At 38.3% G+C, this 72,089-nt stretch overlaps 1 protein-coding gene and 1 long non-coding RNA gene across 3 annotated transcripts; both read left to right on the top strand.

Annotated features, from left to right (window-relative positions):
• The first annotated feature begins 4,287 nt into the window (after window positions 1–4,287).
• Window positions 4,288–7,509, top strand: LOC145992308 (uncharacterized). Its single transcript, XM_083128691.1, has 2 exons — window positions 4,288–4,434; window positions 5,710–7,509. The coding sequence occupies exons 1-2, from the start codon at window positions 4,288–4,290 to the stop codon at window positions 7,507–7,509; spliced, it is 1,947 nt and encodes a 648-aa protein (XP_082984817.1).
• A 17,334-nt stretch (window positions 7,510–24,843) lies between these two features.
• LOC145991978 (uncharacterized) lies at window positions 24,844–52,735 on the top strand. Of its 2 annotated transcripts, none has more exons than XR_014442107.1 (4): window positions 24,844–24,974; window positions 34,463–34,650; window positions 37,960–38,136; window positions 52,054–52,735. It is a non-coding gene; the product is annotated as an uncharacterized LOC145991978 (long non-coding RNA). The 2 variants fall into 2 exon arrangements; XR_014442108.1 differs by lacking the exon at window positions 24,844–24,974 and adding an exon at window positions 33,850–33,984.
• Window positions 52,736–72,089: the final 19,354 nt, after the last annotated feature.

The raw sequence follows: 72,089 nt of genomic DNA, 5'->3' as shown, positions 1-72,089 counted from the left end.
ATTACATTAGAGATGTACAGGTTAGGAAAGGGGAGGGAGAATTCCGTCTTCTTCCTCTTCAGCGCGAACCCTGCCTCCTACATTCTACATGTCCATTCAAAATGTCTTCTTAGTTTCAGATATTTTTGCCTCCCCTATAGCGTAATGGTAAAGATGACCCTCGTAATGTCAAAAGGTCCCGAGTTTGGTACCTGGTGGACGCCCAATAGTTCAATCCCACTATAAATGTAGGTCCAGTCCCGATTAGCCTATCTATACATAAAGAAGACTTACAGAAACTCAAACTCAAGATACTCAAACGACCGGCATAGGGTTGACGGCGCTTGGTACAGTGAGAGAGCTCCCCTTTGCCAAATTAAAATTAGGAAACAAAAACTCATCTTCAGAGGTTCCCTCACTTTTTCGCCCTTAGATGGCAGCTGCTGATAAGGGATGAGCATCCCCCCCCAAAAAAATAAAATTCTGCCTACGGGCCTGCTGTCCTGCATCGTGACCGTCCGGTCCAAGGCGTCATGCTTTGGGCTCTCCAGCTACGGGACGCGCGCAGGTTCGAGTCTCCTGGAAGAAGCGTAACAACTTTTCTCCTGATATTTCGGCCAGTCAAACTCGCGGCCCGCGAGCCGCATGTAGGCCCCAGCATCTGTTAATGCGGCCCGCCTTGGCCCCACTTAACACTTCATGCTTGAAATTATCTATATATTTGTAGTTATCGCGTTTTCTCTTTTCTCGTGATACAAGACCAGACTCATCCAAACTTGAACACATTGACCAATTTTCCCTACACAGGTATACACTCCATTATAGAGTAGGTGTTGTGTCAACTAAGCAAGCTGATGGACATGTTACTTCTGAAGTACGAAAATATCTTGCCAGCTGGGGGAGGGCAGCGTGCATACTTTCTGTCGCCTATGAGTCTGTTTCTTGATTTTCAAGGATTTACCTGGAAGAAAAGTCAGTTTCTGTAAAAGTTTCAGGGAACCATATGGCTGCCCAAACTTCGTGGGAGTAAGAAAAGGACTATAGACGAGGAATGTAGATTTTTCAAGTGAAATGCTTACTTTTGTTGTGAAGTGAATAGTGAAAAGCGTAGAAAATTTGTACCCTGATAAAGTTTATTCATTCAGAAGTATTTCTATATCACGAAATAAATTTGCCAACCTCTGTGGAGGAATGGTTAGCACAGCCCGTTGCGACACCAGAGGTTGCGGGTTCGAATCCTGGCCTGAGCATGGGTGTTCTTTGTATGTGTCTCTTCATCAATTTCATCATACAATTACTCATCCTCATCGTCGCCATTAGCCAAACGTGGCAGAAAAGCAACGCTAATAAAAAAAATATTAAAAAATCAGAAATACAGTTGAGGAGAGGATTGATAACTTAGTCAACGAACAATTGAAAGCAGAAATTGTTCGTGTTGTTGCCTTTTCGCTCACAATATGTGAAATTACAAACGTCTGCGAGCTAGCTGGGTTAGCTCCCTTCATTCGTGGATGCGATTCTCATCTCGATATGACAGTAAAACTACTTGAATGATTCCTCCCCGTGACACAAGGGCTGATATTTTGAAGGAAGTGGAGGTCATTTTGCAAAGTTACAGTCTTCCGTTATATTAAAACTTTTTTAATAAAGTTATAATTTGTCCTTCTCAACTTCTCAGGAATACCATGAATGGCAGGAATATTTGTCCACAGTAAAAATACTACGTGATGAATTTGGAAACAGGTTTCAAGACTTCAGAGGGTGCGAAGGGCAATATTCTTGTTCTGCTCTGCTCCCTTTTCTTTTGATGATGCGTGTGGAAGTCCTGCCTTCGAATGGAACTTATTGAATTGCAGTGCAACTCGTATTGAAAAATAAATGTCGCGAGGTGGGCTATCCTTGATTTTTCTCATATCTCCCATAGGAGTATCCTCGAATAAGCTATTTTGCTGAAGAAATTTTATTAATTTTGGTTTTACTTGCCTTGGTGAAAAGTTGTTTTCCATAATGGAAGATTAATGAAACAGCCGAGCCGAATGATCAAGAATGACTGACAAAATATTTGTTGTTTGCATTAAGAGTTTCATGCTCACAAAAAACTTATTGCAGACTTTTGAGAAGCTTGTTAAAAAAAACTGTCAAATCTGTGCGAAACGAAACTATAATTGCACACAAACAGTTTCTTGCAAAAAGTTTTTCACAATTGTAACCAATTTATACTCGAAAGTAACATGTAAAATACTATAACCATGAAAAAATATGGGGGGAGGTCTATATATAATTTACATATCGATGCTGCAATAACAATCACTGGAATCTGGCACCGTTGGGTCGAACCACTTAGTTCTGGACTTCAAGGTGTTGGGGTTCTAGATGTGTGACCCGGATAGTTTTGACATTATCGTTATGCGGCCCTACTCACGAATTGAGTTTGACATGGCTGGTCTTTAGGACCTGTTGAGGAGATTGGGGTAACCTTCAACAACGGCTGGGGGGTTCGTCGTGCTGACCACACTTCACCCTGTAACTTGTTGGTGTATTAGTGAGGCCGGCCCTTGTGAGTGAGTGAGTGAGTAGGCCCTTGCCTTCACGGGCTGTTGCGCCACGGGTTTACTTACATATATTGGCGTAAGGTGTGGGCTCACAGCGGCTCGACCTCTCCTCAAAATTCTGTCAATTTATTTTGACCAATTCACTGGGGATTTTTTAAGAGTGCTTTGTAACACGTATAGTGCTCATCTCGAAGATCATACTATTGTTAGTTGGACTGAAATTTCAGTTTGAAACCAATCAATCGAATCCAGGCCTGGGCATGGGGGGGGGGGTGTTCTTTCATCAATTTCATATCATCACTCATTCCCTCCCATCTTCGCGAATAGTAAGAAGTGGCAGAAAGGCGAAGTAAAATAGACCAAACAGATCAACCTTGGCCCAGTATATCTGCTGTGAACTCAACGATGAGAACTGCACGAAGGGACTTGGAAGATTATAAGAAAGGAAACTGTGGCCGAGCGCGCTCAGCAGTTGCCCGATGGTCTGACCATGGAAGGTGCCACGTTCCAGCCGTGGCATCAGCCTGGACATGAGTGTTAGAGTGTAAGAGAGAGAGAGAGAGAGAGAGAGAGAGTGAGTGAGTGAGTGAGTGAGTGAGTGCGTGCGTGCGTGCGTGCGTGCGTGTCTTCATTCATCTTCCTCGTCGCTAATTGTCAAATGTGACAGAAGCAGAAAATAAAATACAAATACAGACGTGTCAAACGTGTAATTTTCAACTACGAAAATGTATAATTAGAAACATATGCAGAGGATAAACACTGTATGAAATTAACAATATATTATTCACGCAACATGGTATATTTCCTCTGCTTTACATACATATAAAATTTAATACACTAAAGCATGCACGAAATATCCATTTCTCATTGAAGCACAGGAACTTAGTGCTAGCTGTCAACGACAGAGCTATTGCTTGTTATTTATTCAGTTTATTTTCTCTTTAGGAAAAAAGTTCCCATACCTTCATAAGCATGGGAGTCCGGAAGGGAGGGCAAGAGGGGCCATGTCCCCCCTACGGGAGAATGAATGTCCACATAATAATTATATATATATATTTCACAGATAATTTAATTTCCATCACAGTAATTTATGTTACTCATTATAATTGTGTTTAAGGAGCGTGATAATTTCAGACTGAAATAATGTTTTTTGAGCGGGCATCATTATCATTGGGAAAATCTGCCTTCTTTGCCCCACCCCCGCCCTGGAAAAGATCCTGCGGACGTCCATGTTCATAAGATAGTTTACTGTGGTGTAAAAAGGATTTTAAAATCGTCGCTATTAGCCAAAAGTGACGGGAAAGCGACGCTAAATAACAAAAATCAACTCAAATCAGTAAAGAAGATTTATGTCGAGTTAACAGCTATTGAAATATACTGTAAAATATATTCACTCATGATAGTTCATTTGTAAATATGTATCTACATTTCTTTCCTTAGCACGAACTATTATAAGTGTTATTCTCACTACGAAAACAGTGTTAGTGATGCCTCTGCAATGATTGCTCCATCTACACTGCAGAATATGCCTAGAGCATTGCAGCATTCAAAACAGAATGGTAAAGTTTTGTTCTACTGTTTCACAAAAATGGATCGGAAATTTATAATCATATAGCCTATCATATATATAATGAGCTGCCGCAGGCTGAACTTTGCCAGTTAATAAAGAATTTATAATAATAATATATCGAGGTCCAATCTGGCCTCAGTTCCTCGAATGTAACATATCTTGTCTGGTTCATTAGCTTCAGACGAAATGAAATTTGCTGCTGAGGAAGAAGCTCGGCTCGCTGTAGAACGTGGCGATGTCGATGAGAACGGGACACCGCTAATAACTGTGATTGCAGATGGAAGCTGGGGGAAGCGGTCTTACAGAAGCAACTACAGCTCTTTGTCAGGAGTGGTAAGTAATTATCTGAGTAAATGTTCCTAGTGTGCATGTCTTGATTTACTCACGTTCTGAAACTCATTGGCTCATTGTTGCTACAGCACAAAGCCTCTCTCTGATCGGTAGCCGAGCGCACCGATTGATTGATTGATTTGCTTTACTTTACTTCGCTTTTGTGTCACTTTTGGCTAATTTGCGAAGATGGAGGTGAGTGATGACATAATAAAATTGATGAATGGACATTCACAAACATCCATGGCCAAGTCTATAAATCCCGGGACCCTTGCCGTCGTAGCGCGATGTGCTAACCACTCCGCCACAGGGGCCGGCCTGAGCGCTCCGAGCAGCACACTCACGATCACGCCACATAAGGGTCTGGATTAGATTCCTAGCAATTAACATATTTAATCTAATCACCATTTCTTCTCATCGCCGCGAATAACACAATGAAGTACCAACGTCAGCTTTAAATAACCAACGTAGAAGTTCTAATACAACGTTATCTTCCTGGAAGGGAATTCGATTTTTGTTGTTTAGCGTCAATTTTCTTCTACGGTATCTGTGGAAAAATTTTTGAACCTACTTCTGCAAGACGTGTGTCTGTCACGCTGGCTATCTGGCCTTGATTCCCTGGGTGACTGATTTCACAGAGAAATGATACCTCATTTGTGTTTGTATTTTTATGTCCGTTATCTTACGTCGCTTTTCCATCTTTTGGATAATCGCGACAACGTACAAACCGCTTGGTTTACAAAAGGTAACATGCATTGCTGGAATTCTTTTTTATTATTATTATAATTTACTACGGAATGTTACATTACATCTTGAAGTTAATTTTATGTTTTCGTACAACCAATTGTAAAATAACTGAGAATAAATTTCCTTCAGTTTACAACTAGATTTTAATCTTTATTACAAGAACTCTCCTCAGATTTTTTCTTTGCATGAGTTTCGAAAGAAATGTGCTGTCAAACAGAATTCTGGAATAGTATAATTATGTAGAACATACATTTTCCAATCCAAATTCGTATTCCAATAGCCACTTTTTATTAAAAATGGATACTGAGCAAATCAATATCAAGACAGATTTTCCAATTTCAGATTGATACTTTAATTCAGCTAAAGTGTTTCCGAATGCAAACCACACAGTGAAGACACAAAATGTTCAAAATATAAACGTAACTTCAAGTGCACCTGCCTGCCAAGGCTGGTAACTAATTTTATAGTCATGTTAATATTTCTTGCCAAATAGGTTTTCTTACGACTGTGATTTTTTCTTGTTTATTTCAGGGCGCTATCGTATGGTACCAAACAGGAAAGGTTCTCTACATTGGAGTGAAGAATAAATATTGTTATACTTGTAGTAGAGCGTACTCCAAAGGAGACCAACCGGAAGACCACCTGTGCTTCAAAAACTGGAGCGAGAGCAGCAGCTCAAGTGCCATGGAAGCGGCTATAATTGTCGAAGGCTTCTGCAAAAGTGAAGCTAATTATGGTTTGATATATAACAAACTTATAGCAGACGGTGACAGCAGCGTCTATAAAAAGATTCTTGAGGCACGACCGTACAAAAATGTGACAGTGGAGAAAGTGGAGTGCAGGAATCACCTATTACGAAACTTCTGCAATAAACTCCGTGATATCACTATCAAAAGTGACAAACAGAGAAACACGACAGTGATGAGGAAGAAGTTGGGCGAGAACATACTGCGATTTAGAACAGCAGTTGTCAAGGCTGTTCAGTATCGAAGAAGTGAAAATGTATCAACAGCTAACAAAACAGAAAATGTTAGAAAAGACATTTTGAACATAACCAATCATGTATTTGGAAATCACAACAGCTGCGCAGAATATTTCTGCAAGAGAAAAGATTTGCATGAAAAGTGCTTTATCAAGGAACTGGAAGAATGTGGTTTGCTCGAGAAAATAAACAGTGTAGTGAGGCAACTTAGTTTGCACAGTAGAAGTCTCATGCAAGACGTGGACAGTAATCGTGTGGAACATTATAATTCTGCTGTGGCAAAGTTCGTTGGAGGAAAGAGGATTAATTATTCTGCTGGTCGTTCATATGGAGGAAGATGTGCGGGTGCAGTTGTTCGTCATAACACTGGTTTGGCATTTTACAAACTGCACAAGAAGATGTACAATTGCAGTCCTAGTGAAATAGCCAAGAAAACTGAATGGAGCAGAAAAAGGAAGGCAGAACAAAAGTCGCATTCAACGAGCAAGAAATGTCGCAGATCAATTTTCCCGCGACCGAATGGCAAACAGGACGAGAATTACGGACCTCATGCACAGAGACCCGACATGCCAGAAGTAGATTTTGAGAGAGAGAGCAAGGAATTTCTCGCCAGCATCCGGAAGTCGGAATCAGAACGTGCCAAAATAGAGCGAATGACTGTAGCTCAATCCAGGAGTGGTCAATGGATGGAGCAACGCCGGAAACTTCTGACTGCCTCGTATTTTGGACGAGTCTGCAAGATGTTGCCCACCACTAGCTGCCAGTCAATTGTCAGAGAAATTCTGTATTCAATATTTGATTGTGTTTCAATGGCATATGGACGTGAAAACGAAGAAAGAGCGAAAAGAGACGTGGAGAAAGAACTCAAAGAAGCAGTGGTGGATTGTGGACTCTTCATTGATGCCGAAATACCATTCCTTGGAGCATCCCCTGATGGCCTAATTGGAGACAAGGGTATAGTGGAAGTGAAGTGTCCTTCGTCTGCATCTACGCTAACACCTGATGAAGCAATCCGCTCCAAGAAATCTACTGCGTGGAATTTGTCAAAACAAGGCACAATTGAAGGAATAAAGACAACTCATAACCACTATTACCAGGTCCAGGGACAATTGCACGTAACAAAGAGAGAATATTGCATATATACAATGTGGACTCCGCTCGGCGTAAAAGTAGCAAGAATTGACCGAGACGATAAGTTCTGGGAAGAGAAAATGCTTCCAAAACTCGAGCAATTCTACACGAATTGCCTTTTACCAGAGCTGGTGGATCCACGCCAGAGTAGATCAATGTCAATCCGAGATCCCTCTTATATACTGGAAGCAAGGATGAAAAAAGGCTTAGCCTCATAAAATGTTAAATTTGAGAAGGGGTTTGTTTACAAGTATTTGTGATGCATTTTATTTAACTATTTTCTTTTTATATTATTGCATAAAATATAGTGTTTATTTGGTTTAACTATCTACAGTTTCAATTATTGTACGAAATATAGTGCTAGAAAATGTGATTTTTAATAACATTAATATGTGAATCTTTTTTTAATAATGTATATGTTCTATTGACTGTGGATTTGTACTCTTTGATCTGTTGCAATGTTTTGAAAGTTCATGTAATTTTCCCATATATACGTCGTACTATTTAACCATTTTCCACAATAACTACAATCAGACATTTGTTAACAAGTTGTCAACTAGAATATCGTTGTTTCATCATACCTGTAATATATAGAATTTTAATTAATTTATTTATTGTAATAATGATGTAAACGTTGTAGGACAAGCCATATGTTTAGGTTTAATTGTAATAATTCATTCTCTCTTTCTAGTTACCTTTCTTTGTATTTTGCACAATTCTTGTTAATTGATGAATTTTGTTAATTATGAATGTGTACATATTAATCTTCGTCATACGTTTGCTGCATTTTGCACAACCACCACAAATGCTTTGTTTCATTATTTAAATTTTTAATATTTTAAGAGCTCTATACATAAAATTTTACCGAATTCCATTTGAATTTAGTAAATCCAAATAATAAATAATAGGGCGTTAAAGTTGAAAATAATGAGACACGAAATTTAGTAAGTTCAAATAATGGGGATGTGAGCAATTGGAATTACATATAACGTGGGGGGTAGGGATTAGTTATTTAAAGTAATAGTGAGGTAAGGGGATTACCAATTGAAAGTAATAGGTGGGATAAACAATTGAAAGTAATGGAGATGTGCGTATTATCAATTGAAAGTAATGGAGACGTGCGTATTATCAATTGAAAGTATTGGTAGGGTGGGGATTATCAATTGAAAGTAATGGGGAGGTGGGTATTAACAATTGAAATTAATGGGGAGGTGGGTATTATCAATTTAAATAATGGGGAGGTGGGTATTATCAATTGAAATAATGGGGAGGTGGGTATTATCAATTGAAAGTAATGGGGAGGTGGGTATTATAAATTGAAATAATGGGGAGGTGGGTATTATCAATTGAAATAATGGGGAGGTGGGTATTATCAATTGAAAGTAATGGGGAGGTGGGTATTATCAATTTAAATAATGGGGAGGTGGGTATTATCAATTGAAATAATGGGGAGGTGGGTATTATCAATTGAAATAATGGGGAGGTGGGTATTATCAATTGAAATAATGGGGAGGTGGGTATTATCAATTGAAATTAATGGGGAGGTGGGTATTATCAATTGAAAGTAATGGGGAGGTGGGTATTATCAATTGAAATAATGGGGAGGTGGGTATTATCAATTGAAATAATGGGGAGGTGGGTATTATCAATTGAAATAATGGGGAGGTGGATATTATCAATTGAAAGTAATGGAGAGGTGCGTATTATCAATTGAAAGTAATGGGGAGGTGGGTATTATCAATTGAAAGTAATGGTAGGGTGGGGAATATCAATTGAAAGTAATGGGGAGGTGGGTATTATCAATTGAAAGTAATGGTAGGGTGGGGATATCAATTGAAAGTAATGGGGAGGTGGGCATTATCAATTGAAATTAATGGGGAGGTGGTTTGATTTAGTTTATTTTACTTCGCGTTTTGTGCCTCTTGGCTAATTTGCGAAGATGGGGATGAGTGATGAAATGATGAAATTGATGAATGGACATTCACAAACAACCAAGCCCGACCGGGATTCGAACCCGGGACCCTTGGCGTCGCAGCGCGATGTGCTAACCGCTCGGCCACAGGGTCGGGCTAATGGGGAGGTGGGTATTATCAATTGAAATAATGGGGAGGTGGGTATTATCAATTGAAATAAAGGGGAGGTGGGTATTATCAATTGAAAGTAATGGAGAGGTGCGTATTATCAATTGAAAGTAATGGGGAGGTGGGTATTATCAATTGAAAGTAATGGTAGGGTGGGGATTATCAATTGAAAGTAATGGGGAGGTGGGTATTATCAATTGAAATAATGGGGAGGTGGGTATTATCAATTGAAAGTAATGGGGAGGTGGGTATTATCAATTGAAAGTAATGGTGAGGTGCGTATTATCAATTGAAATTAATGGTAGGGTGGGGATTATAAGTTGCCAGGGCACGGATGTTCTTTGCGAGTATTCCTTCATCAATTCCATGTAATCACCATTTTATGTCGTGATTAGCCAAAAGTGACAGAAAGCGACGAAAAATAATCAACCAATCAATCAACGTATCTACACTCTCGGTGGTGTTATATTTCAATCGTTCGGTTTCCAGTAAACATTCCATCTTGACGTCATCCGTAAGACTGCCATTGTGACCGTAATACTTGTAGTTATTTCGGAGCAAGATGACCAGATATGATACGTGACTTATCCTGAGGGGTGCGAAAGCCAAAGCTAAAAACTAAACACAGTCCATAATTACCATAGCATCAGGTCTTACAAGATATATACATACAGGTGAGTCACTATTCTGTGACATCATCAGTAATAGGTCTTAATATTAAATAACACAAAAATCACGCAGCAAATTAAAGGTATTACGAATAACATTAAAAATATTTCTAGAATTGGAAAGAGCAATAAACATTTGTGCAACGACAAAGGAAATTAACAACAATAAATATTAGTTCGAGGGGAAGCACGTGTCATAATGATACAAAATGATAACATGTAGAAAGTTTCAAATACGTTTGAGCTGTTTTTAAGATGGGTAATACATAAAGTGTAAGTTCAATGTTTACCTATTCGTTACCTTACATCATTGCTACTACTGTAGTTGTACATTTTGTTCCATTGGTTTGTCTTTCGCCTCTTCTGATTATCCATAGGTCATTCCACATATCCAAGACTTTTTCCTTTAAATTCGAAATAGTTTCGCTCCCGTCCATCTCGAATTATTATCAGCACTGTTCGTAGTAGTTAAAATAATAACTGTTACTATTGTTTGTGCTTATTACTATTAGATACAAATTTTGTATCAACACGAAACCCCCTACAAAAAAAAGAAAGTAAATGGCGACTAGTATGCCTCTGCCTTGTTATCACTGGTATGCTATACATTTACACAGCGTACTTTCAATTAGTTATTCTTACTTGATTCGTCGTTACTTTCAACTGATAATCTCTACCACCTTCTTTACTCTCAATTTATAATCTCAAACGCACAAAGAGAAATTCTACATAATTATAGCAGCCACTGTAATCAACAAAATTTATTCAGTCCAAATCTCATTTGTGAAGGTCCTGACTGTCTGCTGTGGCCAGCCAGCAGTGAATATTTTGCCAGTGGAGAAGAAAGAAGCCGAAACCAGAATGAAATGAAACAGGTGGTGCCCTTTCGCAGCGGTCACGAAGGGGAGGGGGTGGTGAAGGCAGGGGGGAAACATGGTGGCAAGTCTTTCCACCATGGGGGGGAGGTCCTCTGCCCTCCGGCCTGTGCTCTTCCTCTAGTTTAGGACACAACAGAGAAAAATTGCTAGTTCACTGATATGTCGCTAGGTGTCTCTGTATCGCATCGGGCCAGGAAACTACTTTCATGCCAACCTCCAGCCCACTCTTAAGAGTTCAGTATGGGCTGTTATGGGCTTTTACTTTTGAGATACCCATCCCCATTCTGCCAGAAACAAAAGTCGTTAACATGCGAAGAGAAAATAATAAATATGCAAAAAGGAGAGGAAATGTAAGGTTTTGATGGTCTATACCTTCTATTACAATTCAGAACATTCAAAAATGCGCTTTCCTTTCTTATGTTAAGCGCGATTTGGGGAGTCAAAAATAACAGCCGTCCGCCTGTGGCCACTCGCTGCAAACACGTGTTGGGAAGAGGGAAGGGGTGGGGAATGGCCAGGCAAAAGTTCGTGAATAGGCTTCCGTCTTGGGGCCAGGTCAAGAAATTTATTATTTGTGTGTGCGCTTTCTCGTTTTGGGGAATTTTTCTCTGAAAACAGGCATATTGTATGCATTGGCGGATCTAGCGGGAATACCCCCGGTTCACTTGCTCTTCCCAAAGGATGACGAACTATTATAAAAAGTTAGATAGCATTATATTAAAAGAACATAAAATGATCGAGCAGTTCTTTTCCAGATAGTAAAGTTTGACGCAAATGCATAAATAGGGAATAGATTTATGAGATACCTAAGTAAATTTAATCCGGGACTTGTTGCTTGCAAGGCAATAACGATAACTGATGGACACAAAGCGAGAGCATTTTAGATTGAATATTTCCAATGTCTGTCTCTTTCTTTCTGTAATCATTGTTCACACAAATACAACAGAACTTCATCTATTTCACACCTCTAGTAATTGATTAATTGAGATTTAAATTCACTTTTCTGCACAGATATGTTAATTGGGACTGGACGGACTTACGGTTTTATGTGAGATACGAACCTTTAAATGCCTCCACAGGGTATGGAACCCTAATCCCTTAATTAAAATGCGACGACCGGGGTACTTTGGTGTATGCCGGTATTATAATGAACACTGTTCCGTTTCAAATGAGACAGTGCACCGAAAAATGTGAAAGAGGCCTCCCCCATGGCGCAGTGGTAACGTTGTCGCCTCGTAATCAAGGGGTCCCGGGTTTGATACCCGTTGGAGACACATAGTGGTTCGGATCCCACTTTAAACTGTAGGTCCAGTCCCGATTTGCCTTTATGTGCATAAAGGAAAGAAAAACACTGTGATAAAATAGAGAGCAAGACGTATGAAAAGCATATTCGGAAACAGTTATTTTCAAATCTTCTCCACGGACCGTCATTATTGTGGACCAACAGCTGCAAGAATGAACAGCTTCCCACCAAGTCATGCATTCTTGTATGTTCCTGGTCAAAGCAAACTATTGTAGGTGACAGCACCCATGTTGTGACCCCACGCTTTTGATGGGCAATTGTTCTCCCATATTTAAATATAAGGGGAATTTGATGTTGAACGTGCTGCTATTACATTAAATTGCAAGTTTAATTTCATCTTAACATCGGAAATTATGTCAGAACACCAGTGCTGTGAAACTAAGAATTTTAATAAGACGATCGTCAATAACAGAAAAGATATCGGAACTAAAAAAAGCCTTAAAATTTGCACAGCACTTGTTTACGTCACTTTGAATTTTCACAATTTAAGTGCTTTATTCTTGTGAATCTCGTAAAGAATAATACATAATAATTCCACGCGACAGCACTTTTTTATAGCTAGTTGTTATTAATACCCGACTTATTTTTTTTCGTGATATCATACTTTTCCTCATGGCTAGTAAATATGGTTCTCTATTTTATACATACACATTTATCGAAAAGAATAGTTATTACAAAAAATATGTTACATTCTGTTTCATATCTCGCAACCTCTAGGACTTTCTTATTTACAGGAATTATAATCTTAAAAGGACGAAAATACGAGGGGGAAATGTCTGCTTCATACAAAGAAAACATATGTTAATATTAAGTTATCGGATAGGGCATAGTGTATAATAATAAATATTATGCGCTTATCCACTTAATACATTTTCTGTTTGTAATTTGGGTAGTTTCCCCGATTCCTACTCCCGCCGTTGAATTGCACATACTCGCAAGTCACAACAAGAGGAAACATAAAACCGTAGTGCAAAAATCTATTTTTTTTAATTATAGACCCATGGCAGCTAGGGACGACCAACATAACGTCAAGTTTAGTGCTCTTTGTGCATAAATATACTATATTTAACCCGTCTGAGCTACCCTGTCGTTGCGCTTTAATATATTAATTCTTAGGTTCAGGACAACGTAATTTTCAGAAACTTATGACTTGCTACATAATCCTAAAGCTTTGCTAAACAATTTTTGTTATCGATTTACACGAGAAATTCTTACCTTCGTTGAAAATAACGTTTGAATAGCCATCCTATCGGGCTCCAATGTAAAGCTTAGGGCAACCAGATGACGAACGAAATTATTTAGGGACACAACAGGTCTAGCGCCTCTAGTGGAAAAGTTTGACAGTGAACAGCCCCGTTGACAGAACAGCGGCGTGTACTACATCAGACGCTCGATGCGCGCTGGAGCTTTCTTGTACTGCGCACCATGCGGCAACGCTGTTGCCATAAGCCCCATACTGAACTCTTAAGTTGGGCTCACCAGTGGCGTGCTCAGGATTTTCGAAAGGAAGGGGTTACGTACACTATTTTTGGTACTCATCCTTATTTTGCCAGCTTTTCCTACATTTGACGTTCTTTTTTTTTTTTAGGAATACTGGGCCAAATGGGGGATTGGTTATAACCCCCACCAAACCCCCCTCCTTGGGCACGCCACTGGTTAGAAGTCTTTTTACTATTAGGCTACATGCTTAAGTTGTTAGGCTAGCTAGGTTTACTTCTATTAGCATATTTTATAATTTGCTAATAGAACCTAACCTAAACTCGTAGGCAATCCTCGTCTGACGTGGTTTGGTATTGTCTGAAGTCAGAACACAATGTTGCAATAGTGTTGTGAAATAAGGGAAACCCTATGTGAGCTTCCCATGTGGCTTCCGTGCCGGATTGCTTACCAAAGTTCCACTTTCAAACCTGTGTGTTCTATTAATACATACACAAATGTTAACAATTCCATATGTATATCTTATAACTTAGGAGAAACGGCTTTCAAATACAGGAATAGTGCGTACTCTACGTGTGAACATGAGTCGAAAATTATCAGGACTCCCCCCAACAAACTTGGAAAGACTACAATACATTATGTTTGAGAAAGATACCTTTGAAAATTGATATGTATGTAGAAAGAGGATTGCAAAGAAATATTCAAGGGAAAATACTGAACTGTTTATCTCTTATTGTAAGTATAATTTGTATTTATTTTGGCTGTGAGAAAATATGTGGCTATTTTCACCAGCATAATCATAACATAGCATCATATCATTGGTCTATCATAACATTGTCTTTTATTTTATTATATTCATTTCCAGTGTTGCTGAACGTACTGCTAAGGATAAGAGTCTAGTTTACGTCATTTTCATAAGGAATACGTGTCATATATCGTTGGAAAGGTTATTGGGTACTATTATCGTATGAGGGAAACACCTGCGAATCGTATATTTCGGACTTCTTTACATTGCTAACGTGTTATTTTCGAATGTGGAACATTTCCTAAAGTGAAATAATGCATATCAATGTCTATTTCTTAGATTTACGAGTACTTACTGTTACTTGTTGTTTCGAATCTGTAACACATGATGCCCGTGATACCGTACTGGTTTAGGGGGCGTTCTGAGAGTGTTTTGTCGATTTATGCAGTGTTGCAACCTCGTTCACCGGAAAATATCTACTTTCGTGCTCGGATTTGAAATTATGCTAATACGTCGCAAACCATTGACGTTAGCCCCAAAAACCATTTTCCGTAAGGTTAGGTTAAGTTAGGTTAGGCAAGCATAGTTAAAAAAAAATTGGTAACACTTTACTAGGTACGTGTTTACTATCCTTCAGACACATTTATTTATTTTTACAGAAGAAACTATGGTAAATATGCGATAACACCCGGACACCTTTCACTCATTTATTTTCTTAATTTTACCACTGGTACTTACCTATTTTGCCTTGCGGAACATTCTTTAAGGTGAAGTTATGCCTTTTTCCATAAAATACTGTCAAGTTTTCATATTACGATTGATTATTCGTCTTACTTGTTCCGCTTCTGTAATAGACAATATGGCGTGCACTCGTAATGTGTTTTGTCGATTTTCAGTGCGCAAGCAGTGTTTCAAACCTTCGTGACGGAAAATTACGTACTATTTCGATTTTTTTTTCATGTTTACCTCCACAAATAATGCACGTTAGCCCCAAAAACCATCCACGGGTAGCTCCACAAACCATTGACATTATCCCCATAAATCCATCCATTGACGTTAGCTCCAAAAACCATCCACAGCTAGCCCCCACAAACCATTCACACAAGGTTAGTTTAGGCCTGTTAGGTTAGGTTCCATTAGCACTCATTTCACCCCTAAATTCATCGAAAAAAGAAAGTGCCGCGAACATAGTTAAAAATAGAAATTTTCGTAAAAAGAAGGCACGTTTGGAAACACTGCAGAGATCGCGTGACTTTCAACGCTCTCGCCATCTGCACGCACACAATGTAAACAACGGCATAATGTGGCAGGCAATGCCAATTTCTTACGTAAAAAGTGATTAATTCTTGTTCGGCAGCATTAAACTACGAAGTTTTTACTTTCCGTGAAAGAAAATACCTCCAAAAACGTCCAGAATGCTAAAGAAACTCATTTCAGTAAGTACTTTCTCCTGTAAATTTGAATAAATCCGTCCGGGCGATATCGCATATTTACCAAAACTTCTTACCGTAATAAGTTCCTGTAGCATTGTCTAACATCGGGAAGGTGTTTTGTGTGATGTGGGAATGTTTCATAGCTGAAATTCATGTTGTTCGTTGAAAATTAATTCTCCAACGGAGAATAGATAGCCCCACGAACCATTGGCGCGTGGACAGGTTAGTTCTGTTAGGTTAGGAAACAAAGTTAAAATTTAGTGTCGTGTTAGTATCAGGATCTAGAAATTGGAAATAATTGTGAACCATTGGCGCGTGGTTAGGTTAGGAAACATAGATAAAATTTGGTGTCGTGTTAGTATCAGGATCTAGAAATTGGAAATAATTGCAAACCATTGGCGCTAGCCCCACGAACCGTTGGCGCATGGTTAGGTTAGTTAGTCTCAGGCAAGCGAAAAGGCCTATCAGAAAGATGTACTGGTAATGTGAAAAATTGCAATTATTTTCATCAAAACAACGTTGATACACCTTCAGGAATGTTCCGCGAAGCAGATACGTAAGTACGAATGTCAAAAATTGACGAAACGTAAAAGTTAGAGGTGTCCGAAGGATAGTAAATTTTTACCCTTTACTATACCGGAGATGGATTTCTTCAAATTTACAGGAGAAAGTACTTACGCAAATCATTTTCTGTAGCGTTGTTGATGTTCGGGAATGTAGTTTTGTTCCATTTTAATGCGAATGCATGTAGTTTTCTACGAAAATCTATTTCCCGACGCGCTATTACTGCTGCTGCCACTTGCTTTCTGCACGAGAGCACAATACGCTCTCGTATTGTCCGTATATGCTAAATTGAACGAAAGAAGTGCTAATGGAACCTAACCTAACAGGCCTAACCTAACCTAGTAGGCATACCTCGTCCCCATGATGGTTCGTGGGGCTATCCTGAATTTTTGGGATAAAGTCAATGGTTTTTGGGGCTGCCCGTGGATGGTTTGTGGGAAATAAGGAACAACAGTAAGTACTCGTTAATGTAAGAAATAGACATTATTTTCGTTAGAAATTCATTATTTCACCTAAAGAAATGTTCCGCAATGCAGAATAGTACGTGAGCAATGTAAAAAAATTGCGAAATAAATCATTGATAGGTGTCTCCGGTATAGTAAAGTAGTACCAAAAAATTAAAAATACTCGACACGTCATGTTCTAGTGAAAACACGGGGAGGCTGAAACACTGGCTACGGGGTTGCATCATCTTAACACATGTAACATTGCACTCTCGTGCAGAAAGCAAATGGCGGGAGCAGAAACAGCGTGTCGGACAGAGATTTTCGCAGAAAACAACATGCATTCACATTAAAATGTATCAAATCTACATTCAGGAACTTCCACAACGCTAAAGAAAATTATTTCCGTAAGTATTTTCTCCTGTAAATTTGAAGAAATCCGTTTCCCTCATACGATAATGTTACCAGTATAAGGAATTCAAGAAACTAAATCCCAAGGTGAGGAAAAATTTCCTAGAGAAGAAAATCGGATATGTTGTCCGGATATGCGTGATTGAACGTACTGAGGACATATTTCGATGATGAAACACATATTTAGGGGTGAAATGAGTGCTAATGGAACCTAACCTAACAGGCCTAACCTAAAATCGTAGGCATACCTCGTTCCCGTGAATGGTTAGTGACAAAGTGTAAAAAGAAAAACTTACTTACCCTACGGATGCCGGAGCGCCGGATGTCTGCTAGCATGGTTTTGTAAACGGTCAAGAAGGAGTGCACAAGAAGGGCGTAAACGGGCAAGCAGGACGCAAACTAGACTCTAGCCCTGCTAAGAAGTAATTTTAAATTAAAAATGTGTGCAACTACTAGTCACCAGGTAGTGAGAACAGCAGAAACTGCTGAAGAACAGAAATTACATGATCAGGCGATGAGAAGTATTTACAGAACTAACGTTGGTATTTTAATGCTAATAGCCTTAAACCTGACCTGCCTAACGAAACAACAAAAGATTTAGGGGCCCACGTTGCGTTTTCATTATTCTATGAATGCAATTTTTACATGGTTTGATTTCGATGTACGTCTGTTAACACATACGGTAACAGTTTCATACATCGGAGACACATTTCTTCAATTTTACACAAGAAACTACTTACGGAAATAAGTTTCTCCAAGGTTTACAAAGTTCGTCAAGGTATTTTCTTTTATCGTGGAATATATTTGACCGGGAAATCATGTATTTTCCATGAAAAATATCTCACCGACGCCACAATTGCCATTGCTTTCATTTGCTTGCCCTACAACAACCGGATGCTTGCCTAACGTAACCAAACCTGGTAAATATGCGATATCGCCCGGACGGATTTCTTCAAATTTACAGGATAAAGTACTTACTGAAATGAGTTTCTTTATCATTCTGGACGTTCTTGGAGGTATTTTCTTTCACGGTAAACTAAAAACTTCGTATTTGAATGCTGCCGAACAAGAATTAATCACATTTTACGTAAGAAACTTGCATTGCCTGCCATATTATGCCGTTGTTTCCATTGTGTGCATGCAGATGGCGAGAGTGTCGAAAGTCACACGGTCTCGTCAGTGTTTCCAAACGTGCATTTTTTTACGAGAATTTTTTTTTATTTTTTTAACTATGCTTACCTAACCCAACCTAACCTTGCCAGAAATGGTTTTTGGGGCTATCGTGAATGGTTTTTGGAGCTATCCGGCAATGTTTTGTGGGGCTATCGTGAATGGTTTTTGGGGCTATCCGTCAGTGGTTTGTGATGACTAGAGACCGGATGTTAGGCAAAATGCCTATTCTTTCCTGTTAGAGATATGATGAAAACGAATGTTGCGAACGCCAGGGGGAGGGATTAGCTTCATTTAAAGGCATTTTAATTTTGCCTATTTTGCCTATTTCATACGATATTGCCTATATTGTTTCATAAATGCCAGATATTGCCTACTTTAGGCATTTTCTTTAAAATTGGGAGAAAATTGCAGAGGAAATTCGTGTTTCATTTCCCGAAGTTGACACTTTAATTTCCAATGCTAAGAAAATATTCCTCAAAGCACCATCCCGGGTTCTTTTGTTTAAAGAAACAGCCCCTGAACTTGCTTTGCCTCCACAGCCAATACTAACTAGATGTTACCTGGATATCTGCTGCAGTATATTACGCGACCAACTATCAGAAGGTAATTAATTACCTATCTGAAGATGATGCAACATCAATGCGCGTAACACAGCATCTTTTGAACAATTCTGTTGTGCGAAACGACTTAAGATTCATCACCACCCATTATTCAAATTTGCCAGACACAATAACATTACTGGAAAAGAGAAGTTAAACACTGATAAATTCTATGGACCGTTTTCATTCTGCAGTTGACCAAATTTGTGCTGTACCAGGTGCTAAAGGTCAGGCTGTTCGTGAGAAATGTCAGCGAGTTACTGCAGCTAATAAGGACTTGGACAAATGAAGGGCAATTCAACAAGTTATGAAAGGTGAAAATATACAAACTGAGTTAGATCCACATGTTCTCGCGTGCTTTAAGTAGGCTATGCTCCGGTAACATCTGTGGAGGTTGAAAGATCTTTTTTAATTCTAAAAAATGTGTTGTCCGATCGCAGACATAACTTGTCGGTTGATCACCTGAAGAAATACCTTGTTGTGATGTGCAACCACAATTACTGCTTCTTATTCAGAGACTGCCAAACCGTACAGTACAAACTTGAAATGCATTTAAACAGTTTCTTAGTTCGAACTGCTGTGTGGAATATATAGTGTAAATTTTTAATTGAAATAACCCTGTGTGCAGTGATAAAGTGTATATTTAAATAATTTGTGTACTGGTTGGAAGTAGCCAACAATTTCTTTTGTCAGACTATTGTGTGTAGCCATTATACATGGAAAATTTTGGGCTGACATGACTCCTGTTTGCAGTGATTTATTAAGTACAATATTGGACTGCGTTCCTAATCATGAGCTCCTGGTTTATTTTAAGCAACTATAAAGAATGTACAGGTATGTTTCTATATTTTTTAAACACCTATTTCTTTTTGTATGGCTATCTTCATTATTTTGAGTAAAATTTCATTGCCTTTTTTATTGCCTATTTGTATTTTAATGCCTATTTTACTGCCTATCTTGAAAATTATAAGTGCTTATTTGCCTGCATATTTTATATGTTTTTAGTGCCTAAACATCCGGTCTCTAGTGATGACATAAGGAACACGAAAGTAGGTATTTTTCGGTTAAGAAGGTTGAAACACTGCATACCCCACTCCAAAACGACAAAACACAAGTACGGCGCGATGATCCATGACGAGTGCATGTCATATTGTCTGTTACCCAAGCGGAACAAGGAAGACAAATAATCACTCGTAATATGAAAAGTTGACACTATTTTATGGAAAAAGGCATACCTTCACCTTAAAGAATGTTCCGCAATGCAGAAAAGCTAAGTGCCAGTGGTAAAATTAAGGAAATAAATGAGTTAAAGGTGTCCGGGCGTTATCGCATATTTACCCCAAACCTAACCTAACCTTATTGGAAATGATTCGTGAGTGGTCAGTTACCGTGCATAATGGTTCGTGGGGCTATCCGTGAATGGTTCGTGGGGCTATTGGTCAGTTACCGTGCGTAGTGATTTGTGGGGCTATCTGGCAGCTACCCGTGTATAATGTATAATTTCCACCGGTGACGAACACAGTAGTAGGTATTTTTATAGGTGAAGAAGGTTGAAACACTGCATACCCACAACATGAGTCAAGATGTGCCCTCAATATTGTGTGTTCCGGAAGCGAAGAAAGTAATAAAAAAAAGCACTCAGAATGTAAAAAATTGAGTTTGTTTTCATGTAAAAAGCATAATGGCACCTTGAACTATGTTCCGCAATACACAATTGGTAAGTACGAACCATGCGAAACACAAAATATCCGATTTTAATATGTCTCCGATCTGTGAAACTGTTACCGGTTTGGTTCCCTTAGCATTAAAATAAAGTCCCTAAATGCATTCAGCTAACAATCCGATTTACTTCTGCATTCATTCCCACAATTCTACGATATTTACTGTCACTTGTCGACAGAGAATATCTTGTCCATGAAAAGTGCGTAAGGTAATTTTTACGTTTTTTTTTTCAACATAATTAACTTTTTTCGAGCCCAAACTGTGCTCATTATTGTAAGGAAGGTTCAAATTTTGTGTGACAATGATTTCCAAAATTCTACGATAATTAGTCTTTGTGCTAGAAGAAATCATAAAACAATCAGAACTGTTAATATAGCCCAAGTTCCTATTGTTTAATTCCGATTTCATCATGGGGTAAAAATCTAATATTCCCTGAACACCTATTACTTTTTCGTTTTGTCAATTTTTGACATTTGTACCTACCTATCTGCTTTGCGGAACATTCTTTAAGGTGTATTCACGTTTTTCGTCCCGGAATCAGTGGGAAATTTAAACTAAAAAATTATTTTTGTTTGAAATTTTTGAGTCCAAATTTCCGACCGATTTCGGGCTCCGCCCCTGGGGTAATTGACCTACCGCCCGAAACCACGAACGTGGCCCCGCCTTGGCTCTGCTCCGGTTCCCCGGCTTTATCTATAGAGTCCCTGTTAAAGGCATGTTAGAAATGGCCGGAATCACCTGCCCCCAAATGAGCCCCAAACTTTTAAATTTGAAGAAATCTGTTAAATCTGTTACATCACGCAAAACACCTTCCAGATGTTAGACAATGCTACAGGAACTTATTATCGTAAGTAGTTTCTTCTGTAAAAATGAAGAAATCTGTCCGGGGAATATCAGATTAGTACCCATCATGGCACACGGCCATTTTTTTCATTTTTTGATTTCTATTTATGTCTGTTAAAACATATTTTAGAGTTTTAGCGATTACTTACTACGTGTTTGCTTGAGAATGATTTTTCACTTCCGTAAACTGCTATGTGATTCTTCTCTTCTCTTGCAACCAGCCATTTGCTTACTGTTGTCTTGATTACAGACTGCTGCTGCCATCTACATCACATGTGTGTGGTGCAAATGGGTTTTGTAGTTAGGTTAGTCGGGTCAGCTTTAGGACTCTCAGTATCCAAATAACGTCTCTAAATTCTTTCGTGGTTGGGTTAGTGGGCCAGGTTTAGAGATCTAAGTGTTACAGTAATTTCACTAAATCCTTTCAACATCTCATGATGTTGGTGCTGGTCTCAAGCATGGCACTCCTTTGAGCCTTGTGTTGGAAATGGAATGCCTTGTCGATGGAAAGCAGTGATATTTGCATTTAAGGGCATGAGGTTTTTTCTTCGTGGCAGCTCCAAGCACTGTTGCGAACTTAGGTCTTTTGGAGGCAGAAGTTGCACTATCACGCACTCATTTTGTTGTGAACTAGGGTGTCCACCCTATTATGATGCCATCACTGGCTCTGACTCACATAGACCAACAATTTGCAGGTCACATGACACGTGATATTATTATATTGGAGTAAATTCCATGTCAAATCAACAAAGAAAAATTAAATTTTGAAATTTGATGTCATGGATTTGACTAATTTTTGGTATAAACGTTTCTTATCATCAGAAATATAGAAAATATTTTTTTTTTATTTCATGTTGCCAGTTTTTGAGTTATTGAAATGTGAAACTTTTAAATACAATTTGTAAGAGACCTGTTTCAACTACAGGGCTGGGCATGATCTCATTTTAAAGTTTATGAAGATAGCTTTCATTTAATATACAACATGCTTGGTTTTTTGTGAAAAACAAATTTTGAAAGTTTGGCAAGAATTTACAATATCGGACTCTTCTGAAATTTCTATGCTACTGCTTATACTCATGAAATAATAAGTCGCGATGATTTATCTGAGGTCAGCATGTTGGAGTGAGGTGTAGAAATTATTCATTAACATGTAGAAGTTGTGAAATAAGCTTTTCTATTCTCGCAATGATTCTCCATATACAAGTATGGGAACCATATTTGTTGATATGAACGATTGTCATTCGCAATTAGTTTCGCTGTCTACAGCGTTGCCACATGGTTGATTTCATACTTGGAGAGCATGGATCGTGTAAGAATGGCTGAAGAAAACAGTAAAAAAGTTGTTGATTACAGGTAAGTTTGGCAACAATGCTTCGATCATAAAATTTCAGGATATGAAAATGGCATCTTCGATGAAGAACGTTTGCTGTTAAAGTGCTACGAAAATAAGATTTTGTATCGGCTCGTTATCACAATTAGCGCAAAAACCATTCACTTATAGCCCCACTGACCATTCTCGGTAAGGTTAAGTTTGGTTAAGCAAACAGTTAAAATTAGGGGTCGTAAAACCATGCACGGGTAGCTTACAATTTCCAAAAAAAAACGAAATTTTCATATATTTTACACATATTGGTACACATCTACTGAAGGTTCAGTCAAAATTTCAAGGTGGCATGTTTCTGGTATCATATGAAAAGTGAATTCCTTTCAAGACCATGCAATGATTTAAGTTAACATATTTTACATACCTAGCCACATTATAAATACAGAAGCATACATACCAAGAAACTGCTTAGTGATACAGAAAGTCTTTCTTTGATAAAATGTATGATGCTTGTGTCATCTCCTCTTGCTTCAGCCAGTATATACTACCGGTGGCTGTTACAAGATTCACTTTGCAATGGACTGTGTGTCTTGGGATTTTAAGAACATCTGATCGCCTTGGATAGCAAAATGACTGTGCTGGACCACAAGGATGCAAGGAAGACACCTGCACTTCATGTTCTACATTATGTTTCAAAAGTACACATCCCATTCCCCAATTGGCATCATACGCACACATTACAAAACCTGTGATGTGTTCAAAGGGAACATTTTCAACATTTCTTATGTTCTTCATCTTTTCTCTGCAATACCTTTTCAAACTCTTCAGTTTCTTCTTACTCACTGGAGACTCGCCAAGAGAGATCAAAGAGGCATTCAAGTAGCTGAACCCTGTATCAATATCCACATATTCTGAATCTTGGTTTCTGCGCATAGGACCAGCATTATCATCTGGCCCTGAAGGATTTTCTTTTTCTGGAAAGATAGCCTGCTTTTCCTTCCACAACTGCAGTCTACAGGACTGCATGTTTTCTTCAATTCCATAGTATAAAGAAATCAGCAAAGCTGCCTCATTCCTCAGATCTTGACTACACCAGTGTCCCTTTTTCTTCAAAGGATTACAACAGTAAATGGACCACTTCTTGCCATCCATATCAAGATTTGTTTTTAAAAATGAAAACTCTAATAAAGCAAGTTACAAACAATTCACAGCACAGAAGTTAACTGAGATGTACACAATCTGACAGCTACGCCACAACTGATCCAGTTGGACAAAGAAGCGTAGGAGAGCAGGAATAAAGGGATGGCTCACACTTGGGCTTTAACCAAAGAGATACCACCTTGAAATTTTGACTGAACTTTCAGTAGATGTGTGCCAATGTGTGTAAAATTTTTGATAATTTAATTTTTTGGAAATTGTAAAATAAAATTTTGGAAAAACTTTCCAATTTTGTTTTTTTGCAAAAAACCAAGCAAATGAAAGCCATCTTCATATGCTTTAAAATGAGACCATGCCCAGCCCTGTAGTTGAAAAAGGTCTCTTGCAAATTGTATTTAAAATTTCAGCAATGAGCGGTTTATGGGCAATTTTGTCGTTTTTCAATAACTCAAAAACTGGCAACATGAAAAATAAAAAAATAAATATTTTGTATATTTCAGGTAAGAAACATGTATACCAAAAATTTAGCCAAATCCATGACATCAAAGGTTTATGCACTGATTGATTTGACATGGAATTACCCATTGCCTGCATTTCCCCACCCCCTCTTACCTCCCCAGCTACCCTTTTATAGTACCTTGGCTGATGTGATGACAAAATATTATTATCCAGGAACCCTTTCATTTTCGATTTCATACGACCATCAGTAGATTATTGAGGTGGGGAATGTTCATTGTTACTGATTACTTGCATTTTTTTGCAATAGGTTGCGTGTCTGTCGTGCATGGGCAAACTGGAAAGCTTCCATGAGTTCTTCAACATGTGCCGTGAGTCAGAGAATCATCTTAGCAGTCACATCTCGACAGTGTCAGAATGTAATGGGAGGAAGCAATGCTGTAAGGTAAGCGTAATGTGTCTGTGGATTGAGAAATATAAAGTTAAAGTGTAGGAAAAGATAGATTTGTGTACAGGAGAAGCATCATCAACCGTATGAGTGATGCATGTTACAGTGGAAATTAATTTGGAGATGTAAACAAGGTGGCAGCAATCGAGAGCACATTCTCTGTTTGTTTATTTTTTTTACGACTTTGTTTACATGGCGAAGTTAAGGTATTAATGCCTTCTCTTCCACTTAACCATTAATTACAGTGGGCAATTGTTTCTCTTTACAGTTAATTCCATACAATGAAAAATATAACTGAAAAGTAAAAATTAAAGCAATACAGTTTCTACATGGAGATATATATATATATATATATAGATATATAGATATAGACACACACACACACACACTCACACACACACACACACACACACACATATACATACATACATACATACAGTACCACACAGATGTAGGTGTCTTGCATACTTTCCAAACTGTGTGCATCAACATTTTGTATGATGATATAAATCAAGTGGTGTGCTAAAGAATTATATTTGGAGTTCAGGTAATGACAGTAAAGGGGTTATTAATTCTCATGACATTAAATGTAATTTGTATTTTCTAAGGATAAATGTTTGTTCATACAATCACAAAGATATCATGCGAAAAGTCAGATTTCACGTTTTCCCGGAACCCTAACGTTTTTTTTTGCTATCCTGCCAAAAACATTAATTCGGAAATTCACTGCACTTGGAACAATTCAGATCAATCAAGGGATCAAGACTGGATACTGGAGTAGTTGCAGCTTACCACTATTGGTCTCCACTTGCGGGTGTAAGGGTGGAGCACTTGCCCCCCCCCCAAATATTTTAGTTTTGTTAAAATTTACAAGTTAGAGACTTTTGTTAACATCCTAAGACCTGAGGAGCTAAGTAATAAATAGGGCTCGGATAATTATGCATTTTGCATATTGTATATGCAAATGCATATATAAGGATTTTTAACTAAAAATGCATATTTCATTTGCAGGTACATATTTGTATGAAAATAAGTTGATGTTGTGCATATTTTAGTACCCACAACCAACACCGAGCATATGCTGTATTTATTTTTCTTCTCCTTGCTTCTCTTTTCTTTATCTTTTCTCTGTCTTTCTAGTTTCCTGTTTCCTGGATTGTATGAAATGTGGCAAGTAAGTCATTTTCACCTCAACGATCGACTCTCTGTTTCAGGATTTTCCTACGAAGGCACTCATGGTCAAACAACCAATTAGGCCTAATGCTTGGCAAGAAGTGGCAACATTAAAAATTCCACTACCCAAATCAACGAGCAGTGATACAGGATTTTGTCAAAATAACTGTTCTGCATTGTGAGTGGACTACAGCCAGAATATAGGTTCCATGTTGTTTTACATATAAATTGAATGGATTGTGCCTCATTTTACTGTGTTCATTGGATATGTTGGTTATTTTAAAAGCTTGGGTGGGTAGGTCACTTGGTGAATGAAACTGCTGCAAAAGCAAGGAACAGGAGAGAGAAGTTACGTGGCTGACGGAACAACCTTCTGGTAAATATTGTGACATTACAACTTGTGAAAACATATGAGGGGCATTCAAGTCAATCCAGGACTTTTGAGTTTATAAGATAAAATAACAAATTTCAAGGGGTGGAAACTGCTTTTTTTTTTCAACATACTCCCCTGCTACATTTATACACTTATTGCAGCATTTAACTAATGCCTGGAAAGCTTCGGCAAAAGGAAATTTGTCAGTACGTTTGAACCATTCTAGGACAGCCTGCTTCACTTCCTCATCACTGCTGACATGTTGACCCCCGAGGAATTCTTTTAGGGGTCCAAGGAGGTGGAAATCACTTGGACTCTAAGGGGGATGTGGCAATAATTCCCAGCCGATTTCCTGTAATGTTTGCATAGTGCGTTGTGCGATATGAGGTCTTGCATTGTCCTGCAGAAAAAATCACCCTTCGTGATCAAACCAGTCCGTTTGTTCCTCAAATTCTTATGCACAACATGCAAAACACGACAGTAATATTCTCTATGACAGTAGAAAACTTCTTACGTCACGTACCGGCATCGTATTTGTTAAAACACTAAAATAACGCACAAACAGCATGATGAAAAACACTTAGGAGTTCTTCCGAGCTTTCGACTCCTTCACAGAGTCATCTTCAGAGCTGGTCGGAGGAAGACAGAGTGGACTCGGTTGTAGTTCCACTAGCGTTACTTGATGTATCTACTGGCAGATGTCATTTCTTCCTTGCACAGGCGAAAGGAAAAATATAATGGGATGTTAAGGAAGGGGTACACATGATCAAAAACACAAATAACCTCAATGACAATTTATGTGGAAATCTTTATTCATCTTGGTACAACACAGTGAAACTTAAAAATCCATCTCCCCCAGCCAACAATCCAAACATACAAAGACTTACCAACACTGCAAGACCGCACCGACATCTGCCGGCAGACACTTCAAGTAACGCTAGTGGAACTACAACCGCGTCCACTCCGTCTTCTCTTGTCCAGCCCTGAAGATGACTCCGTGAAGGAGTCGAAAGCTCGGAAGAAATCCCTAAGTGTTTTTCATCGTGCTGTTTGTGTGTTATTCCAGTAATATTCACTGTTGATAGTGATACCATGGGGTAAAAAATCCACGTGAATAATCCCATGTTTGTCCCACAAAACACCTGCCATCACTTTACCTACTGAAGAAATTGTTCGAAATTTCTTTGGTGGTGGTGAGACAGCATGCTTCCACTGCTTCAATGCTCTTTTCAATTCCGGAGTGAAATGGGGAACCCATGTTTCATCACATGTGATGATGCGATCCAGGAAATACTGGCCTTCCCTGACATAGCGGTCCTTCAGTTCAGTACAGACTTAAACTCTTCTGTGCCGGTTAAAAGCAGAAAGCTGTTTTGGCACCCAGCATGCACTAACTTTTCAGAATAGCAAATTGTCAATAATTATTGTGTTTACTGTTTCTACCGCAAGATTACACACCTCAGCAATTTCACGACAGGTTATGCAACAATTGAAGCACTTGCACCATTCTAATGTCTTACTGCAGCTGAGTGTTTCATCGCCGTACTGCGCTTGCAGTGTCTGTAAATTTCAGCTGGTTTTATGCCCTCCTTCACTAAAAACTTCATCACCACACACTGTTCCATGTACACTTTCACACTGTTGTCCGCCATCTTGAATACTGGTCTCTGGACTAGCACGTGCAATGAGCACTGCCTACCAGTAACACAACACATTTGCCAGTTCCTACTGCATGCACTACCTCCAACCCGGGATTTGTTTTTAAACCTGAAAAAAAGAGAAGTCACAGATTGACTTGAACGCCCCTCATATAAAACAAAATCAGGAGTTATGGCAAAGATAACATCAAGTAAATGTTCTTTTAAATGTAGGGTTTTGCAAGGTGCATTAAAGAAAAGGAGGGGCAGATATTTCGTATCAAACAAGAAAGTAGGAATGGGACAGATTAATCAGTACTCTATTTGTACCGGCCGACGTAGGCATATTTATTATTACCGATTATTTTACCGATCCGATATATCTATAAATATCTTATGATTTGGTGCAAAACCTGCCATTTCGTTATAATTTTTATGGATAATCTCAATGCCCTACTTTTTAAAAGAGTAAATATTTAAGTATGCAAGGCCGCGGTGGCTCAGTCGGTAACGCATCTGACTACCATGCTCAAGGTCCCGGGTTCGATCCCCGGCCGGTTCAAATCCGGGAACTTTTCTAACGTTGGAAGCGGCCCCGGCGCCCACCCAGCGTCGAATAACATGGGTACCTGGGGGAAACCCTGGGGGGTAAAGGCGGTCAGGGGCGTGATGCTGATCACATCACCCCCACTCACGACCGGATCAAGAAAGTGTGGGGCGTTACCCCCACACCCCCTATACGCCTTCATGGCGTGGTGCTAAGCACAGGGGAACACTTTACCTTTACCTTTACTTCTTTTGCATTGCAATCACTTGGAAACATTGTTTTATGTATGAGATGAAAGAACCATATAGGTTCTTCAAGGATCATTTGTAATTTGTAATTTTGTATTGGATTGCTAGAATATTGGTATTGGTAAATTTTATATCAGTACTTTATCTTCTTTGGCCAAAACGTTATATTGACCCATCCCTACAAGAAACTAGGTGTAGCAACACTGCATTACTAGTTACAAACACATACAGATCTGCTTCATTTTTCAACATAGTTACCATTTCATGATGCATGCGGTAAACGCGGTTTAAAATTACTTAAGTGAAATTTTGTATTTCCGCATTGCACAATTTAATGGTTAAATCCTATTCATTTCAAAGACTTCATTCACTAAGGGCATGGCATCTGGAGCAGAGATGGTACCCCATCACTGCTTTGTTTATTCCCAGGTGGCGGTAGTTGCAATTTCTCCCATTCAGTGGCACGTGTGTCCCGGTTTGCGTCATCACATCCATACTTCACCCAATCGGCTCTGTCATAGAAAACACTATCAAAGAAACCCATGCTATCTTCCAACAGAAACCAGCACGGAACGTGGACAATGGACAGGCACATCCGACGGCACCCTGTCCTCAAATAGATCCCAGACCAGAAAAAGAAAAGATGCGTTGTGCATACTCGACCCTCCTCCAGTCACGTGAGGAACAGGAAATGCACTGCACCAAACAGCACAGCCGAGTCCCCCAACCACCATCTGGCAGAGCCACCTGACAACAGGAAGCAGAAAGCACAGCAGACGACGCAAACCATGATACACCGAATGGGAGAGATTGCAACTACCGCCACCCGGGAATAAACAAAGCAGTGACATGGTACCATCTCCACTCCAGATGCCGTACCCTTAGTGAATGAAGACAGAGTCTTTGAAATTAATAGGATTTAACAATTAAATTGTGCAACGTGGAAATACGAAATTTCACATAAGTAATAGTCACCATTATTTTCCAAGCACTTTCGGTACTGTGGAACAAGCTTTTTATACCCTCTGTATAGAAATTCGTCACCTGGGAGTTCAGTCAATCCAACACTGCTGTTTTCAACTCCTCAATTTATTCAAATCCTTGAAATGCAAGCTACTTTCGAGGTGCAGAAAGAGGTAAATGTCACTTGTCAAGATCCAAACTATGTGGGCGGTGATCAAAAAGTTGCCATCTGAATCTTCTGGATATTCTCCTGAGTGAAGCAGTCCACATCGTCACGTTTGTATTGCACGTCTTAGTTTTGATAGTGGTTCACAGTATGCCTTCAATGTGATTGTTTTCCCCTGCTTCATGAAATCCACCAAATGCACACCCTGTTGGTCCCAGAACACAGTTGCCATAACCTTTCGTGCAGATGGAGTTTGCTTGAACTGTGGTGAATGTGAATGACGTCACTGCATTGATTGTTCTTTGGATTTGACATTGAAGTAAGAAATACACGTTTCGTCACCAGTAACAATGTGGGGGAAAATATTCTTATCACCCTCTCTGTCTTAGTGATCCAAAAATGCACGTGCCGATGTCCGTCAGTTCTTTTTGTGAGTGTCTGTCTGTCAACATTTTGGGGCCTTAAAGTTTCTGATAGCCTAATGTGTCAGTAACAATGTGGAACAATGTTGATGGTGAAACCTTTGCAATTTGATGCTGAGAGTGCTAAGTGATGATTTTCTTGCACTTTTGCATTCACACGCTGCACCAGGTCTTTAGCCTGAATGATCAGTCTCCCACTCCCCTCTTCATCGTGAATATTTGTATGACCTTCTTTGAACGCACGACACCATTGCTGTACCATTCATTCACTCATTACAGTTTGATCATACACTTCACACAATTCTCGGTGAACTTTGGCAGCATTATGACCTTTGGCGTGAAGAAATCGAATCACAGACCGGACTTCACGACTGGCGGGATGTTTTATGCACGTAGCAATTTTAACAAGCTCACACACACAATAACGAACAGCTGACTAAGCTGCTCGTCAAGTCAACCTTGCAGCAGGTTTTCGCATATGTAGTTCCAAACGTGCGCGCAAGAACATAGTTCCACTGAGACGGGTTCTATTCCGACACAACTGCATACTTGCAAGAAAACAGTTATTTAATTTGTAATATACAGACAAAATAGTACATCCATTAGCAGGTATGGACTTAATTGGTTGCAATCACTGTGCAGACGAACTTAGAACCGTAGATTCGCCAACTGCAATGTGTAGTGCGTTGAAGAGACACTGAAACTTTAGAGCGAGTCGTGCGAGACTGAATGCGTTGCAGAACGCGTGCAATCGGCGATACCAGTGTTGCACATCCCACTCTTTTAACCCTATGTTTATTGTAGAGCGGCGAGAATGGCTGAATCTACTGTTCAGCGCGCGGTTTTACCCGAATGTTATTTTGGACTTCGTCCGAAGGGAAATTTTCTTCAAAGACAAGCAAGTTGTTTTGAATGCATAATCCTCCTTGCGGCAACAAGATCAAAGTAAAACAGGGCGTGAGGTGATTTTCCGTCAATGTGCGCACGAATTGTATCACGGGTGTTGAATGATTTGCTGTTTGAGTTTAGCAAGAGGAAACGATTGTTTGTTTTTTGACGACAAAAGAATCTGCGCGGTATTAAAAGATATCGCAGTGAGAAGAAACATGTTTATTATTTGGACGAGACGTCCTTCAACTCGGTGGGTGGGGGAAGGGGGAATAAAACATGGAAGGATACCAGCATGCAAAACCACGCCAGGGCTGAAGAAACCAACGATGAGGGGAAGGGGGAGGCTTATTGTTTCACCCACTGGCGGCAATGAAAGCTTTGTTGAAGGTGCATATTTACTGTTCCGCGCAAAGAAAGGGAAGGGTGATTATCCGCAAGAAATGGACAGACCAAGATTTGAATCCTGGTTTAGTGAAGTGATTCTTAAATTGAAACCAGAATAATAGCGACAGACAATGCACCTGATTGTATATATCACCAATAACAAATCATGCTGTTTTGGTGGTATAACTTGAATTGCGTGTGTCTTACAGGAACGGATGTATTGCGGACGAAGCAACCACGTTTTTCATAAATGTATTTCTTTCTAAACCAAAAAAAAAAAAAAAAATTGTCATTAAATTCAAGAGGGCCTATCGTTGTTTACTTTTATCTTTGTTCATTTTTATTTTTGCGTGCTCGAAATATACACACACGCTCTCATGTTTCGAAGATATTTCGCATTTATATTAAGTAATGACACATTTATTAAATAATCTATGCGCAGAAAGTACTTTTAAAATTTTATGTTTCAGGAGACAAAGAGAAGCAAAAATACATTCCACTTGACATGCATGCGGGTTTTGATGTGTTGTGCGGTTGGCAATACTGTGGATTTTCTCAGTGTCTGCGATGTAAGCAGTTCGGCGGTTGAGGAAAGACTGGCACGGAAGATTCTGAGCTCAGTTCTCGCGCGGATTGATACATAAAACCTGCTGCAAGGTTGACTTGACGAGCAGCTTAGTGAAAATATGGTTGCTGGATCGCCAATGGACCAGGTGTTGTTACTACTCACTGTTGCCAGTATCTTTTTACAAATATTGGCCCTTTTTCTTAATGTCCCTCGTATTAAGGCAGTACTAAAGTTGATAGTAAAAATCTTCCTTACGAGTCATAAAAGAGAAAATGCACCGGTATTAACAAAACTACCACTTCAGCGTCAACTGTATGCAGCAGTTTGAACATGACGGACACCTTATATTCTCCGTTATTTACTTAAATACCTTGAATCGTGACAAAATTATAAGTACATATTCCAGAATGTAGTGAATGAAACAATTTTTTACATCTGAAAATTTCTTCCTTATAGAATCCATATTAGTGATACGGTTGTGCCTGGAAATTTGGGCCTATTTGTTAACATGACTTTAGAAGCCTCTTAAGCAGGAAAATGTAACATCTGGAATCTGGAATGTACAATCAGGGTTTCACTGCATATAATACACACTCACTCACTTCCCCCCTCTCTCTCAATCTTACTCTCTCACTCAGTCACTCTCTATTTTCTCTCTCTCTCTCTTATAATTATAAGAAGCATAGAAAATCCAAGGTTGAACTGGATGTTCCTCATCATATCAAGTATGATATATGAAATGTGGTTAAAATTTTGAAGTTTAGGATCCTTGTATACATATCAGCTTTGATATGTGTGCAAATGCTGTAAGGGTCGTTTCTATTGACGATGTTTATATTCACGATTGTCACGACATATCCATTCATACGAGTGTAGAAATTACTAGTATGGTTAGTTGTAAGTTTACATCATGCTTTATAGGGTGCGTCTGATGGTGTGGTGATAGTGTCCTTGCCTTGTAATCAAGGAGTCCCAGGTTCGATACCTAGTGGAGGCACGCAGTTGTTTAGATCCCACTTTTAACTGCAGGTTGTCCCAATTAGCCTTTCTGTGCATAAAGTGAACATAAAACACCGTGCTAAATAGTTAGATTGATGAGTGGAAATGGAAAATTGCTAATGCCATATTTGTACGGTCAACGAAGTTAGTAATAAGTTGTGTTTTATACAGCATATATTGATACACTTGTATGCTAAATTGTATCTTCTGCAAATATGCTGTATAAAGAAACAAACTGCTGGAGTACTAAGTGAGGTGAGTGTACGGAATTATTTAGTGTCTTTCAGTTTTACTGTCGTGTATATTATTTTACGTGTGTTATTGATGTTTTTTTTTAAATCACACAAGGTGGCTACTCACCGTGAATTATTGACTCCCGGAAGTATGCATGCATTCTGCGTGAATTTACTCCATAGACATGACAAATTGCAACTTTTATTAATCCAAATCCCATTGAATTTATACATATTTATAAATACCTTGCAGGCAAGTTTTTCAGAGTTAAGCTTTTGCTTGTATCGAGGAAGGAAAAGAAAGCCGAATGGGAAACAAAACAGAATTCAATCAGATTACTGTCCTTTGCAGAACAGACAGACAGAAAATTATTGCAAGATAGGATATCTTGAAGTTGATTAGGTAAATTTGAGTTTTAAATTGTTAGAGTATTAACATTTTTTCGTATCCCAAAACATTTGTGACTTGTGTTTGAAGATGTATTTTGAGGCTGAATAAATGAAATGGCAAATGTAAACTCCACACCATAAATTAAATATTGTAAATATATACTGTTTGATTGAATTGAATTAAATTTTTTTTGGATAGGATTGGAAATCCTTTATATTGTTAATATATTTTTTGAGCGGGGGGATAATACGTAAGGTTGAAATAAATAAAACATTTGCCTGTACCCTTATTTTTTTTTGGGGGGGGGGGGAAAGTTGGCCTTGAAAACTGGGAATTATACTTACATTTTTATGGTCATAGAGTGGCAACCCTGTGATGAAACATACAAATTGTAATTTGTTTGTATGTTTGAGTGATTTCTATGCATGAATGTTTTATGTTGTGTCTATAAATTGTATATAGCAATTTACAATGCAATTTTCTTCTACAGCAATGTCCCTATGCTTCAGTGAAAAGCAAGTATATACACAAGAGGTGCTGGCCGTAGTAATGCAACAACTCATGAAACAGAATCGATTGCCCACCATGCTGATGAGGACTGTGATACAATCATTGTCTTTGTAGCCACGCCTCATAGGATTTGTTATGAACATTCTACGATGACTTATTCTCAAACAGGTAGGTGTATGCTACTTTGGGCTGCATGGCTTTATCATGTAGTTACACGTTTTTAATTACCTAGTCATATCATAAATACTATCATGGCTTTGGAGGCTGGCTGGAGACCCTCATGGCAAGGGCAGCACTGCCCATAGGGAGCTGTAAGACGTGAATCATTGTGTGGTGAGCTGCGGATGGGAGAATGTGATTGTGATACAGGTCAGGATGGAATGGGAGGACCTCCCCGATGGTGCTGTGGTAGCGTCGTTGCCTTGTAATCAAGGGGTCCCAGGTTCGATACCCAGTGGAGGTACATAGTGGTTTGAATTCCACTTTAACTATAGGTCCAGTCTCGATTAGCCTTACTGTGCACAAAGTGGGCTTAAAACACCAAATTAATCAATCAACCAGGATGGAATGGGGCGAGTATGAAAGTCGAGTGGCTGTCATTGTACTAAATAAGGTAGGGAAAGCATTACGTGAGATTTTCAAACTTCTCCAGAAGCTTCAAATCTCAAAAAGGTTTGTGTATCGCACTATCCGGCGATACATTGAAACTGGAACTGTGAACGACCGGCCCAGGGCAGAGCGACCTGGAACAGAACGGACGCCAGAGGTTGTAAAAGCATCGTGTGCGATGAAATTTTGTCAGGAGACAGTCAGTCAGTGATGGCTCAGGACTACAAGATGTCCAAAATGTCCATGTGTCTTGTGTTACGTTGTGACCTGCGGCTGCAAGCTTACAAACGACGTAAAGGTCATTTTCTCACTGATGCGTTAAAGTGGAGTGCCTACTCACGTGGTACACAGCAAATGGACAATTCACCAATGAATCCTCTACACCATTGTAAAACAGTTCAATATTGAGAAGGTATTCAATGTCCAGAACGACAAGCTGTATGCGGGGAGTTCACAAGAAGCTGCTGACAAGGCTCCGAAGGTCCAGAGGGGCCGTCATCCAGTGTTAGTTATGGTGGTGGGGGGTAGGGGGGGCTACGAGGGCACCACTGAGCTGCATTTCTGCAAGCAAAACATCAAAACATTGCCAAGGTGTACCAAGAGATGGTCCTTGAGGGTGTGGTCAGGGGTTTCGCAAACACCCTCTTTCATGGTCAGGCCAGCATTGGCTCCATACGAATGTGCCAGACTTAATTTCTACGTCTGATTGGCCCTCTGGTAGCCCCGATCACAACCCTTTGGACTACAAATTGTTGGCTGTAGTTCAGGAAATATCATGCAAGAAAGACACCCCAACATTGTCAGTTTGAAGCGCTCTCTCGTGAAGGCAGTTGCCGATTTCCCTGTAAATATCGTGCGTAATGCAAGTGATGCGTGGCCACAAAGACTGAAGAACCGTATGCATGCTAAAGGTGGTCATTTTTAGTAGTTATAGGTGTTTTGTGTTTCTCACATATTCATGTACCATATACAGATATTACACTATTCGTAACCATCTTGTGTCTATTTCCTGCAAACCTTGTGACAGTATTTATGGTAAGACTATGTCACAAGCAGTATCGCTAAATGAATCACTTGTTTCTAGTTTTTATATAAACATTTCCATTTTAACTTTTTACTTATGGCAACAGTAGTTTTTGGATTTTCTTTGTGCCTAAAGGAAAGAAAGCATTCCAGTAGCAACTTCATTGCATTGTAATCAACGGGTCCCAGGTTTGATACCTGGTGGACGAACATGGTGATTCAGATCTCATTTTAAAGTGTAGATCCAGTCCTGATTGGCCAATCTGTGCACAAAGTAGGCTTAGAACAAAATTCATTAAAAACAGGGACAAAAAATACATTGTTAACCTCTCTGGAAGAGAAGGATTTTCATATCAAATGTATCGTTGAGCTTGAAAGAAACACTCTGAGGTACTGAAACATTGTGTCACTCGAAAGGGACAGATTAATCAGAACTCTATTGGAAGGGGCATTGAATGTTTTGCAGTAGTACTCACCGGGAGTTCCTTGAATTCGGGAATTATGTGAATTATTGGCTCCGGGAATTTTACTCCGTAGATGTGACAAATTACTACTTTTATTAATACAAATGCCATTGAATCTCTGCACATTTATAAATGCTCTGGGGTATGTTTTTCACAGATTAGCTTTTGTTGTTGAGGAAATAGAAGAAAGCTGCAGTGGAAAACAAAACAGATTTCTCAGTCTATTATACTTTGTTAAGGATCTTTGCATAACAATGTCTCTGACAGCCATAGAAATCTTACCTTTTTGGGTACGTTGGAATCACAATGACCCTTCATATTTTTATTATATTTCTGTGTGTTTTTGTGGAGGGGGGGGGGGGTAATAATTAATGTTGAAATAGATGAAACTCTTACTTGTATCCTTGAATTTTTGGAAAGTTCGCTTTGAAAACCAGGAATTATATTTGAATTTTATCAGGGTCTTAGAGTGGCAACTCTGAGTAGGTAAAAATGCAATATGTGAAAAATATGAAATTTTTTAGAATTCCAAAAATAATGACATCCCAAGTGATAAAAAATTCATGAGTTTTATTCACGAAATAATGCAAAATGTGTAATTTTCCATGAAATGAACATCTTTGTGCAAAATATTACCAAAATAGCACTGAATTAGATCAGAAAGATACAAAACTTTGCAGTCAAGGCTGTATGTTTTTTGTGTTGCCGATTTCTGACCAAATGTATCATTTATCTGGATGTTCCTAGATTTTCCTCAATTCTCCCACAGCAGTATCACGGAACGAGCCATTTTGCTGCTGCAGTATTACCTATATTTGGCTGCACTTACCTATGTGAACAGCTGTTCTCATTATGAACATTAATAAACCAGCCCAAAGATCAAGAATGATTGACAAACATTTGCTGTCTGCATTAAGAGTTTTCTGCTCACAAGAAACTTAATGCAGACATTGAGAAGCGAGTTTCTAAAAAAATGTGTCAAATCTCTGAGAAACAAAACTTGAATTGTCAAAATATTTGGACAATTATAATCAGGTTTATTTTATTCCAATCAAATACATAAAGATTATAATTAAAATATTTTTCATTACAATTACACAAACGCCCGTAATTGTTCAGTTCTGAGGAGGGTGGTATGTAATGCGGATGAGGGGGAATTCATCCTATTGTTTTTGCATTTCTCTCTGGTTGCTAATTATTGGCACTTGTAGAGAGGAGTGGGCGGGGGTTCATATGTAATTTATATAATATAAAATGATACAAGAGAATCACTGGATTCCCCCTCTCAGGGGCAAATCCCTTGGTTTTGGACTCCAAGGGATTGGGGTTCAAGATGTACAGCCCAAAGTGTTTTCTTACAATTGTTGTCTTTTCTTTGTAGGTGTGGAAGCAGAAGGAGGTCTGGGAAGGCTTTATGATGTGTTGCCAAAGAACGAAATCTCAGAAGTTCCAAGTTCTTCTCCAGGTTCCTCCTGTGCATCTGAAGGACGTGTTCCAAATGCCTTCAGACATACAGCAGCCACTCCTTAACCATGTCATGTCTTTCACAGAAATGCAGGTGGGTTTCAGACCTTCAAAATGTTTAATTTAGTTTTTGACTTGCTCAGTTGTTAGTCTTTGTAACATATAGATATAAATAAGGATATGGAGAACAACCTAAGAGGTGTGGCAGAAAAGTAACAAGACTGGTTTTCTTTTTCTTTTTTTTTTACAAATCAAGGTTATCCCCTTCAAGATAGTTCCCTTGGGCAGCTACACAGCGACGGAGGCATTGTTTCCATTGTTCGTAGCAGTGCTGAAAGGCTTCTGCTGGAATACCCTTCAGCTCGTCGGTTACGCTCTTCTGGATATTATCCAAAGTACCAGAATGGTGCCCTTTCAAGTGGTTTTTGAGCTGGGGAATTAAAAAGAAGTCACAAGGACTGAGATCCGGCGAATCTGGGGCATGAGGAACAACAGGACTGCTTTTTTTTCTGCCAAAATTTCATTGATGGAAACTGCCGTTGTGACATGGGGCATTGTCGTGGTGCAGCATCCAAGTGCTAAAATTTCATGGATGGTAAACCAGTTCAAATGTATACTACTGATCATTCTCAATGTCAGTCAACGATCTGACCTCACTCTTTCCACATTGTCATCCGTTTTTGAGGTTGAAGGTCTTCCTGCACGAGGTTCGTCTTCCACTTGTTCTCTGCCTTCTAAAAAGGACTTGTACCATCTGAACACTTGTGCCCTGGACAGGGAATGTTCTCCATAAGCCCTTCGTAACTTTCTATAAGTCATAGTAGCAGATTCGCCAAGCTTTACAAAAAATTTGATGGCAAAACATTGCTCAAACATTTTGCCAGTCCATTATTGTAACGCACCTCACAAACACAACTTCACTTCAGACACTGAACAATCGCGTAGCAACTGCAGCAAATTTAAACTTGTACTAAATCCATGGCAGGAGTTTACATAACTCCCATGTGAAGGTGAAGGCAACAGTGTCGTCAATTCATACGCAGTGTTGTCAGTCTCATTACGTGTGTGTAGTGTCGGAGCGTGACCATTCCAATAGTATAAGCCTATAATGATGAAGGCTGTTTCCCGTTGTGCTTATATTTGAGCTGACATGGTTAGTGATTTATCCACACACATCTACACCTCCCCCCCCCATTTTTTCAGACCAGTTCCCTGGAATTTTTCACCAAATTAAAAATTCTGGACAAATCCCTGGGATTGGTGTTTTCTTTTGCTAGACTGTGTATCTTCTAAATTACTGATAATTAAGTCAGTCTTATTCCTATCACAATGAGTAACGTAATGATAAAAAATATGCAAAGTTAGATAAAATGAATAATAACAATAAAGAAACTAAAACAGAAGGAAACAGAAAAGTGCTAAATACTTTTTTCAACTGCATAACCAAGTATCAGCTTTGTACCATGAATCACAAAATCGGTGAACTTTAATTTTCGTTTCTGTTACTACGCCTGCTAAAGAAGGAAGGGGTGGGCCTACCCACATCCACAAGTTTCTTCTTGGCAGCAAAATCCTAGCTGGACAATGGCATCTTCAACAAGTTCTCCACCCCACCGCACAATCACACTCATTTTATTCCATAATCCATAATTCACTTCACTATCACACCACAGCACAGGGACGACAGTCCGCTTTTTAAATGATGGAATTCGCAAAACCAATACCTCGAGACTTTAACAACTTATACTTTAAGGGAGTAATAAAAAGAAACCAGATCCAAAATCGATCACTGCTCAAAGCAGTGGATCTTTCGGACTGTGAGGGGAATATCCCTTTCGGATATAAATAAATTCCCTCTCTTGCCTTATAATTCCCTATATAGTGAAAAAAAAAAACAATATAAAAGAAATGCTCACTAATTATAGGGACATGTCCAGAAATTTCTATTAAAGGACATGTAAGTGTTTTCTTAGGATAGTGTAAAGGCAAATATAGCACCTAAAAGATCATAAACAGGCTTTTCGTACGTTGCTCAAAGAGTGTTTGAATCACGGACTATGTAATTAATAATATTTGGTTCACATTTGACATGATATTTGTAAAATTGGTTCAATCTTCAGTTTTCATTAACATTTTTTCAATTATTACCAGCCAAGTTCATACATAAACGGAAGACAGATCCTAATATATCTGATGTTTATGCTCTCCTACAAGCAAAAAACATAAACAAGAATTGTAGCACATCAATGTGTATCTAGTTTTCCCGTATCCCGCTCATTTTTAGATTTCTCCTTTTTCCCCTTCCTGTTAGTTTTTCCTTTTAAAATTCCCTGTTCCTGGAAAAAAAATTCCTTGAAGCACCACCGGCTCAAATTTCCTTTGCAGCCAACCATTCATACCTGACAACACTGGAGCCCCTCCTCTTGCAGCACCTGTGTCTCGCTGGCGCGTATTCAGTGAAGTCAACCCAAGCATAATGGTGCAAAATCTCGCACAAATTTAAAAAGTCGTTTGTAAGTTGGGTATATAAATAAAACAAGAGAGCCATTTTTCGTTGTAGTTGAATTTTCTCAAACTTTTCACGTATAACGTTGGACCCATGGTTGAACCATTCGAATTTATATTTGGTTTTGTTATAAATTAATATTAATAATATGAGAATCCCAGAACAATTTAGTAGTATGTAGCATAATTTCGGACTTAAACTACACCATAGATGTCCAGAAGGGGCAAAGAGAGGAGACACTTCCTGAAAAATGACTGTCAACCATTTTCACACATATAATTTCATTTCAGTCACATCAAATTGTTAATTATTGTAAGGGCGTTGCAGAAAAATGTTAACTTCAAATTAAATTAGTATATTTTGAGAAGGGAAATATACCTAGTTTGCCCCAACCCCTGAAAACAAAAATTACTTTGCTTAATCCTCCCTGGTGGAAAGAAATGCTGCGGTCGTCCATGAACAACACTTTTTCTAAACATGAGGTTTGCAAAAGTGCCGTAAGTCTCTGGCCGTAGGTTTACACACGTAGGGTTTTGGCCCGCTCTTCTCCATCCAGATACGGTAGGTGATGGTAGGCACTGCTCCTTCGCGGTCAAAAATTTGTAAGGCAACATTCAGATGGCTTACAACTTTCCGCAAGCAGAAGGCTGGAGTGAGTTTCCATGTGCCGCCTGGTGCTGAAGTGTTGCAATCTAACAAACAGGATCTCGAAGACTGATATTGAAACAAGTTGAACTTTGAAGTTTTTACGAATTTTGCCATATAATTACATACATTTTACTAGAAGTAATAAAGTGTAAGCCCGGCTTGCATGGATGCTTCGTGCCTGCTTTCGTGCCACACCTTGTTTTCAAAGATTTCCTTTAACTCTGTAATGCATAATAAAAACACAGAAAGAGACAGGCTGCTGCTAATACGTCATCAACTAAGATGGAGGCTAGCCCAAACAGAAACTGAAGTTCATACATTTTCGTAACAAATCTTGTATCAAGTGTGCAGTTCTTGTTGAAAAATTATATGAGCACCAACAAAACACATGTGTAATATTTTGCACAGTCAGTGTTCTGTACAACTTTAATACTTGAAATGAATTTTAACTAAATAAAATGACCAATATATTTTGTGTAGAGAAAGTAAGTTAAAGTATCATGCAGTTTAACCTGTTACAAACTTATTTCACCACCTTTTTTGCTGAAAGGAAATTATATTTAATGTCCCTCCAAAAAAAAAGTATTTATGATTTAAATAAGGCATTATTAGAGATAAATATATTTTGGTAAATAAAGAAGTAAAATTTCTATACAAAAAGAGTCAATTTTGGTTCAATAGCTGTAAATGAAACAAAATGTTTGTGTTATAGTGGCAAAAAATTGGATCAAAATGGGTATATAAAATGACATTTTGTAAGTATAATCCTAAATTTGATTTTAAAACTGCACTTATTACACAAAATAAACATATCCCTTCTAATAGTACATTTATGCGAGCGCAAATCTAAATGTCTTTGTCTCCCTTCCTCATTCGAATGACTTAAGTCTATTGATGGTCCTGTTTGCCACATGAGGCCTAATGTTATCGTGGAGGATAACCACATTGTCCACATCGAGAATCCCTTGATGCTTTTTCCTGATGGCAACTCGCAGACATGAGAGTGTGCCACAATAGCTGTCAGCGTTGATGATGTCACCTTGTGGCATGAAATCCTGCAAGAGTGGTGCTCGGCTATCCCAGAAGACTGTGAGCAATGTTTTCCATTGTGAGCGATGACAGAGGATGCCCTGACCACTCATTGTCATGAACAGTGCTCAAAAAAATTTCTTCAAAGCTAGGCACCAGCTATGAAAATCAGGCACGAGGAAACTACCTACTAGCAATTGTGCAAACTACAGTGTGTTTCAAAAGTCACACAACCCAAACTTTGAAAATGTATATCATGAAAACCGTAAGAGGTATTTTGCACCAGGTTTTCTCCACTAAACTAATCATGTACGCTATCACCGGGTTAATAAATTTATGTTAGCATGTATCCAAATAAAAGCAATTACATTATTTTAAAAAATATTGTTAATTTGCTGAAAACATCTGAGAATTGATTTTCAACAATATATACCAAGGTAGAAATTTTCAGCGAAAAATGCAGGTTCGACCAGGACTCGAACACGTGTCTCTGATATACCGTGCCATTGCTCTAACCACTGAGCTACTGAGCCAGCCTGGCCTCGCCTGATTTTTCGCTGTCGCTGTTTAACTTGCATGGAATCTTCTCTTCCAGTGCTACCGCAACGGGGTCTGTTGCCTTTGATTGATTGATTTAGTTTATTTTACGTCGCGTTTTGTGCCTCTTGGCTAATTTGCAAAGATGGGGATGAGTGATGAAATGATGGAATTGATGAATGGACATTCACAAACAACCAAGCCCGAGAGGGATTCGAACCTGACACCCTTGGTGTCGCAGCACAATGTGCTAACCACTCGGCCACAGGGTCCAGCTGTTGCCTTTGAAGTATAGTTTACTTCGACGTCGCCTGGTTCCTCCCAGCGTAGAGATGTTAATTATTGAAGATCAGGCACATACAGGAAATGTACTACGTAGAAATTTTCAGTGAAAAATGCATTAACATCTCTACGCTGGGAGGAACCAGGTAATGTCGAAGTCTACTGTGTTTGAAAGGCAACAAATCCCGTTGTGCTACCACTGGCAGAGACAATTCCACACAGGTAAAACAGCGACAGCGAGAAATCAGGCCAGGCCGGCTCAGTAGCTCAGTGGGTAGAGAAATCGTATGGTATGCCAGAGACCCAGGTTCGAGTCCTGGTCGAGCCCGCATTTTTCGCTGAAAATTTCTAAGTAGTACATCTTCTGTGTGTGCCTAATCTTCAATAATAATACCAACTCTTAACAATTTGTGGTATCATTCGTTGGGTGTTTGACTAGTCTTAAAACAGTTGCTTTGTGAGGTACAGCAGAAGCAAGGGATTTTTCTTGGAAAACCTCTTGCACATGAGTGTAAGAATGAGTAGTAAAATACTCTTCAGCAATGCACATGTGCTGTTCTGTTCCAAAGAATACGCCATACTGAATCAATTAAAAGAACAGGCATAGTAGCGTCAAAAGTGAGCGAAGAGAATTCAGTGTAACCAGAGGCAGACTAGGTTTCTCTCAAGAGTCCGATTTTGGCACAAAATCTTGGTTTATGATTTTTCACATAAATGTGTAGCCAATACTTAGGCACATGTGATGTGCGTCTGTTGACAATATTTCAACCTGCCAGACCCTGTGGCTGAGTGGTTAGCACATCATGCTGCGATGCCAGGGGTCCCGGGTTCAAATTCCGCTCAGGCATGCTTGTTTGTGAATGACCATTCATCAATTTCATCACTCATCCCCATCTTCGCAAATTAGCCAAGAGGCACAAAATGCGAAGTAAAATAAATTAAATCGATCAAATCAAATTAATTAAATATTTTGACCTGCTAGCATTGCCATGTGTGTCCCGAAAATGGCACTTTTTTACTCAACCCATAAAATCGCCAATAAAAAATCCATCAAATGTTCCACATGACCAATATTGGTTGCAAATGACAGATTGACATGGCATCAGTCATCTAATTATAACCCTTCAATAATTTCTTATGTATTTTTCTCATTGAAAAGTGCATTTCTGGAAAAATTTTAACGCTGCCTTCCGCCAGTTATTAATTTATCTAAATTTTTGGTATGGAGAAAACTGATAATTCTAAGCATTGAAAAATATCTCAATGGATGAGACTATATAATACAGAAAACCCGGTGTAAATATCTCTTACGGTTTTCACGATATACATTTTCAAAGTTTGGGATGTGGAACTTTTGAAACACACTGTATAAGAAGCTGAGCATCACTGTATTCAAAACATCGCTAAATCATTCGGAAAACAGGAAATGAGATGTTGGGGGACAAAGAGTAAGAAATTATTACTGACTCTCTCGAATGTTCACAACGTTAAAAAAAAAAAAATGCTAACTTACGCTGTACTGCAATTTAAACTTAGAATCATCAAAATTTCATACATATTACAGCATAACATCACAGTCGCCAGGTCAAAATTTTTAGTCGCCATGGCGACCGTAATTTTTCGAGCCCTGGTCATGAAGGTCTTCTCGGCTATTTTTGAACACATACCACCACCACCACCACCGCATACTTCTCAAAGAGACACTTGTCCCCATATGTCAGCTGCATTTCCCTATGGATCTCAATGGGTGTTAGTCCCTTACTCCTTAGAAAACGAATAACACGTCGCTGCTCATATGATGTGGACATGTTGAGTACTACAGCAAACTGACAGTAGTGCCGTGCCGCGGAGCAGCCAAGTGTTAATGCTGGACCGTTACAAGAAAAACCTATTGCATTGAATGTATATCTCGGTTTCTCAATCACACTAATATTTCAGCTGAAAAAATAGGGGCAAAGACTTTTAGATTTGCCCTCGTAGTTACCAGAGTATTAAGTTTATTCCTGTATAAAGGGGTCCATTTTGGCTTCTCACAGCAGAACTAATCAATTTTCTGTCAATTGCGAAACTCACAGGATAATTCAAACTTCAGAAAGTGTCGCATCAGTAAATAAAATATAAATTAACTAATTAATATGTTCCAACTAGGGATGTGACTAAGCTGAAAATTTACCGATGCTGATGTACTCACCGATAATTTTTGGAACCGATGCCGATATTTAACCGATTCCGATACATAAGATTATTAAACAGAAATGGGATGTTATTTTCAGAGTGACAAAAATAAATTTGCTATGTACATTTGTATTGCATTTCATATGTATATACATATATATTCTCAAGAGATGCGAATGTACATTTGCATCTACAAAAGGTGGTTATGTGAACCTTTAAGAAGAACATGGATTCTCAAGAGATTTTACATTAGTACACAAGCAGTTCTTTGAAATGCAAAATGAATTCCTGTTCTTAATGTTGGAAATTTACTGCTGCCAGATTCAACTTTAGAAACACAAGTTTTGGAAGCACTTCAGGAAGTAACCTACTTCTTCTCTTATCTCAAATCTGTTCAGCAACACTGAACACTCAATCACTGAATACTGATGCAGCAGGTATGCCCAAGTATTTTCTCAGCACTTGTGTCAGGTTTGAATACTCATTTTTGAATTTCCAATACAACAGCAGGCAGTAGCGAAGCGTGGTCTTAAGAGGAAGGAAAGCAATGCAGTACTCCGAAAAATGGGGGGGGGGGGGTTATATAAATTATACAGCCCATTGCCCCAGTTTTTCTAGGAAAGAAAGGACATTTTAAATAATAATAATATATCCATGAACTCCTCTCTCAACGGCCATACTGCTAAGTTCAAAATTCTTGTCACGTTATTGATAATAAAATACTTGCTATTACTTACAGCTTCCCGTACGAAATTTGAAATATCCATGTTTGTTTTCGTAACTTCACAACACACCAAACAAAAGAGAACACTCACTTCAACCACTCGTTCTTCCCACACAAATGGAAAATATTCCGAAAAGCTCAGAAGCTAACAGAAAAGTGATGTCAACCTCGTTGTAAAAATTAATGTTCACGGGGGAGTAAAAGAACTGACTTGAAGCTTAAAATTAATTAAGCTTTCGAATAATAGGTCATTACAATAGGAAGAACATGCGCTGGTTCTTCTTTTTAATAATGTATTATATTAATAAAAATAATATTTCGAGTTGGATAGCATTTATGACTTAACGTTTTTTGTTATTTGCAGGTCTCGGGATAGAGTTTCATTGTTTTTTTTGTTTTACATACGTTTTATCGAAAAAAACATCAGTTTATTGTTTGTATGAAAACTTACGATAAATATAGTGTAAATTATTTGGTAGTTGTCAACACTGGCGTGCGTTGTAATTTGAGACAAGAGAAGTGTGAAGCGGACAACAGCCAGCTGTTCTGCAGATTCCAACGCTCCCCAGTGCCGGAACACCATGTTTGTCTTAATCCCTGAACGTCGACATTATTGACACGTTTTACAAATCTTGAAACTCAAAGTAATGCTTTAAAGTTTATCTACATGGAATTTGGAACAGTTATATTAATTTATTTCAATAATTCTGTGTTTATAATAAAGCAAATATACATCTTCGAGATCATGTTAACACTTACATGTTTTCTGATAGTAGTGTCTGCTTTCTGCTTGGCTCGGGTGTTTTCGAGAAGCCGAAAAGCTCCGAAAAGCAGAGCTTTTATCAGTGGTTTGGGGACCGTACCTTCACCAGCATCTACCCTTCGCCATATGATACTTGAGAAGCGTTGGTTTCCCGCACAGTGGCTGCAAGCAGAGAGGTTGCTGCTTGCCAACGGGCTGCGGAGAGAGTTTGCGGCCGTAAAATTTCGCGAAATCGAGTGCGATAGAAAATAAATAATGCACTCAACGTTAAGTACATTAAATAATATTTTAATAGTGCAAGCAGTGCTTGCTTTGCTTGTACTATATCTTCGCCACTGACAGCAGGTCCTGGTTCAGCAATGTACTGTTTTATTTCTGATTTTGAGTTAGGTTGATCCTCTGAATGAGAGTTTGCAATAATTTTATTACAAAAACTCTACAATAATGATGGATCATAACCTAATTTTCAATAAATCTTACAAAACTAAAATATAAAAATTATTAGAAGGTAAACTCTAGTATAATCTGTACCGGTTTAAATATCAGATTTTTGCCGATGCCTATATGATATGTCAATTTCTGCAGATTTTTGTACACATCTGTAATCAGCTTCGGCACATCGCTAGTTCCAACCATACAATAATTATGACCCAACAAAAAAATATGCTGCAAACACATTACAAAGAAAATAATCTATTAAACTAAATACGAGGGTCACTATTTATATTTTGAGCCTTGGCAACACTGATTGAAGTTAGGTACGATTTGACGTTTGCACGGAATCGTCTGGCATTATTGACCATAACGTACTTCAAATGTTTTGTCAATAGCTTCATTTGTGTTGTTTATGTTGCCTTGGAGATTGCACGACAACAATAAAATGTAATTAACTCGTGAACATTTTTGTGCGATGATTTTTTACGATTTTTGACGTGGATTATCAAGACAAGAGTGCATCGATCAACTTACTTCCACATTTGGCGATGAAGCCCCATCCTTTGCCACTGTGAAACGCTGGTATAACGAATTTAATCGTGGCCGCCATTCGCTCACCGACGAGATTCACGAAGGTCGTCCAAAATCAGTTGTTGTTCAAGAAAACATTGATGCTGTGCAAAACTTAATACTGCAAGATCGTCGTGTGACATACTGTGAGATTGAGGCAACCATAGGCATTAGTTCCACCAGCATATATAAAATATTACATGATCATTTAGGTGTGAGAAAGGTATGTTCTCGTTGGATCCCACACAATTTAACAAAAACTCAAAAAGACGCTCGCGTCAATTGGTGCAAACAAATGCTCAATAAATACAATCGTGGTGCTTCAAAAGACGTATATAAGATTGTAACAGGTGAAGAATCATGGATATATGCATATGAGCCGGAACGTAAACAGCAGTCGACTGTATGGGTGTTTCAAGATGAACCCAATCCAACAAAAGTTGTTGGCGCTCGAAGCACATCGAAACAAATGGTCGCCTGTTTTTTCGGGAAAACTGGTCATGGGGCAACTGTGCCTTTAGAGGAAAGTAGAACGGTCAACTCTGAATGGTACACAACAATTTGTTTGCCATAGATCTTCGGTCAAATACGGAAAACAAACAAACGCCATCGGATCATTCTTCATCAAGACAATGCCAGCTGTCACACATCTCGTCTAACAACAGACTTTATGAACAGTCAAAAAATCAAATTGATGGGTCATCCGCCGTACAGTCCTGATTTGGCACCCAATGACTTCTTCTTGTTCCCGAATGTCGAGAATAAATTGCGTGGACAACGATTTTCGTCGGCGGAAGACGCCGTTGTTGCGTTCAAAAACCATATTATGGAGGTGTCTCAAGAAGATTGGAAAAACTGCTTTGACAAATGGTTCGAACGAATGCAAAAGTGTATTGACCATAAAGGAGAATACTTCGAAAAACAATAAAGCAGTCAATGCCAAATTCCTGTTTTTTTCATTGTTAGGCTCAAAATATAAATAGTGACCCTCGTATCTTTCCAGAGGGCTCATATACACACATCATAATGGATGTTATTATGCGAAGGGCTGAAGATGATTTGGACACAGAACCTGTAAGTTTCCTGTTTTTTCTTTCACTCACTGTAATGATTGTCAGCAGTATTAACAGTGAATAGAAATTTACCCTGCATGATGAGACAAGGACACATTATTTTATGTGATAATTCAATAATATTTCATTTCATAAGCAGTAGGGAATTTTTGTAAACAAAAATAGGGATTTTTTATGCTTGAATGATGTTCTGTGAATTAAAAATAAAGGTATTAGTGTTGGGTGATATATCGTCCAGGCAATATATCGAAATATTGAAAAAATATCAACTAGACTATATAAAAAAAGGGCAGATATTTTTTTAAAAAACAAGAAAACGATAGAAAACAATTATTGTGCTTGATAAACAAGTACATACCTTGGCTATTTTTTGACGTAGTCACCATTAACCTCCAGACATTTCTGCTAGCGTGGCACAAGCTTCCGTATACCCTCTGTGTAAAAATCTGCCACCTGAGAGTGCAGCCAGTCCAGAACTAATGTCTTGAGTACGTCACTGTCTTTGAAACGCTTGGATACAAGCCACTTTTGGAGGTGAAGAAAAAGAAAGAAATCGCTGGAGGCAAGGTGGGCGCTGTAAGGGGGATGATTGAATAGTTCCCATCGAAATCTTTCAATTGCCTCAACAGTACGAGCAGCTGTGTGTGGGCGGGCCTTGTAATGGATTAGAAAAATTCCAAAGCGTATCATTCCTCTCCGCCAATTTTGGATGGCACGTCTCAGATTATTCAGTGTTTCGCAATACACCTCTGCTGTAATTGTTCGTCCTGGTTCCAAGAATTCCACAAAAATCACACCCTTTTGGTCCCAAAACACGGTTGCCATGATTTTGTGAACTGATGGTGTTTGTTTGAATTTCTTCGCTTTAGGAGAACCATTCCCGAAACTCTCTGCACCATTGCCTGACCATCCCTTCACTCATCACTGTCTGTCCATAAGTGACGCACAATTCCTGATGGATGTCAGATGCATTCTGTCCTTTGGCGTTCAGAAATCGTATGACAAATCTACTTCGCATTTGGCGGGATTTTGTATTTTACGGCAGCCATTTCACCTTACTGCTACTCGCACGCACGCAACCCCACTCTGACGATTCTCTCTCTGTTGCAAGCACAGAATACTCCTGCGCATGCTCAACTTCATCAGTGTTGCCAACCCTACATAAAACATTATTGGCCCTTTTTCTTTTTTTTTTTTTACATGCACCTCGTATATCATGATATTTTGGCGATATATATCATGTCAATGATATTTTGGCAATATATATCATGTAGGTGATATATTGTCATGGTATTTGCTGATATATATATATCTTGGAGACTATATATCCCCGATATCACGATACAGAAAAATTATCATATCGAATTGTATCGTCAGTGACAATATTTTCTTGATATGTATATCACGATATCAAATTTCCGATATCTTCAATCCCTAAAGGTATTATTAAATTCATATAGATATGAAACAAGTTTCTGAGCATTAGTAATTGCTTAGACATCTTGGTCTCCCCCTTGGCCTTATTCCCACTCCTTGTGCATTGTAAGCTCTTACTGGTGGTCTTCAAGTGAATATTCTAAGAACATACTTAAGTGTCGTTCTAAGTCTGGTGTTTAGCTAAAATGTAGTGACCTTCATACATACATGTTTAAATACATGATTTGTCCTAATCACTTAGTAAAGAAAATTTGGTTCTTGTTCTGGAAAACCTGAAAAAGTCAGGGAATTTTGTTTTTATGAAATAATAGACACCCTGGAAGTTATCTGAAAAAAGATGTGTGTATCAGGCTTTAATATAGCAAGGAAGATGAAAGTAGTGATGGCAGCCATTCACATTGACAGTTTCAGCCAATGAGACTTGATTCCCAAAGGAACTGTTGTGCTGTGGAGTTTAGCTTATTTTAACCTGTATAATCTAACCAACCAATATTACTGAATCCCAAATTATTGTATCAGTAATTTTAGTTTAAATACTAATGAAATGTGTGAACAAACACAAAAGAACATCTATACCTTATTAGCAGGGTTATATGTGTTATATATTTATAAGCTAAACCTTATCTTCCAAGGGGAAGTAAACTATCCTTGTCCCCCCCCCCCTACGTTTGGTTCTTTGCCCCACCCCAATCACAGTATATCCTATATTCTATATGTATTTGAGTAAAATTATAAAATACGATTCATGTCATTTAAATGCTTTTTTATTATTGTTACTCACCACCCAGTAAATAATTTTTCTTGTATTTTTACATCAACTTTTTGCCATACTAATAAAAAAATTGTACATATCTTGTTTACATGCAACCATTTTTTTCCAAACAATTTACTCCCAAAATACAGCTCTAGTTTTACTACAGATATTTTCTCCACTCCACTAATTACCATGTTCCCAATATCAATATGTTTCTCTCTAGAGGATCTAGTTGGCACATTCAGATTACAGCATATTTCTTCATTGATACTGGAAAAGAAAATGGCAGCATTTCAGAACAGATGCAATAATTCACGGACACTGCACTAGCCTTGGGCTGCAATGTGTTAGTTGTTTATTGAGTGATCAAAGGAATAAGTTCTTGAGTTTTTAACTTTTCTGCTCCTGCATAATATTTGAAACTTATTTCACTGATATTTTAACACTTTTACACCTTACTACCATGTGCAGTTTTTCTATTGTAAAATAAGGGAGCTTATAATTTTTTCATCCAAAAGGGGATTGGATGAATACAATGTGGAGGAAATCATATGCAGGATTTTAATTGATACTCCATAGAAATCTTAAAGGAAAGTAACTCTCAGGTTAACCATGATCTTTGTGTGTTAGCTAGGTTCCTTCAAGACTTAAGTGCTGTCATAAAGTGTCATTAATTACCTTTCGTCTTGCTTGGGGAAACTTAGTCACCCTCCTCAATAGATTTGAAGTTGAGTGGCCAACAATGGTTGAGTTGCAATTGTGTCCCATACCATAAGACATGCAACTTTTGGTCAGTTTGTATGTAGCCATTGATTTTTACACACAAACTGATGGTGCTACACCAAGCACGTGCCATTTCATTTCGCTAGTGATAAAATATATGTGTCCATCTTTAATAAAATATTGATCTCCTCTCCTTTTATGTGCAAGTTAACGTGTACCTATTTTTACAAGTAGCATTTTGTTGTCATTAGTTTTGAATTCCTTCACAGACACAACTGTAAAACAATCACATTTAGAGGTAAATAGAATAATGCTGGCAGTAAACATATTTATTTGCACACAATTTTTCTTTCAGGTACTCCTTAGGAAATAAAGGAAGGTAGTCCTGCTCAAAGGATCTATGGATGAAAATGAACAGTTAAAACCAACAAAAACGTACTTGCTACTAGATAACAAATGAAAGAAGCAAATTTGCCGCAACCAATCTTTGACTGAAGCAATATGCATTTTTCTAATAACGATTGTATAGCAAATTTGAACTTATAGTGAGGAGACAACAGTCCGCAAGATTTTCAACACATTTATGGCTTCTCTCCAGTATGAACTCGCATGTGAATTCTACACGAGGGCATACAGGAGAGAAACAGTGTGTGTGTTCAAAACAGCAGTTCATTTTTAGATAACTGGAAGCATAGAAATATATTTAAAGAGCCATACTAGGATGAAGCCATGCACACACCCAGTGTATGTCAGATTATGCAACCAACAAACAAATTTAAAGAGAGAATCAGCAATACATGTGCAATTTCCATAAATGTTCATTTCTTCCACTTGTGTATGAAATTCCCGAGGAAGCTAGAAAGAAACACATAATTCTTAATTAACAAATGATAAAATTCTAACAACTTATTTCTGTTAATTCAGTTTATTTTGTATGTAAGGCTTGTATTGGAATATTGTTCAACAATTTGGAATTTTCATGTAATGGAAGTCATGCTAGAGAATGTACAGAAAAGATTTATTTAATTTTGTTATAAATTCAGACTTTTTAGACTAATTTGTTAAGACAAATTTAATATTTAAAGCCTCTTGGATGGAAGTTGACAGTTGAAGTTTCTTGATGTTTATGCGATCTTACTTTGAATTCATTCTGGCTGTGGGGTGCGGTGACTGTTGTGCATTATGGCCACAGTGCCTATTTGGTTTACTGCAGGGTTGTGGTGTCCTTTAAGTTATTTTTAGAACTTTGTTGTTAGTCTTTTAATGACATCTTCTATCTTGTCAATTTCTAGATCTTCCTGGATTTGCTGATTGGTTGTGTATCTATCGTGGCCGCTGATTATTCTTGTAGCTTTGTTCTGAATTATCTGGAATTTCGCCATGTAGGTTTTTGCTGCATGATGCCAGGCTGGAATGGCATAGAGTAACGCAGTCGTATCATTGTTTTGTAAAGCCCTATCCTTGTTTCTAGTGATAGCTGTAGATTTCTGAATATGGCATATAGTCCTCCTATTCGCTGATTTCCCTTATGATGCATTTCCTCTATGTGGATTTTGAACTTAAGTCCGCTGTCTAGCATCAGTTCTAAATATTTTGCCTTCCTGGCGTTTGTTATTTGCAGTGTTTGCTGCTCTTGTCTTCTACTCCTAGCAAAGATGACTGCTATGCTTTTTGTCGCATTGGTTTTTATTCTCCACTTCGTTGTCCTGTGTTGGAATTCATCTAGTTGTCTTCTCAGTGTTGCGTAACAGAACTTTAGCTGGCGTCTGGATGCAAAGAATGCAGAGTCATCTGCAAAAAGAGCACTGGGAAGCATCCTGGAACTATCGGAATATCTGCTGTATACAGGGCGTACATTATAGGGGCCAGGGTGGAGCCTTGGGGAACTCCTGCATTGATGTTTCTGGCTAAAGCTGTAGCTCCTTGAAATGTCGAGATGAATGATCTTCCTCTTAGGTAACTTGCTAGGAGATGGATGTATGTGTCTTGTATTGGCATCTGGAATAATTTTCTGATTAGCCCTGTTATCCAGACTCTATCAAATGCGCTTTCTACGTCCAAGAAGACTCCAAGGGAGTTGTTCTTCCTGTTGAATCTGGTTGTTAGATGGTCCATTACTCTTGCTAGCTGTCCTGTTGTGCTATGTGCAGATGTGAATCCAAATTGGAAGTTGGGTAACATGTTAGCTTCTTTAACCTGTTTCTGGATTCTCTCCAGTATTATTCTTTCCATGGCCTTTCTCAGATGTGATAATAGATTTATCGGCCTATGGCTTTTGGGCATCCTTGGATTCTTTCCTGGCTTCAGCATGGCGCAGATTTTCGATGTTTTCCAGCTTTGTGGGAAGTGGCCTGCAGGATTGCGTTGAAAAGTTTGGTAATTAGCATCAACATTTTCCTCGGAATCTTCTTTAGCATTTCTGGTGTTATCTTGTCCCAACCTGGAGCTTTCCCGTTTGGAATTTTCTTCAGTACCATTTGTACTTCCCTCGGAGTGGTAAGTTTGGGGCTAGTTGACGGAGGACTGTGTAGCAGCATTTCTGTTTCTTCTTCGGTGCTTCGCGTGAAGTCTTGATCTTGCGGTTCGTTATGAGGCATGAAGTGGCTTTCCCAGTGTTCTGCCATTAGGTTGGCCTGCTCTTGTGGTTCGAAGGGGAGTTTGTAGCCAGCGTCTAATACCATTGTCTCTGATGTGGTACTTGTTCGTGTGCAGCCTTTAACTATCTTCCAGAAATCCCTGTGATTTGGTGGGTTGTCTTGGAATGTTTTTTTCCCATTTGTCTGTTGCCGTGCGTTGCAGGTGATCTCTGACTTTTGTTGTCAAGTCTTTCCATAAAGTCTTGTATCTGATGAGGTATGTTTCCTGCAACTTCTTATGAGCCCATCTCTTGAGGTGCAAGAGTGCTTGAAGTTTCCTGTCCACTCTTGCTTCAGTGGGAGTACAGTCTTCTTTGGTGGTGCTGTATCTAGCTGCTTCTTGTATCAATACCGTGATGTTGTTAGCTGCCCTGTCTATTTCGTCTGCTGTTTAGGGTCAGTGTTTTCCGCTAACATTTGAGTGAACTGATTCCAATTGTTGAATCTTGACTTCCTTGGCGTCTCATGTATGATACTTCTATGTGGAACTACGAATTGGATTGGTAGATGGTCAGAGTTGAGTGCGTGATGGACATATGGTCTTGTCAGCAGCATTATGTTTTTCAGAAGGACAAAATCTAGTACATCTGGCTCTCCTCTCACTCTTCCTTTTGGGTAGTGCATTGGTTCTGTTGGTGCAGTGATGATAAATCTTGAGTTATGAAGTGCTCTCTCGAGTTGTCTTCCAGCTGGGTTGTCTATTCTCAAATTCCATAGAGTGTTTTTTAGGGTTAAGGTCTCCTGCTAAAACTATCCTTGGGCCCAGTGCTTCGAGGATTTGGATGTCTGTCGCATGTAGTGGTATGGCCGGATTTTTGTAGGCTGCTATCATGATGAGAGGTGTGCCAGGCGTCAAAATCTTCACTGCTGTTGCTTCAATTGTTGTTAGCTGAAGAATGTCCACTTGTTCCACCGGAAAGGATTTTTTGACGAGGATTGCTAGGCCTCCTTTGTTTTCTCCTATTCTATCTTTTCTGAAGAATTGGTAGTTGTTGATTTTAAATTCTCTTTGGTTTTAAGAATGTTTCAGAAAGTAGTGCTACGTCCGCTTTGTGTTCTGCCAGGTAGTTCTGTAGTTCAATTTTCTGATCGAGGATGCCATCAGCGTTGAACTCGTGGATGCTTATCTGTTGTTGCGTCTTTGTTCTCTTAGAATAGTCCATCGTCGATCATCTTGAGGACTATCTCTACGAGTATCATCATTTTTTCCATGGTGGTGTTGGCTGTTTGAAGTCTTCTGCATGCTGTTCCGACGTAGCATAGTATTTTCTTGATGTTGCTTCCTTTCAGCAATTGGAGTAGTATGCTGAGATCTTCTGTGTCTGTCTTTTCTTCTTGTACGTTTTGCGGCTTTGATGGTGATGGTGAAGCAGTTCTGGCATAAGTTTTCTTCTTTTCTTGTTGCTGTTGGCCATCTGACTTCTGTTTGGGCTTTTCTTGAGGAGGTGTCCTTTGCTGTGGTGCTGTGTATTGTCTTCTTTCAGGTTCCTTCTTCCTTTGCGATGAGGTAAAGATTACACATCCTCTGAAGTTGGCAGGATGATCCTCTCCGCAGTTGGTGCATTTTGCTGGTTCGTTTCTGTCTTTCTTAGTGCAGTCTCTTGTATGATGGTTCGTAGTGCATCTCGGACATCTAGGAGTGGCCTGGCATTGTCTTTGTGCATGCCCTAGACGCTGGCACCTGTAGCATTGAAGCATCCTTGAAATGTCGAGATGAATGATCTTCCTCTTAGGTAACTTGCTAGGAGATGGATGTATGTGTCCTGTATTGGCATCTGGAATACTTTTCTGATTAGCCCTGTTATCCAGACTCTATAAAATGCGCTTTCTACGTCCAAGAAGACTCCAAGGGAGTAGTTCTTCCTGTTGAATCTGGTTGTTAAGAGTTGTTCTTCCTGTTGAATCTGGTTGCTAGATGGTCCATTACTCTTGCTAGCTGTCCTGTTGTGCTATGTGCAGATGTGAATCCAAATCGGAAGTTGGGTAACATGTTAGCTTCTTCCACCTGTTTCTGGATTCTCTTCAGTATTATTCTTTCCATGGCCTTTCTCAGATGTGATAATAGATTTATCGGCCTATGGCTTTTGGGCATCCTTGGATTCTTTCCTGGCTTCAGCATGGCGCAGATTTTCGATGTTTTCCAGCTTTGTGGGAAGTGGCCTGCAGGATTGCGTTGAAAAGTTTGGTAATTAGCATCAACATTTTCCTCGGAATCTTCTTTAGCATTTCTGGTGTTATCTTGTCCCAACCTGGAGCTTTCCCGTTTGGAATTTTCTTCAGTACCATTTGTACTTCCCTCGGAGTGGTAAGTTTGGGGCTAGTTGACGGAGGACTGTGTAGCAGCATTTCTGTTTCTTCTTCGGTGCTTCGCGTGAAGTCTTGATCTTGCGGTTCGTTATGAGGCATGAAGTGGCTTTCCCAGTGTTCTGCCATTAGGTTGGCCTGCTCTTGTGGTTCGAAGGGGAGTTTGTAGCCAGCGTCTAATACCATTGTCTCTGATGTGGTACTTGTTCGTGTGCAGCCTTTAACTATCTTCCAGAAATCCCTGTGATTTGGTGGGTTGTCTTGGAATGTTTTTTTCCCATTTGTCTGTTGCCGTGCGTTGCAGGTGATCTCTGACTTTTGTTGTCAAGTCTTTCCATAAAGTCTTGTATCTGATGAGGTATGTTTCCTGCAACTTCTTATGAGCCCATCTCTTGAGGTGCAAGAGTGCTTGAAGTTTCCTGTCCACTCTTGCTTCAGTGGGAGTACAGTCTTCTTTGGTGGTGCTGTATCTAGCTGCTTCTTGTATCAATACCGTGATGTTGTTAGCTGCCCTGTCTATTTCGTCTGCTGTTTAGGGTCAGTGTTTTCCGCTAACATTTGAGTGAACTGATTCCAATTGTTGAATCTTGACTTCCTTGGCGTCTCATGTATGATACTTCTATGTGGAACTACGAATTGGATTGGTAGATGGTCAGAGTTGAGTGCGTGATGGACATATGGTCTTGTCAGCAGCATTATGTTTTTCAGAAGGACAAAATCTAGTACATCTGGCTCTCCTCTCACTCTTCCTTTTGGGTAGTGCATTGGTTCTGTTGGTGCAGTGATGATAAATCTTGAGTTATGAAGTGCTCTCTCGAGTTGTCTTCCAGCTGGGTTGTCTATTCTCAAATTCCATAGAGTGTTTTTTAGGGTTAAGGTCTCCTGCTAAAACTATCCTTGGGCCCAGTGCTTCGAGGATTTGTATGTCTGTCGCATGTAGTGGTATGGCCGGATTTTTGTAGGCTGCTATCATGATGAGAGGTGTGCCAGGCGTCAAAATCTTCACTGCTGTTGCTTCAATTGTTGTTAGCTGAAGAATGTCCACTTGTTCCACCGGAAAGGATTTTTTGACGAGGATTGCTAGGCCTCCTTTGTTTTCTCCTATTCTATCTTTTCTGAAGAATTGGTAGTTGTTGATTTTAAATTCTCTCTTTGGTTTTAAGAATGTTTCAGAAAGTAGTGCTACGTCCGCTTTGTGTTCTGCCAGGTAGTTCTGTAGTTCAATTTTCTGATCGAGGATGCCATCAGCGTTGAACTCGTGGATGCTTATCTGTTGTTGCGTCTTTGTTCTCTTAGAATAGTCCATCGTCGATCATCTTGAGAACTATCTCTACGAGTATCATCATTTTTTCCATGGTGGTGTTGGCTGTTTGAAGTCTTCTGCATGCTGTTCCGACGTAGCATAGTATTTTCTTGATGTTGCTTCCTTTCAGCAATTGGAGTAGTATGCTGAGATCTTCTGTGTCTGTCTTTTCTTCTTGTACGTTTTGCGGCTTTGATGGTGAAGCAGTTCTGGCATAAGTTTTCTTCTTTTCTTGTTGCTGTTGGCCATCTGACTTCTGTTTGGGCTTTTCTTGAGGAGGTGTCCTTTGCTGTGGTGCTGTGTATTGTCTTCTTTCAGGTTCCTTCTTCCTTTGCGATGAGGTAAAGATTACACATCCTCTGAAGTTGGCAGGATGATCCTCTCCGCAGTTGGTGCATTTTGCTGGTTTGTTTCTGTCTTTCTTAGTGCAGTCTCTTGTATGATGGTTCGCAGTGCATCTCGCACATCTAGGAGTGGCCTGGCATTGTCTTTGTGCATGCCCTAGACGCTGGCACCTGTAGCATTGAAGCATTCCTGGAGCTCGCTATGCTTCTACCTTCATCTTGTAGTAGCTGCATGATTCTTCATTATATATCCCTCTGGACGCTTCGTTTTTGTTAAGTGTCACTAGGTAGAGCGGCAGTGGCTTCTTTTCGTGTGTATTCCTATCTCTTCTTGACATCTGAGCGATATTTTGGATATCGTAGTAATTTCCAAGTTCTTCTTTGATCTCGTCTACAGACATGTCGTTCGGCAGCTTCCGGAGTACAACTTTCATTGGTTTTTCTCTTCTTGGTATGCTTGTGGCATGTTCTATCCCCTGTTGTTCGCAGAATGCTTTGGCTTTCTCGTACATTGCTGTTGTCGTGAATTGCATCTTGATACAGTCTCTCAAGTTCCGTACCAAAGGTCTGCCGTTGACTGCATTGGCCATGCTCGAGTTGAAGTTATGGCTGTTCTTCACGTTATATATGAACAGCAGTGGCGGTTTTGGCATGGAACGCTGTATTGGTCGTGGTGTAGCTGTGATTTCTGGTAGATCATCAGGCTGGTCTTGGCTTAGGTTTCGGTACCTGTTGCTGGTATGTACTTGTTTAGGTACGCTATCTTGGTCTTGTCTTGGACAACAAATCCCTCTCCTTCCATTTCTTCATCGGTATTTTCTGCTTGTCTTTCTCTGTTGTTGGTTTTGTTGCTTAAATCGATCAGATGCATCAATACTTCTGGTAGACTGGCTTGGTTGTTCAATGAAGTGCCTGCCTATGCTGTTTCTTCCATGGCGATCTCTGATTGGTCCGCTTCAATTTCCTTATTAATCAAGCGTTTCTCTCCATCTGACTGCTTGTTGTGACGTGGCGTTGTCCTATTGGTGCTTGTAGTATCAGCTTGTTGACCCACGGCCAGTGTCGGATTGATATACCCTCTCCCACCGGGAATCACGTTGTGGTGACGTGGTGCACTGTGATTGGCCCTGTCTCTATCCTGTATTTTGATGACGCTGTTTGCTCTGCTTGCTCAGTCTTGGCGATGTTCCGCGGCTCTCCCGTCGGTGTGCCTTTAATGCTCGCCTGCTTCTCGTCCCTCTTCTCTCTGGATACTCAATCTTTACGATCTCTTCTATCTTCGTTGAAGTTCGTCCCTATGGCAAACAATCGGACCACCCAGTTCAGAGTCCCAACAAGAAAAAACACACATTTTAATATTTTATACTTATACTTTATACTTATTATCCTAAATAACTAAGGGTGCATCATTATGCACTTAGAACTAACTGCTCTGCTATTTCTGGCATTTCTAATCGTAGAAATAATAGATATCTTAATTGTCGTTTTATCACAATACTACCACAGTCTGTTGGATGGAAATTATTTTTATTGTAAATATAAGATGTGTAATTTTACCAACTTAACATGAGTCTTAGTATAATTGATTGTATTGCAGTGTCATTCTGAAAATTTTACAGCAGTTCTTGTTTATCGAGATTGATTGAATTGTTGTTTTAAGTCCACTTTATGCACAGAAAGGCTAATCGAGACTGGACCTACGGTTTAAAGTGGGATCCAATCCACTGTGCCATGTGCCTCCACTGGGTATCGTACCTGGGACCCCTTGATTACAAGGCGATGACGCTACCACTGCACCATTGTGGAGGCATCTTTTTTATTGTGTATATTTATTATATATTAATTAGATAAAATAGGAATAATACAAAAATGGAGGCATGCACGTAAACCAAAAACAAAAGTACCATAACTTCAAATTTTATGGCGATTTCAATACATATATGAGGGAAGTTCGATAATTATGTCCCTAACATAGAAGGAATGATCCAAAACAACTGAAATTTTTTGTGTGTCATGTAACTCTCTGAATGATTACACACAAAATTCCAGTCATGTAGGATCTATAATGTTAATGTTAGGTAATGTTTTTCAGAACAAGGCGAGCCCTGACAGAAAATTGAAATATCGGAAGTGACAGAGTCTACTGTTCAGAGACAAATTTGGCCTTGTTTAAGAGAAACTCTGGGAACTTTCTTGGTAGATGTGTGACCGTAGATGACACCTGGGTACACCATTATGACCCTGAATCAAAACAACAGAGCATGCAGTGGCGTCACCATGATTCTCTGCCCCCCCCCCCCTAAGAAATTCAAGACAATGCCGTCAGCTGGCAAGCTTATGGCCACCATTTTTTTGGATGCCAAGGGAGTATTTATTGTTCATTAACTACCTCCAGCACCAAAAGACGATCACAGGTGACTATTATTCGCAACTGATTCCAAAAGTGAGGGATGCAATGAAGGAGAAACTCAGAGGGATGTGTCACAGGAAAGTGCTGTTGCTGCAGGACAATGCTCCAGCCCACAGAAGTCATCTTACAGCTACCGCTGTTGCTGCTGCTGGATTTGAACTAATCGAGCACCCTCCCTACTCTCCAGATCTTGCCCCGAGTGACTTTCACTTGTTTCCAAGGCTGAAGCAACACCTGCGAGGGACCACATTTGCCAGTGATGTGCATGTTATGCATGCTGTCGAGGAATGGCTTCTAGCACAGCCATCACATTTTTTTTGAAACTGGTATTTATGCTGTAGAACATAGGTGGGAAAAGTGCATTAGTGATTGGGGGACTATGTGGAGAAATGTCAGGGATAATAATTGTTGAACTCCTCTCATACAAAAAAGTTAGTTTGTCAGCAGTAAAACAGGCAACATGGCACTACTGTTGTATTGTAATATTTAAAAACACTAAGTTGCTGACCAAGGCAGTTTATTAAGATAAAAAACACTTAACATGTAACGTTTCAACCCTGTATCAGGGTCTTCCTCAGACGAAGAACTAAACTAAAATGACGAATTACAGATACAGAAAAATTACAAAGCGGGATTACTATCACACAAAAGCAAATCATTTTGACAGTCCTTTTCTTGGATGATTTCTCCAAAGGAAATAAATACACATTGCTTCTTGACAGTTGACTAATGGGCATACCACACTGACAGGTGATTGACAGGTCAAGATTAGCAAGAGTCTGGAACCACCTGTTTACCACTCACCCACCTCTCCTGCCTTTTTGGATATGGTTGAATACCTCCTCCTCTGGTCTACTTCTTTCCTCTTCTTTCTTCCTTGTTCATTCTTCTTTTCCCTCATTCCTTTTCTTCATCCTTTCCAACTTTCTCTAACACACACTTCCATTCCCTGTTTATCTTGAGTCCTCCATTCCAATTCATGATGTCTTCTCCTTTCTTTTCTATTTCTTTGGCCTCCTTCCATTTTCTCACTAGTTCTCTCTTCTCTTTTCCTATTCGCCTAGCCGAATCCCATTCAACAGGACATGAAGTTGAGGAGGTATTCATCCATATCCAAAAAGGCAGGAGGGGTGGGTGAGTGGTAAACAGGTGGTTCCAGACTCTTGCTAATCTTGACCTGTCAATCACCTGTCAGTGTAGTAGACCCATTAGTCAACTGTCTAGAATTTTGAATTTAAAATTTTGGGTGCTCAGCACTTAGGCTATTTTGCACCCTTCACATTATACGGGGGCCAAATAACAACTCTAACGTTGCATAACTAAAAATCGTAAAATTTTCTGACTGCTGTTAAAATTTGAGGCTGTAAACTGGCACTCAGCACACATAAAGACAAAAAACAGGACAACACAAAAAATTATACTGGCCATAGTGCCAGTCGCCAGAGCCTTGTTAGTCTTCAGTCCAGTGTGAACTAAGTGGAAGTGAGGTTGACTTTTGGGCTCCTAAGTGGAAGGTACCCCTTACACCCCTCAACTGTCTAGAGGTGATATGTTTAATTCCTTTGGAGAAATCTTCCTAGATAAGGACTGTCAACTTGATTTGTTGTTGTGTGGCTAGTGACCCTGTTATGTGTGTGTAATCTTTCTGTGTGTAGTATATTTAATCATTTTAGTTTAGTTCTTCATCTGAGGAAGACCCTGATGCAGGGTTGAAACGTTACCTGTTAAAGTGTTTTTTATCTTAATAAACTGCCTTGGTCAGCAACTTAGTGTTTTTAATATGGAAACACGGCTTAATTATATTACAATTGTAATATTTCATTGATATAATTAATAGAACTAACTGGTTTTATTATTCCAATGCAATTTGTGTTCTTAGTATATTTTAGTATGTAGTAATCTTATTCTCGTGTAAATTTGGATATATATGTTATTTTACTATTATATGTTAAACTGCTGTATTAGGCATGTATGCTGTTTTCCAGCAGTAGTATTCAACTACTTAAATATGTGGCCTCCCAGATGGCGCAGTGGTAGTGCAACGATGATTATTTTCTACTAACCATAAAGATATTGGTACAATATATTTAATTTTTGGAGTCTGATCAGGAATAGTTGGAACATCATTGAGTATCTTAATCCGTATAGAATTAGGGCAACCAGGAAGTTTGATTGGAGATGATCAAATCTACAATGTAATTGTAACCTTATAATCAAGGAGTCCCGGGTTCGATACCCGGTGGAGGCACAGTGATTCGGATCCCACTTTAAACTCTAGGTCCAGTCCCAATTAGCCTTACTGTGCATAAGTGGACTTAAAACACCAACTCAATCAATCAACTACTTAAATAAAATATTGAAGAGAAGAATTGGAACAATGAACAAAGTATATTCAGAGTTAAAACATATGCTTTCTTTGCTAAAGTAATACTAACGAATTAAAATGATTTTAAAGAGGAAATAAAAAGGAGATTTAATTCAGGAAGTGTGTGTTACTTTTCTCTTCATAAACTTTTATCTTCTCATGTAATATCTAAGAAACTAAAAATTAAAATATACAGAACAGTAATATGGATGTGAAACTTATTCCCTTACATTAAGAGAGGAACATAAATTAAGAGTATCTGAAAATAGAATCTTTAGAAAAATATTTGGACCTAAAAATGACAACAGTTGAATGGAGGTGGATACGTAATTTTCAACTTCATAATTTGTATTCCTGTTCAGATATTATTAGAATAATTAAATCAAGACTACATAGGTGGGCAGGCCATGTGGCACAAATTGGATAGGAAAGAAGAGTTTACAGGATTCTTGTTGGGAAACCTGATGGTAAGAGATCAGTAGGGAGGCCAACACGAAAATGGAGGGATACGTTGAAATGGACCTGTAATAATCTGTAAGGCTGGACAAGATTGGATTGATCTTGCACAGGACAGGGAGAGATGAAAGGCTTGTTTTGCTGCAGTCATAAACCTTCGGGTTTAAGAAGGCTAATTAGATTAGTGCTAATGTTGCCTTTTTTAAGTACTGCGAAAATACATATTGGTAGAAATAACCTAGTTTTGTAGTGTAGATGTATAAATTGAGCTTTCGAAGTTTTCTTTGTGTCTGAAATGTGTACCGAGAAGAATATGAATGCGCTGCAATTTTTACACATACAGTGATGGTTTTAATGCACAATTAGTTAGATGATTTTCAGTTTTACATTTCAGCAGGTACAATAATGTTGTGATACATAAATATTTCCATGCACCATTGTGTGATACAGCAAATTGAAGTAATTTTGAAATTTACCATTCTACCATTATAAACCAGTCAGTGTTGGGGATTTTGTTATTAAAATTTGTAACACTAATAAAAGCTACAATTTTTATTGTACTGAATAAACTTTTTTATTACCCATAATTGTGACAATATCACATGTATCTGTTTTCAAAAGTTAATAAAGAATGAAAATGCAGTGTCAGGTAATCAATAACAAGTGATTAAATACTGAAATACCAACAGCTACATTTTTAGGTTTTCAAACTAACAATTAATGGTTAAATTTTTTTTTTTTTTTTTTACATCTGGATTTTCTTTATCAATATAAATCTTTAGTCATCTTCATTCTTTATATGCTTTTGGGGGGATGTAAATTGTGTTGAAACATTGAGTACCTAATAACCCATGCTTATTCACTACAAAAAGAAAAAAACTTTTAATTAACGATAGTAATTTTAATAGTGCTACTTTCATAATTAATACATGGACAGTCTGCAAACATTTTAACCCTTACCCAGGCATGTTATTTTAGTAACATTCATGCAGGCATTGTCCAGTGAACAATGCATTGATTTCAGTAGATGTTATCATTCTGTTGAGATAATAACTATCTTTACTTTGTGGAAACATGCTAGGAGCATTGTCATTATAAATATCAGCATCATAGCTTAATGACTGTAATGATCATCATCATCATTGATGAAGCACATTATTGAAAATATACTACCATATGATGATGTAAGTAACGTTATATAAAATTTCTTCCAACGTAATATTAGTGAATTAGGAATGGAAGTCATTTTTATGCATTCGCACTAAATATGTATGTAAACAGATGTGCTGCGTATTCACTCATCTGATGGATTAAACAACAGCAATAATAATAACAATAAAATTAGTATATAATTATTATGAGATTTTAGTCATTGTATAATTATTATTGTTATTATTTCTATTATAAAAATTTCTGGTGGCGCTCATGGGAACAATTATGAATGAAACCTCCCTCCCCCCTTCGAAAATTTTTCCTCCCTATGGCCAATGGCACACGGGATGTGAAAGACTTGGAAACAACAATGTGCAATTAGCCTACTATTATATTTACTGCTGGCTATCAGTTGTCTGTGACAAAGGGAAACTGACATTTTGCATGTGCCAGGTAGCAAATTGGAACGACCTAACTAACTAACTAACTCTCTAGCCTTCTTAAACCCGAAGGTTCATGGCTGCAGCAACACAGGCCTTCCATCTGTTCCTATCTTGAGCAAGTTCTATATACTCTTTTCCATCCCTACCGATTTCCTTTAGGTCCATCTCAACGTTGTCCCTCCATCTTCGTCTTGGCCTTCCTACAGGTCTCTTACCATCTGGTTTCCCAACAAGAATCCTGTAAACTCCTCTTTCCTCTCCCATTCGTGCCACATGTCCTGCCCACCTAAGTCTTCTTGATTTAATTATTCTAATAATATCTGGACATGAGTACAAATTATGTAGTTCTAAATTATGTAACCTTCTCCACTCACCTGTCTCCTCATCCCTTTTAGGTCCAAAGATTTTCCTAAGGATTTTATTTTCAAATACTCTCAATTTATGTTCCTCTTTCAATGTAAGGGACCAAGTTTCACACCCATATAATACTACAGGCAAAATTACTGTTTTGTATATTTTAACTTTTAGTTTCTTAGATATTAAACGAGAAGACAAAAGTTTATGAAGAGAGAAGTAACATGCATTTCCTGAATTAAGCCTACTTTTTATTTCCTCTTTAATATAATTTTCATTTGTTAATATTACTCCTAAGTATTTGAATTTGGAAACTGGTTCAAATGAGTTGTTATCAATAATTAGATTTTGATTATTACCTAACACTTGGTTTCGGCCTGTAAGCATATATTTAGTTTTCTCTTTGTTAACTTCCAAACCTATCTCTTTAGCAGTTTTGAAAAATATTTTAGCATTATTCTTAATTGTATTCACATCATCCCCCAGTAAGTCTACATCATCTGCATATGCTAACAACTGAGTCACACCATTTAATTTTAGTCCTTCTTTAGTTTCTTTTACCTTCCTTACAGCATATTCTAAGGCAAAATTAAAGAGCAATGGAGATAATGCATCTCCTTGTTTTAACCCATCATGAATTGTAAATTTGTCAGACATATTATTACCCACACGAATTTTACTTTCTGTTTCACTGGTGCATATTTTTATCATACTAACAAGCTTCTTAGGTATTCCAAACTCTACTAATATATTATATAATTTATCTCTTTTGACCGAATCATATGCTTTTTTGAAATCAATGAATAGCTGATGGACATTTTGATTATATTCCCACTTTTTTTCAAGTGTCTGTCTGATGTGAAAAATTTGATCTGTAGTTGATCTGTTACGTTTAAATCCACATTGATAATCACCTATAATTTCATTAGCATATGGGGTTAGTCTTGTTAAAATAATGCTAGACAAGATTTTGTATGTTGTTGAGAGTAGAGAAATTCCACGGTAATTATTGCAGTTCATTTTATCACCTTTTTTAAACACAGGAACAATTATGGATTCTTTCCACTGTTGAGGGATTTCTTCTTTATTCCATATTAAACAAATTAATTTATGAATTTGACATATTAATGAATTTCCACCATATTTAATTAACTCAGCTGGTATTAAATCAATGCCAGGTGCTTTGTTATTCTTTAGCCTTTTAATAGCATCTTTAACTTCCATCAAGTTAGGTTCTGGCACTAAAGGTTCTGCTGTGTGTACTTCATTTACTTCTGATTTATCTCCTACATGGACATTTAAAAGGTCATTAAAGTAGTTCTTCCATCTATTTAGAATATCGCATGGGTCAGCTAGAAAATCACCGTCTTTATCTTTTATCAAGTTTACTTTAGGTTGCCACCCCTTTCTAAATTCATTTACACCTTTATATAAATCTCTGATATTTTTATTTTTGCTGTTTGTTTCAATTTCATCAATTTTGCTTTTCAAGTAATCTCTTTTTTTACTTCTAAACGTGCGGTTAACTTCTCGCTTTATTCTATTATAATTGCTTAGATTTGTATCATCCGAGTTATTTAACCATCTAAGTCTAGCCTGATTTCTTATTTCTATTAGATTATGACATTCATTATCAAACCACGGCTTACTTTTTCTTGGTTTATGGTATCCTATACTTTCTTTAGCTGCTGATTCTATTGCATTACGTATGTGCTCCCAATTCTTATTTACGTCTGTTTCATTTATATTTTCATCATCATTTAAATCCTGCAAAACATCAAATCTATTTGACAGTTTAATTTGGTAATCTTTCTTAATTCTTTCATCAACAAACTTTCCTGTATCAAATTTTATAACTTTTAGATTTTGTTGCTTATGATTTATCACTGAGAGTCTTTCTCTTAATTTAGCAATTACTAAATAATGGTCACTGGCACAGTCAGCACCTCTATGTGTACGAACGTCAATTATACTAGTATGCCTTCTCTTATCAATGAGAATATGATCTATCTGATTATGAGTTTTACCATCTGGAGAAGACCAGGTATACTTATGGATATCTTTATGTTTAAAAGTGGTACTTTTCACAATTAAATTCTTTGAGGTTGCAAAAGTAATCAATCTTATACCATTATCATTACTTAATTCATGAAGACTTTCTTTACCAATCGTGGGTTTAAATGTCTCTTCTTTGCCAATCTGTGCATTACAGTCACCTAACAGAATTTTCATATCATACTGAGAAAATTTATCAAAGACCTGTTCTAACTCTGTATAAAAATCATCTTTATTATTATCATCTTTATCTTCCGTTGGTGCATGTATGTTTATTAAAATAATTTTACACCACCTACCCTGTAAAACTGCATATGATATCCTATCATTAATAAATTCTACTGTTTTAAGAGCCGAGATAATTCTATTATTTATGAAAAAGCCTGTTCCAAAATTATGATTTTCAGTACCACCATAGAAAAAAGTATAATTTTTAGTTTTACAATTCCCTTCTCCTGGCCACCTAACTTCCTGGACAGCTACTACATCTAATTTATACTTCACTATCTCATTAACTGTACACTGAAATGCCCCAGGCCGGTAAAGGCTCAGAACATTCCAGGTGCCTAATTTAATATCCTTATTCCTAATGAAGATCTTATCCTTAGTCCAGGGACCTCCCAAAGTAGTCCCCACCCGGAGATCCGAACGGAGGACTATTTTACCTCCGGAATATTTTACCTTGGGAACATCCATGGCCTTATATTTCTGTTTCTTGACATGTCTTTTTACAGTGCAGAGTTGTCAGCTCTACGCCTAACCCCCAATATGAATGGAGGAACTACTACACAAGACAAACACAAACATATTAGACAGCACAATTACTACACAAGACGAACACAAACACATCAGACAGCATAACTACTACACAAGACACACACAAACACATCACAACTATAACACAATATAAACATACACACACCACAACTACTACGCAATATAAACAAACACAAACAAACAAACAAACACAAACACACACACACCATTATTAACAGGAATGAGATGGAAAAAATAATTCTGCCCGACAAAAGCAGTAGGTAAGCAGAGAAAATTGTTCTATATGTACTTATAGATGTGAAAAAAATTCAATTCATACAAAATACAAGTGTGCATCAAGTTGATATAAAAATTACACAATCGGAACCTGGGTCAAAATAAATATATATATATAAAGGTTTACCAATGTTAAAGCAAATATGATATAATGTAAACAAAACATTAAAAACAAAATTGTTGATGCGCAACAAAGGAAAAAAGTACTCAATGAAGTACTATGTAATGAATAGTGTTATGATTAATAATTTGCTTTGCACGGTGTATTGTTCAATAATGATGTGGAATTGAGGGCTTGGTTGGACAAATTCTTTGCGTCAACACCAGGAGGTTTCTATCGCCAAGGCATCGAAAAACTTATTGACCAATGGGAGGAAGTTGTAAACAACAATGGAGAATATATTATTGAATAATTTGTTGTAGTTTTCTTTCGCCTCAAATAAATTTGAAAAAAAAAACAAAAACATGATTACAACCCATTACATCGCTTTTCTGATAGTTTTGCCTAATTTTAATGATGAAGATGAATGATGAATGGATAAAATTGATGAAGGGACACTGACAAAGAAACACCCATGTCCTGGCTTGGGCTTGAAACCGCAATCTCTGAAGTTTTCCCGCGTGTTGACAAATTGATTATCTTAGGAGATACAAACGTAGACTCCCAAGATAATCAATTTGTTAACACTTAAAACACAAACTCAATAAACAACAAAATAATAAATTGCTACAATACATTTCGCTAATACTGTTGAGATTAGCAACTACAATATAATAATACATATAAAAATAAAACAATAAACTAAAGACAGAAATTAATAATCTATTTCAACCTAGAGGTTGAAATAGCACAAGCGGCTACACTCAGTACATGTTACTCCTTTAGAAGCACAATGGATGTAAAATACACAAAGAAAAATTGTGACAAAATTTGTGCACTTATATTTTGTGGGTCAGTGTCTGAACCTGGTTGGGAAATCGTTACTTGGTACGAAGAGAAACTTATCATTGTATTTCATGGAACCCTCATAACTTTCCCAGGTATTTCCATGATGGAAAGTAAATTTTACAGAATTGTGGTATGCTTGAAAGTATAAAATGTAAAGTAGAATCACTGAATTGTATATACATATGTTCAGCGTGAAATTCACATTCAATAATGGCAAAATAAATGTTCAATACACAAAAAAATGTATATTTGTGTCCTAAATTAATCCAAATAATTTGTTAACATTTTTTAAAAACCCTGTGAACAAAATGACACGATTTTATTTCCCACCCTAGTATCAATAAATCATCCTTCTGGAGGCAGAGGTGTCGCAAAGATTAATATGTATTGAACAGAAACTGAAAATTTCAAGTAAAGAAAAAATTGTTGGCCAAACCCGAATGGCCTTGTTTTATGTTGGGCCAATGTACTGGAAACTAAAGTACAGATGGGTTTGTGTTCTGATATAAAATTTATTGCGAGGCCAAATATAAACTATAGTTCAATTTTTTTGTTTAAGGCCGATTCACACGGAACTGGATTTCCAGTTTGTTGGCGCTGACTGGCTGACTGGTTTGGAGGAATAGGACATGTTCTAATTGCTACTGGCTTTCCTAGATTGGATTCTATGGCAGCCAATCAGAGCAAAGTTTGTCCATGTGAAGATGATCTGAGTATCCAAAGGGGATTTTTTTGTCTGTGGTTTCCGAGTGTTGGCTCTTTTTGTTAGTTTCTCAATAAATAAAAAAGGAAAGATATGATGTGCAGTGCATTCATTCAGTTCATTAGCCCCGTCTAGTTCGCTGCACTTTTTGATACTCTGTGCAGTGCAGGTGTATCCAGTGTAAGGAAATTACTCAACCAAATAGACTGAAAGCAGTGTTCAAGTTCAGAAGAGTCAACAAATGCCTGTCTGCTGCTTTAAACTGTCATTTGATTAGTTAATACTCACCACGAGATCTTACACCACACACACACACACACACTGGTCTGGAAGGTAGTGCAAACGGTGCAGACACCAAATACACTACTTGACTCCAAATCCATGAACTAGACTACTCTGTTGCCCCGTGTAACTATTAGGTATTTATGCAAAAGCGATGTGATGTGTACATGACAAATATGATTAGCCGAAAATTAAAGTCCTTATTATTACTTACAAGTGTATTAAATTGTTTGATTTTTTAAATTTGTGAATGAATCCTGTGAATCTCATGTATGTGAATATGCATACCCAAGTTAAAAAGCTTGTTCGGTACGCATTGATTACTATATATTTGCAAGCCAGTCTCTAGTCCATACTTTTCTTTTTTAATTTTCAATAAAAGAGCAAAGCAGTAATTCTCCTACAACATTCTTCAAATTGCTTGTCCATCTTTACTGTGCAATGTATTATGGGAACAAAAGTCTTATCGACAAGTACGCGGTAACAAGTATCGTGCGAGGCGAAAACTAGCAAATGGGTAGCCAGTCCAGCACCAACCAGGGCATTCCTACTGTAACTTCAGTGTTATTCATGATTGTTTATTGTTGCCTCAATTTCTCAGAAACTAGACCTACGAAAAAATATAAATAAAATTCAGTTGACAGAAATATATGCCCATCTAAGCTGATTAGACTAATTATGTTAACCTTAACCAACAATAAAGCAAGAGTCAAAATAAACAGAGAACTTAGTGAAGAATTCGATGTAGAATGTGGAGTCACGCATGTCGATTCCTTATCTTCGACTATTTACTATAGTGATAGACTGTATTGAAACAGATGGAACCGAGACGAAACATCGACAAGAATAAAACAATGTATTGCATTTTCTGATTATATCTTTCTAACAGCAAGGACGAAAAAAACATTAAGAAACATTTGAACTAAAAAGTGAAACTTTGAAAATGGGCCTCAATTAACATACAGAAAACAAAATACCTCAGATGTGTAAAAGCTACAAGTAGATTAAAAAAACTAATTATAAACTAAGAGAGAATAGAAGAATCGAGATCTTTTAAATATCTTGGCTCAGTAGTAAATAGCGACAACATAATTGAAGAAGAAATTAAAGAGAAAATTATCCTGGGTAATAAAGCATTTTTCGTCAACTTATCTTTATTCAAGAGCAAATGTATATCTAAATCTGCTAAACTGAGACTTTATCATAACATAATAAGACCCGTAATCGCATATGCATGCAAAACTAAGGCCCTCAAAGACTCCTGTGAGCAGAAATTTCAATATTTGAAAGGAAAATCTCAAGAAGAATTTATGGACCTCGGAAAGAACCTGATGGCAATTGAGAAATACAAACTAATGAACTCAATAAATTAATCAGTAATGAAAACATTGTAAATTTCATAAAATCACAAAGACTAAGATGGTTTGGGCACACAATACAATGTCTGATATATAAATGGAAACCATGCTCAACATACGTTGAGTGTCACTTAATGTTCCAATATGCTCGTTCTGTTGCGTTCCTTTGTAACGTTAATTTCTACCATAATACATTTTGTTACTTCCTTGTAACATGTCTATAT

This window comes from Lepisma saccharinum, chromosome 9 (assembly GCF_977018435.1).
Source record: "Lepisma saccharinum chromosome 9, izLepSacc3.1, whole genome shotgun sequence".
Taxonomy (NCBI): domain Eukaryota; kingdom Metazoa; phylum Arthropoda; class Insecta; order Zygentoma; family Lepismatidae; genus Lepisma; species Lepisma saccharinum.
Note: the sequence above shows the minus strand (reverse complement) of the source record. Positions and strands in the feature narration are given on the sequence as shown.

What these genes read in the sequence shown, in the direction of transcription:
- LOC145992308 (XM_083128691.1), top strand. Translation starts at nt 4,288, where the DNA reads ATGAAATTTGCTGCTGAGGAAGAAGCTCGGCTCGCTGTAGAACGTGGC. An exon ending in ACAGCTCTTTGTCAGGAGTG is followed by an intron (nt 4,435 to 5,709) that starts GTAAGTAATTAT and finishes TGTTTATTTCAG; the next exon opens with GGCGCTATCGTATGGTACCA.